Source organism: Cnephaeus nilssonii (genome assembly GCF_951640355.1).
Source record: "Cnephaeus nilssonii genome assembly, chromosome: 21".
Taxonomy (NCBI): Eukaryota; Metazoa; Chordata; class Mammalia; order Chiroptera; family Vespertilionidae; genus Cnephaeus; species Cnephaeus nilssonii.
The window spans coordinates 6997010-7068717 of NC_137092.1; the positions used below are offsets into that span (position 1 = coordinate 6997010).

Genomic DNA, 71708 nt, shown 5'->3' on the forward strand with positions numbered 1-71708 from the left:
CAACATGCCAGGCATATTCCCACCTGAGCTTATGCAGATGTTCTTTCAGCTTGGAAAGGCTACCCTCCCCTCCCCCTTATTTATTTGCTAGGCTTATTCCTGCCTATCCTATCCTTCGTGCATATGCTCAGAGGTCTCCCTGGCCTGGCAATACCAGGTCAGCGATAAAGTCACCCCCTTCCCCACTTTCTTTCTTTCACACCACTTTTCAATACCTGAAATTTTTGTTCCCTTGTTTGTTGTCTGTCTCCTCCCTCCTACCTCAGTAGAAGGCAAGCTTCACAAGGGCCCCTGCTTGCCCATGTATGGCTTTACCGCCTAGAACAGTGCCTGGCACCTACTAGGTGTTCAATTAGTACTAGTCGAACGATTGCATTTCCTCCAAGTTCCTACGCCTCCTGAATCTTTAAACCCTTCCTCAGTTCAGTTCCGGCCGTACGCAACCCCACATCCCATCCTCCGCTAAGCCACGACAGCCCACACCTCCCCCACCGTCCTATGCTCTCCCCACCCCTTCCTGCGCGGCCCCTTTAAGCGGAGTCCGGAAAGCGGCGAGGAGGGCGGGGCTAGAACATCGCCGACGCGGACTCGGAGGGGCGGGGCGTGAGCAGGGGGCGGGGCTGCGTGCTGCGTGCGTGCGCGTTCTTGGAGGCGCCGCCGCCGCCGCTCTCGAGGCCGCCGCCGCCGTCGCCGCGCAGAGCCAGAGCCGGAGCCACGGCAGAGAGGAGGGAGGAGGAGGAGGAGGAGGTGGAGGAGGCGCTGGACTGGGGGGGTGAGTGAGGGGCGGGGAGCCGGAGCCACCCCGGAGGGAGCGGGGGGCGCGGGTCGGCCGGGCCGGGGTTGAGGCGACTCCTGTCGCCGGTCAGTCCCCCGGCTCCCCCTTCCTCCTCCGCGCTCCCTCGGTGTCCGGGGCGGCGGCCCGGGGGCCTGGCCGGCGGGAGGGGCCAGGGCTCGCGGAGGCCCGGCCGCCGCCGCCGCCGGGGCCGGAGCCAACCACGCCCGCGGACGGAGCCGGTCGACTGTGGCTGGGCCTGCGGGAGACGGACGGGAGGGGCCGGGCCGGGTGTGGGAGAGAAAGAGGACATTGTGTCCCCCACCCTGCAACTCCCGGAGGTGTCATGGCACTAGCCCGTTTCCCTCGCCATCTCCCCGGACGGTGCCCTCGCCCCTCGCCGCCTGGGCGATGTAGGAGCTTGGACGTCGCCTCTCTTTTCCTTCCTCTTGCCCGTCCCCAGACTAGGGTCAGCTTTCCCTTTGCGGGGCACGCGGAGAGGGGTGGCGGGTTGAGTGAATTCTCTGTCCCCCCTCCTGCGCTAGGAGGTGCGGGGAGACGGGAGCGTGGCCCTGGGTCCCGGGTCCCCTGCTCCCTTTATCCCCCCCGGTGCACCGGGCTGACATCTCTACATCCCACTCCACCTCCCGGCCCCTTTCCCGCCCTCTTTCCCCGGTGTCTTCCGTAGCATGCCGCGTGTCCGCCTTTTCGGGCGTTGCTGTTCTGGGGTCTGTCTCTGCTTCCCTGAATTTTGTTAGGGACGAGGTCCGTCTGATGCTTGTCTTCCTTCCAACTGGGGCTGGTAGGGGTGTCGTTTGCCCCCTCAACTCAGGAAGTTAAGGGACAGTGTCTTAAGCTGAATTGTGTAATTGACTGCTATGGGGAAAAGAGCTGAGGGAAGACACTTGTGCCCTAAAAAAAAAAAAAAAGGGGGGGGGTCTTCTCATAGGGCTAAGAACCAGAGTTTAGGGGGCCTTTTGACTTCTTGGGGTCCAATACCTTGAGCAGTTAGGTATTTCTTTTGGGGAGGGAGGATCGTTTTGTCACTGCTTTGAAGGGAGGAGGGCATAAGAAGTGAAAGAGAAGAGTAAGAGGGCAGGAGGTTAATGGGCCACGTCCTTACAGGTGGCCACGGTTTTCTGCTTCCTGGGTGTGGGAGGAGGATTCGTTCTGTTTTTTAATCACAGTCAGAGTCGAGGATCAGCTCTCCAGGCTGCTGCGGGGCTCCTACCTTCCCCAGCGCGCTGAAGGGCAGCCTCAGAAGGGATGCTGCTGGAAACAGGATTTGGAAACTTTCTTTTGGTTTCCTGTCAGCGTGTGGGGGTGGGCCTGCGTCTGGGTAGTTTTTCTTTTCTTTTTGATGTAATTGATAATCTGCCATAGTTTGACATAAAAAAAAAAAGCACTAGATCAGGTCCCGAGCTCTTTCTGTGCCTTTATTATTGTCTTGAAATTATATTTGCGTTGGTTGAAATTCTTTTTTTTTTTTATTCTGGTGTTTCAGTGAATCTTGTTTCTTCTGTATTTTGAATTATGTACTGCAAACTATGATTAGATGGACGTTTCTGAGGATCATAGGGTGCGTGGGTATTTCTTGAATGAATTGAGTGATTGCAACCATGTGCTTAGGTACTATGTATCTTCTATTCTTTTGACAAGTAGCTTACATTTGAATATTGCATTTCACTTCCAAGATATGAAATAGTAATTCTTGACCTTTTCTAGGCCACTGCTACCTTTGAGTTTATAATGAAATATATAGACACTGTAGAAAAATAGCAATAGGCATTCATGCAGAAAATTTTGTATTCAGCTTCAGGGACCTTCTAAAGCCAACCAATGGAAACTTGTCTCAAAAGTTTATTATGGTGGAATTGAGTATTATTCAGCTCCATATTAAAGTTGCTCAAAAGCCTTTATTTTCTGTGTGTCCTTAGGAATGACAGTATTTACACTTACAGATTAAACTTTGTGTCTTTGAGAACAAGACTTAAGAGTGATTGTTACTGCAGTTTTATGGGGCAAAGTTCTCATTTTAATAACTGTTACCAGGTCAGTAACAGTTACTGATGACTTCCAAGGAAATAAGATTGCTGCAGTCGGAAGCTCAAAATCATAAACATGGTGGACTTATGATTTTTATTGTATAAACTTCTGAGCAATATGAACAGCACTTGAGAATGCTCACAAATCAAATGGTTCAGTTTTCCTGTTCTCTTCCGAGCTTGTTTATATGCATGGTATTTCATGTAGTTAATAATTATTGTATCAGCATTCAATGTTAAGTCAACGAGTGCTTTTTGAAGGTCTGTTGGAATAAAACAAAATCCTTACTGTCATAGAGTGTATATTCAATCAGGAGAAATGGGCCATAACCACATACATAAAGAGTATGTCCGGTTTTAAGAGCTGTGCAGGAGAGTAAAGAAGGGTGAGGGATAGAGAAACAGTGTCCGGAAAGGACAGGCAGGGAAGCCATGAGACTAGCGCCGAAACCTGAAGGAAGTGAGGATGTGGGCTTTTGGGGAAGAAGGTTACAAGCAGAGAGAACTGCAAGTGCAAAGACCCCTCAGTGTACTTTGCCTTTTTTAGAAAAACTAGGAGGCCAGTAAGCAAGAGGAAAAGTGAGAGTTGAACTTGAGGTTAGAGAAGTAGCTGGGGCCCCACCATAAGGCCTTATAGGCTGGTCAAGAATTTTCAAGTTTACTATGAATGAGATGGGAAACCATTGGGGGTTTGGAGTTGAAGAGAAACCTATTCTGACAAGTTTGTGAGAATCATTCTGGCTGTGGTGTGGAAACCAACTTGGCTGGATGGGGGAGAGGAGAAGCAGGAAGACAGATCAGGAGGTTAATCTTCATTTTAAATCTTTTTCAGTGGTTGCAAATTAGTCCATCTATCTGCTGTTGTGTATACAGGTAGTTTCCTTTCCCCCTATTAAAATAACAATAAAACGAACACTTGTGTCTGCAACTTTTTCTTTTGAAGTATTTCCTTGGGATTGATTTCCAGAAGGACTACAGAATCAAAGTATGTGAATATACTTGTGTTCTTGGTGGTGTATCTGTGAATTCCTTCAAAGAATAGGTTAAAGTGATAGCCACAGTTGTTGATCTTAAGTTTCATGGCAATGTCATCTGCATTGAGTATTATTATTTAATATTTTAAAGACAATTTTAGATTGTTAGGTTTAATTTTCCAATAGTTCACTTAGAGTTCATATATTATTAGCTAATGGTTGGGGATAGAGAGATGAATTAGACAGGGTCTCTGCCCTCAGGGGACTTTACATTCTGTCTTAATTTTTAATCTGATAGTTAAATAACTTCACATCTTGCCAGTGTTCACTCATACTCACGAACTTTGTTCTATCCCCTTTACACAGTTTTGGGTGACTGGTTAAGAGGGCAGTTGATGACCTTTTATATACAATTGGCATTCCAAGCAAGCATTTAATTTTTCAGTGATAATTTTTTTTTCTTACAAAGGGATTTTTTTTTAATGGTATCTGCAGTTTGTTTGATTTCTGTTCTGTGTGTCTTTAGAATTTTACAACTGTGACAGCCTGTTTTGTTCTTTGCAATAAATTATGCAACTAGTACTTAGTTGAGGACTCTCACAGTTGAATTTTTAAATTGTTGTAATTCTTTATAGTTATTCAAAACACAGAAACTATTGTTTCTATTAAATAAGGTCAGCATAACAGCTTTGAAATTTTATTTAGTTTTTAAAGGAGGGTGTTACCGGTCTGTTTTGATAGAAATCATACCACAGTGAGGGCATTGCTCAGCATTTCTAGTTCTAAAATCCAGATGGCTTGATTTGGCATGACCTGGGAACTCCAAGCACCTAGCACTGTGTCTGTACATGCTAGGAACCCAGCAAATGTCTATTTAGACTCAGATAACTCCCTAAGCTCCCAGTTATAAAATTTTCATTTTAGAAGTTCAATAAAAATACCTCATACAAAGCATTTATATATTAATGGGGTGGTGAGTTTAATATTAGGAACACAACCCGGCCGGTGTGGCTCAGTTGTTATGTCAGTCTATGAACTAGGACAACGATGGGCAACCTTTTGACCTTGGTGTGTCAAACTTCGCCAAAAAACTGAGCATAACTCGGGTAGTGTGTCACTTTGAGGAAAAAACTAACTCCACGACTCTAGTCGCAAATGTTTCATCCTCGGCATGCGGCCGCGTGTCATCAGAAATGGCTACGCGTGTCAGTGCTGACACTCGTGTCATAGGTTCGCCATCACTGATCGCCATCACTGAACTAGGAGGTCATCACTCAATTCCCGGTCGAAGCACATGCCCGGATTGCAGGCTCGATCCTCAGTGTTGGCCATGCAGGAGACAGCCAGTCAGTGATGTTTCTATCTCATCATTAATGTTTCTCTCTCTCTCACCCTCTCCTACTGAGATAGATGAAGCATCCATTTCCCCCTCTTTTTTATGCATGAAATTTGGGGTAGATTTTATGTGCTTTTTCACTCTGTTCACAGAGATAATACTGGCCCATTTACATTTTGAGTTTTTGTAATGGTGGTTATGGGTTTGCACAGAATGATTCACATGCTCTCTGTCCAATCCCCTTTACACAGTTTTGAGGTGACTGGTTAAGAGGGCAGTTTGTTTCCAAGTTAAATGATCCAGATGAATACTGAAGCTATAAGCTTAGCTTATCATGATACTCTGATCAACAAAGCAGTTCAGTAGAGAACTATGCCATGCTCTCATTTCTGCTTGAAAATAGGCCTTTTGAGGTAGAAGGTACATGCATGTACCAACAAAAAAAGGAAATTGTATGTGATGAGTAAGAAGAAGTTGAAGCAAGAAATAGTGTACTTTTATAAGTGCTCTAAGATAAACACTTTATATAATTTTTAGAAGCCCATGATATACATGCGGAGGATTGAATATGTTCTATGAAATTAACTTCAATCGTTAATGGCTTTTTTTTTCTTTCTTTTTTTTTACTAATGACTTATTTATTTAGGCTGTATAAATTTAGATTAGGTAAATCTGGGGAAAAAATTCTTTGCATATCTAGTTTTCCCTGATATAGTTTCCTATCTCTAGTCTACTTAGTAGTTCACATTGATAGAGAGCGGTTCAAAGTGTAGAATGGTAAAGTTAACCAAATTTGGAATTAAATATGTAATCCCATGTTAGGTTTCAGGATATATTTAAATTAAGCCATGTTTCAGAATAGGAATATACTAAACTACACATTATCCTATATAATAAAGAGGTGATATGCAAATTAACCCTCACGCCCTCACAAGATGGCTGCCTACAACCAGGCCGGCAGGGGGGTTAGTGAGGGACAACCAAATGACTGAACAGCAGGCTGTGTGGGGTGACCAGGCCGGAGAGGGGGCTGTGAGGGGGGGGGGCAGTTAGGGGTGACCAGGCCGGCGGGGGGAGGGGGAGCAGTTAGGGGTGACCAGGCCAGGGGGGGGGTAGTAAGAGGCGACCAGGCCGGCGGGGGTGGGGGGGAGTTGGAGGTGATTAGGCTGGTGGGGGGGCAGTTAGGGGCGACCAAGCAGGCAGGCAGGTGAGCGATTAGGAGCCAGCGGTCCAGGATTGTGAGAGGGATGTCCGACTGCTGGTTTAAGCCTGCACCCTCTCCAATCCAAGTCCTGGATTGGAGAGGGTGCAGGCTGGGCTGAGGGGACCCCCCCCCCCATGCATGAATTTCGTGCACTGGGACTCTAGTAACTGATAAAGACACTGTTGGATTAATTAAAACTTGAAGTACCTTATGTTGAACTCTTAAGTATATATACCTGTAATGTTCATGTTTGTTGCAATATAATGTTGTATTCACTTGTTCTGGTTGTAAGAGAGGCACAAATAACTGGCTACAACTGTTTCTTTGGACAAATCCCAAATGCAGTTTGTGAGATTCTAAGTTAGCAATAGTAGGAAATTCTCTTTTATTGCAGATTGAACATTTCAGATTTGTCAGATGTGTAATACAGAGAGTAAATTCATTCACTGTATTTTCAGTGATATTTTTAAATTCATTTACAAATAGAATCACTCTGTTCTAGACAAGTATTATAAAACATTAAGCAAGCAACCATAACTTAATTATTTTAGCAGTTGGAATTTTAACATTATCATGGATTTTATGTACTTTTCAGTATCTAGCCCAAATCACTGATGCCTTTTGAAATACCTTTTAAATTCCATCATATGCTGGTGAAAATGTTGCATAATCTCATTAGTAGATTTTAGATTTAGTCATTGAACGATGTTTGAGTGACCCACTATTAGGCTCTTTGATGGCAACTGAAATGTGAGGACTGTAGTTTCTATTTAAGGAATTCAGTCTAGTAATTTTGTTGTCAGAACCCGACATATGTTTTATAAATAAATTTTGTATTTTTATTTTAGAATTAAAATAGAATCATGTTCATTTTATTTTTTATTGTTTAAAGTATTACATATGCCTCCTTTTCCCCGATTGATCCCCCCCAATCCATTCCCACCCCCAAGGGCAAGCCCCTACCACCCCAGTGTCCGTGTCCATTGGTTATGCTAAGATGCATGCATACAAGTCCTTTGGTTGACCTCTAACCACCCCCCCCCCCCCGCCCCTTGTCTCTGGATAATATTATTCTTTGTCTTTTTATTTATTTATTTATCTATTTATCTATCTATCTATCTATCTATCTATTTATTTACTTATGGAATGGTTTACTGTTCCTAGAGAGAGAGGAAAGGAGAGGGAGGGAGGGAGAGAGAAACCTTGATGTTTGAGCACAACATTGATCGGCTGCCTCCTGCATGCCCCCTCCCAGGGATCGAGCCCACAACTAGGCATGTGCCCTGATCGGGAATTGAACTGGCATCCTCCTGGTGCAGGGGACGACATCCAACCAACTGAGCCATACCAGCCAGGGCCATTTTCTTTTTTTTAAAGTTCTCACCCAAGGACATTTTTATTGTTTTTTTAGAGAGAGGGAAAGCGGGGGAGAGGTATGTACCCTGACTGTGAATGGAACCCAAGACCTTTTGGTATATGGTATGACATTCCTACTAACTGAGCCACACTGGCCCGGGCATCTATTAATTTTCCAAGTAAACTATTTTAAATGATCTCTTAGCTACTCAACAGCTATTTCTGTGGTCTTATTTTTTTTAACAGCTTTTTAGTATTAGAGCAAACCAGTTTCCAATTTGTTTAAAACATAGTGAAATAAAAATTATTTGCTTTCTACTGCCTATTTTACTTTCCTCCAAGACTTTTATTTTTCAAATTGCTTTTCTGCATATATGTCACATTGTGGGAAGTTTTTCCCCCCATTTTCAGCTAGCAAATTTAATTTTGTTTAATGTGAATGTATTTTTGTGTGGGTTTTTTTGCAGTCCAGCTTAATATTTTTTCTACACTGATTAAAATTATCTTATGACTGAAGTTAACTATCCACTAGAACAGAAATGTGCATATAGACAAATGCATCACTGTGCATTTTGTGAATGTTGGTAGCTTGCCAGTTTTATTTTCAAGTTCCTCCCACCTTCAGACCTAACTGTGATGTACTTATAAGGCAACAACAGTATGTTTAGTTAATTTATAAAATGAGAATAGTTTTTCTGATTTTTCTATTTTGCATGTTTAGAGTTAGGATTAACTGGATGTTTATTATCCTATATAATAAAAGCTTAATATGCTAAGTGTCCGGTTGGCCGTTCAACCAATCAAAGCTAATGATATGCTAAGGCTGTTCAACTGCTCGCTATGATATGCACTGACCACCAGGGGGCAGATGCTTTGACCAGTAGGTTAGCTTGCTGCTGGGGTCCGGCCTCTCAGGACTGAGCGAGATGGGCTGGACATGCCCTGTAGCCCTCCCACAGTTCCTCCCCGGCTGGCCAACCTCCCACATCCCTCCACGGCCCCGATCGTGCACCAGTGGGTTCCCTCAGCCAGGCCTGCACCCTCTCCCAATCCAGGACCTTTCAGGGGATGTTGGAGAACCTGTTTTAGCCTGATCCCGCAGGCCAGGCCGAGGGACCCCACTGGTGCACGAATTTGTGCACTCGGCCTCTAGTTCTCAATAGGCATACAGTAAAACAGTTCACTTAACTGTGATGCTTTCTGTTGGAGTATTGGCTGACTTTTAGTGAGCCTGTGTAATTCCACGAATGCTACTGAGTCATGGATAACATTCTTTACACAATCTAAAGGAAAACGTGAATGTAATAGAAGCTGGAAACAAAACAAGTTTGCTGATTTCTTTACATTAGGAAATGTAGTTTCTGTTCCAAGTAATATGCTCTTGTTAGTTTCAGGATCATTTTCAGTGGCTATAACTGCTTAAATATTGTTTTCCAGTTTAAAGTAATTTCTGTTCCATTGTGGTAAATTTTGAAAAGAACACAAATGAAAGAAGTAATTGAAAATCACCTATAAACCTATCATCTAGAGATAATTACTACTAACATTTTAATAGTAACATTTTAATACATTTAGTACATTTTTCTAGTTTTTTTCTTGCATGTACAGACATTTTTCTTCTTAAAAATTGGAATTATGCTTTTATATAGACTGTTTTGCTACTACTTTTTTCTCTGAACAGGATATTGGTGTTCAACCTAGTGTGGGATTTTTAGGTTGATTCTTTATAGTATTACTGTCTATATATATAAAAGCCTAAGCGACTGTTTGACTGTCCGACCGGTAGCTATTACGTGCACTGACCACCAGGGGGCAGACGCTCAACACAGGAGCTGCCGAGCGACAGCAACTTTGCAGAGTGCCCTCTTGCACTCTGGGGCTCCTTGGGGGATGTCGGACTGCGGGTTTTGGCCCGATCCCCGCAGGCCAGGCCGAAGGACCCCACCTGCCGGAGGGATTCCATTCACTCCGCAGATACCCTTCGAGCCCCAGTGCCTCCCCAGGTGCGGCCGGCCGGGGAGGGACCACAGGAGGTTGGCTTCAGGGCATGCCCAGCCTGTCTCGCCTCGTCTCGCCCCACTGGCCACCTTCTAATTAATTTCCTTTCAATGTGCGTGAATCCGTGCACCGGGCCTAGAGTTTTAAATAATACTGGGGCAGACATTTTTGTACATTTATCTTTGATTGCATCTTTGTGTATTTCTTTTTTTCTTTAGGATAGATTCTCAGAAGTGGGATAACTGGATCAGAGGGTGGTTACCCTGTGTATAAGAGTGTGTCTCACTTCATCTTCAGTGGCATTGAGTAGGTTAGTTTTTACAATCTTTGCCAATTTGATAGATATCTTTTATAATTCTTGGGTGGGAACCACAAAATCCTCAGATTATTAATAGTTTATAAAACCATTATAGTGTGTGATTGGTAATTTGTAGTCATCTTTGAAAAAGTTGTTTGGAATAAATTTCTTTGAAAATATTTTAGATAAAAATCCTTTATAATAAAAGCTTAATATGCTAAGTGTCCGGTCATCTGGTCGTCCGTTCAACTAATCAAAGCGTAATATGCTAATGATATGCTAAGGCCGCTCAACCACTCGCTGTGACGTACACTAACCCCCAGGAGGCAGATGCTCTAACCGGTAGGTTAGCTTGCTGCTGGGGTCCTGCCGCTCTGGACTGAGCGAGATGGGCTGGACATGCCCTGGAGCCCTCCCGCGGTCCCTCCCCAGCTGGCCAACCTCCCACGTCCCTCCCTGGCCTGGCCTGCGCCCTCTCGCAATCCGGGACCTTTCGGGGGATGTTGGACAGCCGGTTTCAGCCCAATCCCTCAGGCCAGGCCGAGGGACTCCACTGCACCAGGCCTCTAGTGTCCCATAAAAAGATACTCATTGAAGTTACAATTTGAGCATTGTTTTTTATTGGGAAGAAATGGCATTTTACTAAAATGACAAACATGAGAAAGCTCATAGCATGTAGTAAAACTAAATTATTTCAGATACATGGGTGGGTTAGTCACATGGTTCAGAACAAAAAATAAATACTTAGTGTTTAGAGCAATGGCTCTGGAGTTAGGCAACCTAGGTTCAAATCCTTGCTTTGCCACTTACTAAGTCCGTGATTTGAGGCAACTTACTGTGTATGTAAATTAAGGTAACTTGCTAAATATATATGATTTGATATTTATGAAGTTTGGCTTTTTCATTTTTAAAAGGGGAATAATAACTACTTCATAGGATTGTTGAGAGGATTAGAAATATTGTGTAAGACTGCTTGGCATGTAGTAGGCATTAATAAAAACTAGCTATTGTTAAATTTATTTTTGTGTGTTTCGTTTTGCCAATTTTGGTGGGTGGGGCAAGAGATGTCATTTGTGTGGCCTTGCCTACATGACAATGCAAAATGGCCTTGAGGGATGCAAAATGGCCTTGAGCAATGGCAGCTAGAGGGGAGTGGTAGTAGACATTCTTTTTATTTGTAGTTTTTACTTATTGATTTTTATTTATTTATTTATTTATTTATTTTGATGGGGAGAGAGAGAAACATCGATTTGTTGTTCCACTCATTTATGCATTCATTGGTTGATTCTTGTATGTGCCCTGACGGGATGGAACCCACAACCTTGACACACTGGGACCATGCACTGACCAACTGAGCTACCCAGCCAGGGTGGTAGTAGACATTCTTTCTGGTAGGAATGGCATGAGCCAAGATAGAAAGTTCAGGACAAGTTGGAGAACAGGAGATTGATTTGACAGAAGCCTGAGCCTATATAATTAGTAAATGTGGCGTTAAGGCCATAAAGATTGATTGGGGCTAGGCTTTAGAACTCATTGAATGCTAGATTGAGAAGTATAGACTTTATTCAAGAGTGCAAGAAGTTTTGATAGGAGGAAAATGACATCTTTTGGAAGTTGAATCTAGCTACAGAGTTCAGAATGAATTGAGGAAGAAAGAGACTGGACACAAGGAGGCTGGTAATAATACAGGTAAGGCAGGATCTGAGAGTTTAAAGGAAACTAGGGAGGTTTTGAGGGGAGTTGCTGGGAGTCACTGTTGTGAAAATCTGGCTCTTCAAGTGTACCCAGTTTGAAATTGAAATTCAAAAGAGAATTTGAGTCTAAGATACAGGCTCCATGGAGGTAGGCAACCTCTGAGAGAAGACAGGACTCAGTACACTTTGGTTGTTGCTACTTATTTTTAAAAATTGAAAGGTAAAAATTCCTGTTATTTCATTAGTGAAAAGCATGTTTAAGCTATTCTTTTGACAAATTTGTAACTTTAGAAGTTTTATTTATTTAGCATTTTGAGTTCTTAGTTAACAGGGAACCCTCAGATTTAGACATTGGTACTTCTGGAGGTATCTTAAAATATGTCAATGTACAGTGCAGTTCTTCAGTGTGTGGTCGTTCCAGCATTTGTGAATGTGACTGGACTTTAGAAATATCAGTTGTGTGAGCAGAAGTGATGAAAAGTAAAGTACAGACTTCTAGTTTGGTAAGCAACTTAGAATGGTGGGCAGTGAAATATGGAGCAATGAAAAATAGGATATTGAGTATATGGTCTTTAGAAAAAAGACTACTTTTAGTACTTCTCTCCCTTCCCCTTAATTTATTAATTACAAACAAATTAGTTTGCTCATGTCATTCTTAGTCATTCTGGTACCTGGCTCTAGCTCTGTTAATTGTACTTTCCACTTGGCTGAATAATACATAAGCAAATTAGCCTAAAGATTGATATTAATATTTCTTTTTGACTCATAAGTAAACTCACTGCTGCTGTGAATTATCTGCTCACTGTCTTTCTTTAATATTACGAGAAGAGAAGCAACCCCCAATTTGTCAACATTACATATTGGTTTGTGATACTTTCACGATGTTTGCATATTTTCAAGCACTGAGTTGTTATACCTTTCAAAATGTTTCTTTTAGTTTTCAAATATTTTCTAAACTCAGAAATAAAGTCCTTATTAATTTTTATTCAAATCTCTTTCCTTTAAAAGTGTATTTGAAAAGATTTTTAAATTACGGTCATGCACCATTTCTGTAGAGATGGACCACATCTACAATGATGGTGCCATCAAATTGTAATGGAACTGAAAAATTCCTCGGCCCAGTGACAGTCGTATCTCAATGCATTCATTACTCATGTGTTTGTGGTGATGCTGGCGTAAACAAGCCTGCTGCACATACAGTTATGTACAGTACAGAATACTTGATCATGATGAACTGTTGCTGGTTTATGTATTTACTATACTATTAATTGTTATTTTAGAGTGTACTCTTCCTACTTATAAAAAAGTTTGCTGTAAAACAGCATGCCAGGTTACGCTGGCAGTAGCCTCTCATATCACTTGTTCACTGTTTCTTGATTGCATCATTCTGCCTCACATTTGATTTAATCTCATGTTATTTTAAAATTTTGTGTAGCAAACATGCACTTTATAAAAAAAAAAAAGTCTACAGTTACGTGCAGTAATGTCCTCAGCCTTCAAAGTCACTCACCACTCACTGACAGACTCACCCAGAGCAACTTCGAGTCTTGCACGTTCTATTCATGATAAGTGCCCTATATAAGTGCACCATTTTTCATCTTTTATATCGTATATTTACTCTATCCTTTCTATGTTTAGATATACAAATATTTACCATTGTGTTACAGTTAACTACTGTACAGGTGTGTAGCCTTAGAGCCTATGTGGGTAGGAGGCTATGCCATCTAGGTTTTATAAGTGCACCCTGTGTGCACTCTATGATGTTTGCACAATGACAAAATCTCCTAATGACCCATTTCTTAGCACCTGTCCCCATCATAAAGCAGCACTTGACTGTAATAAGCAAATATAGCACATAATATTGGGGATAGTGTGTGTTACTTTTTATAAATACTGTGTTTTCCTAATGAAACTTCAAAAGCCCAGATTTGGTCAACTGAGTGATACTTCATTTACTAAAGGGACCCCAGAGAGTCAAAACAGTAATTTAATGTCTCAAACTATAACATCCTAGTTGATTCTATTTTGAATTGGTTCGAAGATACTTCTGTTTGTCAACAGAAATCAGAACTACAGTCATTCCCTTAGGGCTGATTATTCTTACCCTTCCCTTGTCCCCCCAACCATAGCTGAGAGTAGGAGCTTCCCTGGTTTGGGCCATTTTGGCACTGTCACTATACTGGCATTTGTGGCCTTCCCGGTATGTATATCTTAAATTCTTAGAAGTCTGCTTGCATTTTGGCAGGAAAAATAAGTTATGAATAAGATTGAGTGCTCATGATATACTATTATAAGAAAATTCACAATTTTATATGTTAATTATACTTCAGTAAAGCTGAAATTTAAAAAAATTATTTTTTATGTGAGGTGACATATGAAGTGTGTGAAACATGAATAGACTTTCTATTCTAGTACCAAAAAATTGAAATAAAAGAGCATAACGCCCACTAGGGCCTTTTCTTGAAGTTAAAGCCCTTACATCTCATTTAATCTACACAGCAAATCTTTGAAATAGATATTGTCCATTTTTTACAGATGATGAAACTCAAAGTAATTTTATAATCTATGAAAATTAACAAACTCTAATTATAGAGAACTCGAGGCCCGGTACATGAAAATTCATGCACTGAAGGCAGGGGGTCCCTCAGCCCAGCCTGCCCCCTCTCACAGTCCAGGAGTCCTCAGGGCCAGGAGGCAACCCAGCCATCAGGGGAAGGCAACGCCCCATCACACCTCTGCTGCTGCCACTGCGGGCAGTGCAAGCCTCGGCCGGCCCTGGGCAGCTGGGGGACTGAGGGGACTGGGGAACTCCGGAGGCAGGGGCGTGGAGCCTGCCGCCTTGCTGGGGCTGAGGGGACTGGGTGCCGCCATCTTGTGGCTGTGGGTGCCTTCATCTTTGAGGGCGTGACAGTCGATTAGCATATTCCCTCCTTATTGGCTGTGGGGGCCACCAGCTTTGAGGGTGGGGCAATCAATTAGCATATTCCTTCATTGGCTGTGGGTGCCACCATCTTTGAGGGTGGGGCAGTCTATTAGCATATTCCCTCCTTATTGGCAGTGAGCGCTGCCATCTTTGCAACAATGTGAGGGTTAATTAGCATATTCCCTCTTTATTAGATAGGATATTGCTGATAGCAAACTACCCGTAGCAGGGACTGCCATACAAAAGCATAAAATAGATGATCAATAAATGTTTGTATTTTGCTTGCATTACAAACATGAATGAATGAATACGAATTAATGTTCATTTCAAATATGAATGAATGAATATGAATTTTAGTGAATAAATGGGTCAGTAGGTGAATGATAGAAGACAGCCTTTAACTCAATAATGTTTTCTTCAGTGCAGCACAACATTTTTCTTTCAGATGAGTCTAGAAAATTTTTCACAAACAATTGAGTTCACCTTTCTTTTTCTCTGTACAAAACTCCCTCTTCTTTCAGGTGGTTTAAATTACTTAAATTACACAGTAAAATCCTTAAAGGGAAATAAAGACCAGAGACATGGAAAGCATCACTTCCACTTAGATTTTAACTAAGTAGTATGTAATGTTATCAGTCTGTAATGTTATATCTGCGTTAGACCCTTCTATTCACATTCAGGATGTTACCTTTGGTTCTGTTTGTATCTCTTACATTTTTAAAACTTAAAAATTTACTGTAGTTGTCTGAAATGAGATGATATAATAGTAGTCGAAATAATTATGTAGCCAACATTAGTTGACCATCCAATCTCTATTTCAGTTGTCTGGGGGGGCATGTGTTTCTGTTTTCTATTAGTACAACAAAGTGTGGTTTGTTCAGAAATATGAACTGATAATTGAATAGGGTTAAAAAAATACATAATGTGATAAGTATTATTTTCAACTGATGTTAATACCTAGACAGACTAGTAATGTGAATCTCTAAACTGCATATTTATACAGTTTCTAATTCTTCAATGATTCAATATCTTAATAAATTTAAGATTAGAATTCTTTTAAATGAATACCGAACAGTAATGGATACCATGGATGAAAGTAGATGCAGATAATCGAGAGATTGAAAGAAACTATTTTAGTGGAAGGTTGCAAAAGGAAGGGTTTACGGGATTTGCAGTTGGAAGTTGCTATGCTAGACTGTGGGAAATAAATTTATTTTTACAAAAAGAAATGAAATTGGTGAAGTGTGAGAGCTATGAGGAGATAAATTAATGTTGAATGGGTAGAAAGAACTCTGTAGGTTAATATGGTGGCTTATAGGGACCTTCAGAGACGATTTGATGACTCTCACAAATCATGACACTCATGAAGTAGGGATCTGTCATGTTGGTTTGAGTAGAAAGTACAATAAACTTAGAATGAAGAGGGCTGTTTTTGTAAAGACATATTTTAGGATTTGTTTATAGATGTCTGAGACTAAGGCTATAATATGACACATTTATAAAACATAACTTTATATGATATTTTGGTTCTTGATATCCTCACACTGCTCTTTTTGTTTGTGTATGTGTTTTGTTAGATTTCTATATGATAGCATTTAGACTGCTCTTTTGTCGTACCCCTCTGCTCTCCATTCTAATCATACAGGGTGGGGCAAAAGTAGGTTTACAGTTGTTCATATGGAAAATAATAAGAATAAACTCTGTTTCACATACAGCTATAAACCTATTTTTGCCCCTCCCTGTATAATCAGTTTAGTAATGACATATATAACCCCCTGGTATGAGATTTTCATGCTTCAGAAGGTTCTGCATATAAACTACCAGTATCAATGTGGTGAAACTTTTATAAATGTAATTATTTAAGAATATCAGATTAGCCTGGCCGGTGTGGCTTGGTGGTTGAATGTTGACTTAGGAACCAGGAGATCCCAGTTCAATTCCCGGTCAGGGCACATGCCCAAGTTCCGGGATTGATCCCCATTAGGGGTGTGCAGGAGGCTCTCCCTCTCCCTCTCCCTTCCTCTCTGAAATTAAAAAAAAAAAAAAATCAGATTAACTTACAAACCACAGGCAAGTGAGTTTGGAAGTTGAATCTTATGTCTCAAACCCATATTTAGTTGTTTGTTTACATTTTCCAATATTAAGTTATTTTGATGGTGTTTCTTTACATCCATATTATAAGTCTGGAACTTAAGTAACTCAAAATTGGTCAAATAGTATACTGTTTGAAAAAGGTTCCTATGCCTTTTGAATATTGAATAGCACACTTTGGACAAACTCCATTGTAAAACATCCCTTTGAATTTTAAATAAATGTTTAGTAACTTCTTACTTATATTCAAATGTCATAATTTTTTACATTGGAATATGACAACATTATAATTCAAGGATCAACCAAAATCTGCAGTTGAAACCTTGAGCTGGAAGGTTTCAGATGATGTAGTTATTCTATTATTCCCATTATGCTTTAGACTTGGGCTTCTGTCATACAGAACAAGTCTGAGATTGTGACACACTCAGGGCCATCTGCTTGCTGTGTATGTAAGCAATAGGCCTTTGACACTGGAAATAAAGAATCATCACTTGTGGTGTTCTTAGCCGATTCTGCTTAGGCTCAAGTGTGCTGGGCTCAGCTTGTGTCTTCAGTGAATTGTCACCGTTTTGATCTTTTGCAACCGTAACACTTCCATAGCCATGTGTTTAATGTCTTCTGTGTGTTGACGTGCTGAAGATGGACTTGTGAAATTTTTTAGTAGTGCAAAGAAAATGCCTACTTAATTAGCAAAATTTTTAAATGATTTTTTTAAAACATTCAAATACTTGTAAAAGAGTGAATTCTTTAGATGAAGGGCCCACCATCACGTTTCCATCTTGTGGTTAATTTTCACAGTATAACAAACTATTTTTTGGTCCAAAGTGCTTTGTAGAAAATCAGTCATGTAATTGCATTTGTCTGCACTATCTTTAAAAAACTTCTCTATAGTTATGGGAGAAAAAGCTGATTATCAGTGTTTTCGTAGTATGATTGCAGTTCTTATTTTTACAAAATGTTTATTCATATGTAGAATATAGGCTGAAAGGAAATACCAAAGGATCAAAGTTATCTTGAATTGGGATTACAGGTGATTTATTTTTCTCCTTAAACTTCTTTTCTGAACTTTATACATTATTCATATATCTTATAATTAGAAAATGAAAGGTCTAAAATGAATTTATTATAGAATATGAAATTAAATTTAGTAAAGCTTTTAAGATGAAGATTCTTAAGAGATAAAGGCTTTACAAATGAATTAAGAAACAGTGTATTCCTGAGATGAATTATGTAATGATAAAATCTGTACTTAAAAACAAGCAAAATTAGGTTGCCATTTTCTGGGTGTAGGGAATGAGATTGGGAAAAGTATTTTACTATTGATAGGAAGACAGACTTTTGTTTGATTCTTCTAACTCAGGTTTGCCTCAGTTACATTAATTTATATACTGTTTTATGGATAATTATTTAATTATAGGACATAAACTTATTAACATGAATAATATGCTAAGTCTCACTTTGAATATTTGGTCATAAGAATGTATTTGTGGTCAGTAGGCAAAACACTCCATGGAAGTTTGCATATAGTACCTATCAGTTGTTACCTCACCTCTATTTCTCCCTGTTTTTTTTTTCATCTGTAAAATGGAAAAAGAACAGTACCCATTTTTTATACATGTTTGAGGACTAAATAAGTATGCCTGGCACACAAGAAGCACTCAAATATTATTATTGTTATTACAACCAACAAGTTGGCATTGATGTCTGTAAGAAATTGGGAGTACAAGATTGCTAGGGACTGGAGCAATAGTTTATGCTTTACATCCATTCACTGTTTTGACTAACCCTGTGTATTCTCCTTTTGTTAAGTGGGACTGTTAGCTATGCACTTAGTTGGTTTCATTACTTATGTATACAATACATCTTGGCATTTGTGGTTTAATGTTTTAGACTCAGTATTTAACATGGGAGATTTGTAATTTGGTGTAGGGACAGTTTTGCATAATTCAAGACTGACATGCCAAATAAGTATGTGAACCAGAGCATTGAGCATCCCAGCTATTACCCAATAGTGACTTTGGTTCCCTAACTTGTTTAATTTTCATCATGGGATTAAAACCTGCGTTTCTGTGTGAATAATGGTGTCTTGAGAAAGCCAGTTTTTAATGCTGGTTTTTGCAGATTAAAGTGAGCTTAGTGGCATAATTTATGAATATTTCTTATTTCTTGTATATTCTTCACATTGCCTTATGCCCATTACAGATAATGAATAATAGGGTGTGTTTGATTGGTTTGTGAAGAAATTTGAATCTTCAAGTTCCTTAAAGGAAAGAGAGTTTAGCAACGATTCCTAGATTTCTGGGCACTTGGGTTATTTTATATTTTTCATGTTAACATATAATTTAAAAAATTTCTTAAACCAAATTAAAACCTATGTGTCTGGATTTCATGAAATTTTTACATGGAGTGATAGAAATGTGCTTTCTTTGATAAAAGCCACTAGCCCCATCCATAGAAATACTGATTTTATTAGGTCTGCAGTAGGGTCAGGAATCTGTAGTTTACTTCTCCATGTGACACCCCCCCCCCCCCCCCGCAATGATTCTGATGCAGTGTTTTTCAACTTATTTGTTATCATCACTTGCTCCCCGCCCGCAGCCTTTTTAAGTACTTTTTTCTTAATTGTCCCCCTTATGAAATTTTCATACCACAGTTGTACTGTATCTTCCTTTATTGTATATTAAACTGTTTTATACACTAAAAGAGTTAAGGGATTTTTGTTTTGTTTTGTTTTTTTCCCCCAAGAGCTAGTTTTCACCCACTTCGGGGCAATATTTACCCTGTTGAGAATGTACACAAATAAGTGAAAAGAAAAATCACTCCCAGCTTGTTAACATTTTCGTATACATCTTTCCCAGAGATTTGTCAATGCATATATTTTTTATTTAAAAAAAAAGAGATCAGATGTGTAATATCTTATGCTCTCTTGTAGAAATATATTGTGAATTTTTCATGAAAATATATATTAGAATAGTGTCGTATCTAATGGATAAATAATATCAATGCATAGTATTCCGTTAAGTGAATTTGCCATCATTTCTTTAAATGATTCCCTATAGTTTTTAATTTTTTATTATAAAAGCTGTGCTGTGAATGTGAATAACATTATATTTGAATTTTAATATTTTGGGTATGTATAACTTAGAAAATGAAAGTCCCTTTCCCCAAGGACTTCACTGTTAATATGAATATTTGTTAAAGAATAATAAATTGACCTTTAACTATGGCAGATTGCTTTTTTGCCTAAAGTATTTTGGTCATCTTTTCATATCACTATATATAATTCTACTTTATTTTTAGCAATATTCTGCTTTAAGATATACAGTAATTTATTCATTCTTCTAGTGAAAGACCTTTTGTTTCCTAGGTTTTTTGTTTTTGGCATACATTTTTGTTTGCTTGTGTTTTTCTGTACCATAAATTTCCATTTGTGGCAGAATTACTGCGTTATTTAAGAATTGGAAGCACTTTATATGCTTGAGGCTTTTTCTTCTTTTTCATTTTTTTATTTGACTATTATATCTGGATATAGGAAATGTTACATTAAGAAAGCAGATGTGCCTGTATTTTTTTTTTTTTTTTCAGATTAAAAGTTACAGTTTTAAGTTTGGCTAGTTTTGTGTGTGTGTTTTTTTCTTTTTTCTTTTTCTTTTTCTTTTTTTTAAAGACAAGTACATGTATTTTAGCTAGATTGGAATAATACAGATTTTTGAGGATTTTCATATTTGGGCTTGAGACCTTTTATTGCCTGGCAGTGATTCAGAACTCTAAAAGCACCTGACTTGCAAAGTGAACATAAGCTCTTGAGCTGGGAGCTTTCTGGGAATATCTGGAACCATACATCTTTCTGGGAATATCTGGAACCAACATTAAAAGGTTGGGTTTATTGATTGAAGATCTTAGGCATATACTCTCTCTGCTATCTAACTTTTATTCCTTTTGGAAGGAGATATATTATCTCTTTTTGCATTTCTAGTAATGTCCTTATATGTTCCTGCTAATTTTTACAGAGTTCCTTTATATATTGTTTTCAGAATTATTCAGGCATTTCTCTGAGGCTTACAGTCTCTTAAAGCTCCAAAAATATCAGAATAGATACTATATTAAGTAGCACTTCTGTGAATCAGCACCTGATTTTTACAGACTCTCAATCTGATTAGTGTTTGCAGGATTCAAGCAGATTTCTTTATGGAAAACCATTAAACATTGAAAAAATTATGCTTTATCAAAGTAGAAAGGTTTTTCATTTAGGAAAAAAACACTAATTTTTTGAGGCAGCTGATTCTCTCATGAGCTAACCTTGTTATTTTAGACACATGCTTGAGTGAGACTTTCAAATGGTCTTAATGTTCTTGAAGAGTCAGTTTATCGCTAATTATAATAAATCCTGGAGGCCTGGTGTACGAATCCGTGCACGGGTGGGGTCCCTTGGCCTGACCAGCGATCGAGGCCGATCGAGAGGTGGGGGACAGCCTGCCGGGGGGAGGGACTACAGGCGGTTGGCCGGCTGGCCAGGGAGGGAGTGCAGGAGGTTGGCCCCAGCAGCAAGCTAACTGGTGGCCGATTCCACAAGGAATCAGGCTTTTTTCTCCCTCCTGTCTGGGTCCAGGGTGCGGGTGAACCAGATTCGGGGCTGTCAGGGCCCTAGCACCAAGGTCTGGGTCAGTGTGCGTCATAGCTACCGGCCAGTCATTCGGTCGTTCTGGTCATTCCAGTTGTTTTGGTCGTTCCAGTCGTTTGGTCATAACGGTCGCTTAGGCTTTTATATATATAGATAACAAATGCTATTCAGGGCAATTGAGACAGGACTGTTTCCTGAGAGGAGCCTCTTAGAGTTGAGTTGTCATCACAGCTAGCTTATTACGCTCCTTACAGAGGTTTCCCTTGCTTTGGGACATGGTTCTTCATCTAGCAAAGTGGACAAACAGCTGTTTTCCCACATGATAGTGGTACTTTTTTTTGCATGGTATGTTTTAAAAAATGGGCATCTCACTTGTGATTTTGTCTATTGAGGCTGCCATTTAACCAGGTTGGAGTTTTTATTCTTCGGTGCAGAATTTAACTTGACCATCTTGTGAATATACATGAAACTGGTTCCTTTACTCAGGATGACAGCAGCAAGCATGACAACCCACGCTTGAGCACTAGCTCCTTATGACTTTAACCTCTTGCACTCGGATGTCGAGTGTGACTCGACACGGTTAGCATCGGTAGCAGCTCAAGAAAAAAGCAAGCGAGTGCAAAGGGTTAAACCTTTGGCCAAGCATGTGTGATTGCTTAGATATTGCTTTACCAACCTCATTGCCTAATTCTTGGTTTTCTGAAGCCCAAAGTCATATCAGAAACTTCAAATTCATTTAAATGAATAGTCCACAGAAGGAGGATATTTGATTTTAACTAAATGTTATGTGAGTTTATTATCCTATCTAATAAAAGGGTAATATGCAAATTAACCATCACTCCATCACAAAGATGGCGGCGCCCATAGCCACAAGATGGCAGCGCCCAGTCCCCTCAGCCCCGCTGGAGTCCCCCAGTCCTTGGGGGGCGGCCACTGAGAGCGGGCAGCATGAGTGGCCTGGCGGAATGCTTGCTTTGTCACTGCGGAGGGCCTCTGGGGAGCAGGGGTCGGCCCTTGGCTGAGTGCAGGCCTGGAGAGGAGACGGCAGGCCCGCCTCCCGTGAAAGCAGCGCGGCACCCTCCTGCCTCCCACGGAAGCGGCTTGGCTCCCTCCCGGCTCCCTCCCGGAAGCCGCGCTGCAGTTCCTGCCATCTCCCGCGGAAGTGGTGGGCGGCCTACTGCGCGCGATATCACGCGATGGGCTACTAGTTGATTATAAAAATTAGAATGTGTGATAGGCATTGGTGTTTGTAAATGTTTCCATTTTACTATTTCTCATTTTTTAAAATACTTCCTCCTCACACAAAGTATTGTGATAAATTAGTACCCAGTAAGACTTTCAGTACAGGCATCTGGTGGAAAAGATTCTTTAGTAGGTTTGTTTATAGTACACATTTCCACTGCACATAGAAGTGGCGGATTTTATGTTTTGTGTCCCAACAAAAAGCAAACTGCTTTTCAGGAAAGCATCAAGTAATTTTTACTAGCTCTTTATTTAGTAATTTTCCTATTCAAAGTATAATTAAAGTAATCCTTAAACCTCATTTTAGGTTCACTTTAAAAAATAAATTCATTATTTTTATTTTTATTTTTTTAAATATATTTTATTGACTTTTTACAGAGAGGAAGAGAGAGGGATAGAGAGTTAGAAACATCGATCAGCTGCCTCCCGCACACCCCCCACTGGGGATGTGCCCGCAACAAAGGCACATGCCCTTGACCGGAATCGAACCTGGGACCCTTGAGTCCGCAGGCTGACACTCTATCCACTGAGCCAAACCGGTTTCGGCAATTCATTATTTTTAAACAAGTAATACATTATAAAGAAATACAGATCAAGTAAAAAATACAAATAAGAAAATATAACAGTAATCAGTTTGTTCTGTATCCTTATAGGAATGTCCTATCTAAGAATACATGCATATACAGAAATATTTAATTTTGTTTTCATACCTGCTTTTTTTTCCTTGAAGTTTTCAGATATAGAGGTGATACACGAAGACTAGAAGTGTTCTTTACTAGCATGCTGGGGCACTGAATAAAAGCTCCATTTTCACAGACAAGTTTTGTCAAGTTCCTCCATCTCTACCCTTGCTCTTCTCATCACCTGTGTTTTTTTAACCATCATTCTTCTCCTTGAATGGAGAAAAACGGTGGGTCTCAATCTGGGCTGAGCTCTACAAAAGAATTAATGGAGAAGATTTGAGAAATATCCATATCCTGGCTCCACAGTTCAGAGATTTTATTTAATTGATGATGATGATGAGGCAAGACACGTGGGAAGAGAACATGCTTTATCTTAGCCTGCATCTAGAAGCTTGCCTGAGCTTCTGAGTTCCAGTATGGTTTGAGGAAAGGCAATGATTGAATCCAAGGAGGTTGGATTCCTCAGCTTCCTGCCTTCAAGAAAGAAGATAGGCACAGGTCTTTGTAATCCTTCCAGTTCTCTAAGGAGTGCATGCCACAGACGTCATTTATTCCAGTGTTGGTTCATCTATAGAGTGTCATCCTTCATTCTAAGGGGAATCAACGTCATTAATGCAAGACAGATTCAATAGACAAGATGAGTGATAAAGCAGTGTGGTGTTGTGGTTAACCACACAGATGCTAGGGCCAAACTGCCTGGGTTGTAGTCCTGGTTCTGTAATTTATGTTGAGCTTGGGCAAGTTTGTGTTAGCCTCTCTGCTTCATTCTATAAAATGGGGGTGATAGTCTCCACCTAATAGGTATGTTGCGAAGATTGAAAATATTAATATATGTACAATGCTCAAAGCAGTATTTTGTACATGGTAAGTACTTAATAAATAATACAAATTTTCTACCCTCTTTTCTAACATATCCCACCCTTTTAATGCTTTCTCCAATGAACTAAAGCAGGGGTCAGCAAACACTTTTCTGGAAGGGCCAGATAATAAATACTGTAGGTTTTTAGGGTCATACAGTCTCTGTTGCACTACTCAGTTCTGCTGTTAAAGGGCAAAAGCAGCCATAGACGACATATGTAAACAAATGAGCATAGCTGTGTCCACTTAAATTTGAATTTCACATAATTTTTATGTGTCATGAAATACTGTTTTTCTTTTGATTTTTTTTAAAAAAGCATGTAAGAATGTAAAAACCATTCTTAGTTTACAGGCCACGCAAAAATAGGCAGTGGCTCAGATTTGGTCTGCTGGTCATAGTTTACTGATCCCTGAAGTAGAGTAAAGGAACCTGCACAACAATTGTAGGCACCCTTTCTTAAGCACGCCTTCATTTTCAAATCCCCCCATACTTTGAAGGAGTCTAAAACAGCGGTCGCCAACCTTTCGGACCTCACGGACCACCAGTTGGCGACCGCTGATCTAGAAAATTCAGGTTTAGAACTTTAAAAATTCTACTCCCAATTTTGATCTTAAACTATTAGCATATTGTGTGAGACAGTGAACTCTTTAGGGACTCTGTCCTCTTCAAACAGCGACATCCTCTCTAATAAAATGGTAATATGCAAATTAACCATCACTCTGCTACATAGGCCACACCCACCAGCCAAGTCACGCCCACCAGCCAATCAGGGCGAGTATGCAAATTAACCCCAATCCAAGATGGCTACAGCCACAGAGAGTAAGGTTTCCTAGGTAACAGAGGAAGCCAAGCTTTCCATAGCCGTTGCAGGCCTAAGCCTCCACTCAAGCTACAAAGTTTCAATTATAGAAGGTAAACAAATTCAAACAAATGGCGGCAGAATGGAGCTTGAGAGAGCAGGCCAGGGTTGCCGGCGGCAACAGGGGAAGCAAAGCATTCCACACACCCTGGCCGGGCTCACCCGCTTAAGGCTACAAAGTTTCAATTGTAGAAGGTGAATTAACTGCCACAGAAATGGCTGCCGCCCCAGGCTACAAAGTTTCAATTGTAGAAGGAAAATAAATTCCAGATACCAGGGCCTCCCCTTGGGTTGCCAGGAGGCGTGGCCAGCCTGCAAACCACCACAGGCCCCTCGCTCAGGCCGCCCCACACCCCAAGGGAACCCCCACTCTTATCTGTGACACCCTTCAGGGCAAACCAGCTGGCCCCCACCCCTGTACCAGGCCTCTATCCTATCCAATAAAAGAGTAATATACAGATTGATCATCACTGCAACACACAATATAGCTGCCCCCATGTGGTCAAAGATCCTGCCCCCATGTGGACACAAGATGGCCACTATAAGATGGCCAGCAGGAGAGGGCAGTTGGGAGGCACCCGGCCTGCAAGGGAGAGCAGTTGAGAGGGACCAGGCTTGCAAGGTAGGGCAGTTGGAGGTGATCAACCCTGCAGGAGAGGGCAGTTAGGGGTGACCAGGCTGGCAGAAGAGGGAAGTTGGGGGCAAACAGGCTGGCAGCAGAGTGGTTAGGGGGTGATCAGGCTGGCAGGCAGAAGCGGTTAGGGACAATCAGGAAGGCAGGCAGACAAGCAGTTGGGAGCCAGCAGTCCTGGATTGTGAGAGGGATGTCCGACTGCCCGTTTAGGCCCGATCCTGGTGGGATCAGGCCTAAACGGGCAGTCGGACATCCCTCCAGGAGTCCCAGATTGGAGAGAGTACAGGCTGGGCTGAGGGACAACCCCCCGCCGTGCACGAATTTCGTGCACTGGGCTTCTAGTACAGTATATAATTGTACTTAAGATTTTTTGGGGTACAAGCAACAGAAACAGATTGTGTCTTGTTCTCAGCACCACTGTAGTAGGTGTTTGTGTTAGGGTTCTCCAGAGAAACAGGCCAGGAGGATACATGCGTGTGCACACAATACATACACATTTTGTGTGTGCGTGAGAGAGAGAGAGAGACTTAGTTTAAGGAACTGGAATATGTGATTATAGGGGCTACCAAGTCCAAAATCAGTAGGGCAGACCAGCTGGGAACTCTGGCAGCCTTGGGGACAAAATCTTCAGTGAATCCTCATTGTTTCCCTTAAGGTCTTGCAGCTGATTGGATGAGGCCTTCTCAACATTATTGATATCTCCTTAATGTCACCTGTTTGCAGATGTTACCACATAGGTGTTATTTACATAATACTTTCACAGCAACACCCAGATTAGTGTGTGTTTGAATATCTGGGTACTATAGCCTAGCCAAGTTGACATATACAGCTAACCATCATATAGTTTAATAAATATTTTTCTAATAAATGGATGAACAAATGATTAAAATGGTTGAGCAGAAATGAACTTGCAAGCTTCAGGAAGTCTGGGAGAACCAGGGGAGTTTGTAGGGGTTGGCACCTAGGTAGCGGGAACAAACAGTGTCCCACGGTCAGAATGAATCAGCTTTAACGATTTCTATCTTCACATCGTTCTGCTCAAGATTCAGTTTAGGAAATTCCACCTGATTGGCCTGGCTGGAGATTGGGTGAGATGTCTTCCATACCCATTGGAGAATGGGACACCTTGATTGACATTTCCACCAAAACTTCAGTGAGGGAGACAAGGGTTATTTTCCAACAGAGAGTCGGGATGCTATTCTAAAAGGAGAAGGAAGAGATACTAGACATGCAAAAATAACAGATGTCCGCTTCACACCAACTCTTGATATCTGCCCACAGAGGGACAGCTGGTGAGGCGGACATGGATCAGGGCCAGATCATGGAAAATTTCACAGGCCTGGTAATTTGTTTGGGTCTTATCCTCGAGAATAGTGAACCTTTAGGGGGGGGGTCATAGATCCCATTGAGTATTTGAAAATTTTGGACCACATATTTGGCTCTCCCCCTCCATAAAATTGTACTTTTGCTTAAGAAAAATAGTTTTGTTTTGTTTTTGCATAGCATTTCAAGAAATTCTTGTGCTTTCTAGAGTACATCGCTGATTGGTGGGAAGAGGGGCTAGTCCATTAACCTAAAAAGTTAAGAACTCATAGGGAGAGGTTGGTATATCCTATTTAAAGATTTTAGGCAGCGGAACCACAATAGAGCTGTGTGTTAAATAGATCATTGGAGGATGGATTCGAGGGATACAGGAGTGGAGGCTGAAAAGCAATCACAATATTACATCTCCCTCAGCTTCTGATATTTGCATTTTCTTGATTCTCCTTAATCTCTTTGCTATGGAAGGATTTGTCTAAGAGATGATGCAGGCCTTAATTAACACAGTGGTAATAAGGATGAAAAAGGCAAACAATTTAAAGAAACATTTGGGAGATAAAATTCACAGAACTAGCCTGGCTGTTAATTGTATATGGGAATAGAGTGGAGTATGTCTTGTATGTTTCTAGCTTGCATGACAGAGAATTATAGAGGCCAGGTAGGAGAGTTGACGATAAATGTGAGGAGGGACAACTTTTATCTTCTGAGTAGGACTTAAGGAAAAGTGACTGGACTTGATAAAAGGAGCTATGGTTGGTAAAAAGATTATTGTTTAATACTGAGGGCCCAGATAAGATTTCAGGAATTTGTACTAGTGGCATCAATTACATAATGTATTTTCTCTAGCAATGAAGAGAGGTTTTTAAGATTCATTCATGGTTGATGGTTATACATGGTGATTTGGGGGGAACACAGGATACATGGAATAGAGGCAAAGAATAACTCAGATAAAGAGGGTAATAATGATAAAGATAGAGTTCTTATTCCATGCTAGGCACATTTGTAAGGGTGTTTTTAAGGTACTAACTCATTTACTCAAAATAACCCTGTGAATCCCTGGCCAGAGTAGCTCAGTTTGGGTGTTAACCCATGCTCAAAAGGTCGCTGGTTTGATTCTCTGTCAGGGCACACACCGTGGTTCGATCCCTAGTGGGTGGCGTGCAGGAGGCAGCTAATTGATGTTTCCTTCTCACATTGATGTCTCTCTCTCTCCTCCTCTCTGTGTAAAAATCAATTAAAAAATAAAGTAATTCCACCACTGTGAGCAAAGAAGCCTACTGAAACAAGGCTTCATTTTGAACTTGAAAGAATTAAGAAACTGATATTAGAATATAGGTTACTAGAGGCCTGACGCACGAAATTCGTGCACTTGTGGGAGGTGGGTCCCTCAGCCCACCTGTGCCCTCTTGCAGTCTGGGAGCCCTCGGGGGATGTTCGGCTGACGGCTTAGGCCCACTCGCCCCCAGGAGAGGCTCCCGCCACTGCCACAGCACTCACCAGCCATGAGCCCAGCTTGTGGCTGAGCGGCGCTCCCCCTGTGGGAGTGCACTGACCATCAGGGGGCAGCTTTTGCATTGAGCGTCTGCCCCTGGTGGTCAGTGCACATCATAGCAACCAGTTGTTCCACAGTTTGCTCAATTTGCATATTAGCCTTTTATTATATAGGATGTTATCTCATGTAGGATATGTTATCAATCCTTCATCACCCTAGTTTGTTGTGTGGTCTTCTGGTTATTAACTATTTTTATGTAGTTTTATAGTAGTTAGATATGGCAAGAAAATGAGATGAAACACATCTGAAAATTTTTTTCTTGGATTTTGTTTTGGGTTTTTTTTTTTCTTTTACATAAAAAATGAAATATGAGAAAAGTAGTGCTACGAAATATTTCGTAGAAAACAGCAGTTTAGGTTAACAACGTAGTCATAGAGTCATGTTGCCTGAATTCTGATCCCACCTATGCAAATTACTGTATGTTATCTTTGGTAAGATACTTTTCTTAGCCTCACTTTCTTTAGCTATAACAGGAATGATAATAGTACTCCTACCATATATTCATGAAAATTCAATGGTATGGCCTGTATAAAGTACTTACCACGGGCCCTAGCCGGTTTGGCTCAGTGGACAGAGCGTCGGCCTGTAGACTGAAGTGCCCCAGTGATTTCGGTCAAAGGCACATGCCTGAGTTGCGGGCTCAATACCCAGTAGGGGGTGTACAGGAGGCAGCCAATCAATGATTCTCTCATCATTGATGTTTCTATCTCTTCCCTCTCTCTTCCTCTCTGAAATCAACAAAAAATATATTTAAAATAAAGTACTTACCATGGAATATTAGATGTTACCGTTGCTTGATTATCTCTTCTGTTAAATCAAAACTTTACTATTTACTCTGATTTGATTTTTGAGGTTACTGTTCAGTTCCAATTGGATGTTTAGCAGGCAGTGTAGTATTTAAAGGAATATTTTGTACATTGTGGTTTTTTTTCCCATCTAAAATAAGCTAAAGATGCAAAAGAATGAATGTTGTCTTAGATTCCTAAGACCTGGGAAACCGGTCTGCATGCTTTTATGCATTTGGTTAACCTTTATGCCATTCAGAATGTGAGTCCAGTTTGTGCTGACTTCCGTTCCTCTGCTAGAACGCCTTCAAAAAGAATCACCATGGTGTTCCTTGATGTCATTAGGGCCATTAGGAAAAGTACTTGTTACAACTATGAAGACTCAGAGAACTCATTTTTATTTATTTATTTGTTTGTTTGTTTGTTTATTTATGAAAAACTTGGTTTTGGTTTAGAATTCTTCTAACAATATGAGTAATATTTGTAGAGTGCTTTTTATAACTTTGTCTCATTTGATCTTCACAATTCTGTGAACAAGGTAGGATAGATGGAATAATTCCTACTTTTAAAGATGAGAAAATCTGGGCTTCAAAGACTTTCAGTGACTTGCCCAGAGATAAAGAGATAGTTATGTCTGCTGTCTCTTACATTAGTTTTCATTCTGTATCAGAGAACTTGTATATGAACAGCCTGTAATTTCCAGAATGTAAAACTCAGTTGTTGAAATTATTGGATTTTCATATTTGCTGGAAGTAGGCACCTTTCGATTTTTGGTGGGCTGTATATAAAGTTACAAGTTCTGCCATGGTATATTACTATCATTTTAATTTTATTTGTAGCTTTAGGGTTTAGAGATATTTGATTCAGAAGTATGTCCTTACAATACATTTGGTGTTAGAAAGTTATTTTAATAAGTTAACTGACTTAATATAATTTTGATTCAAAGGGCATTATGAAACTTTTTTCTTACAATATTCTTAGTTAAGCTGCCCACTTTCAAAAGAAAAATGACTTTTTACTTTTAGTAATCATTTTAAAAACTAGAAGCTTTATATTGTATAAATACTTGTGGAGAGATACATAATATTCTTTTAAATTAGGGACATTCATTGTGCAATAAGTTCAGTTCAAGTATTTTTAGAGCCTCTACTCTTCTATTCATGGGCTCTGTGCAGATCACTATGAAGGAATACAAAATAGTTCTTACTTTGCTTTCAACAAAATTGACATTGATAGAGAAGGCAAGGCTAATAATTGTGAAACAATCAGAGTAGAGTTTGCCAAGCTATAGTTTAAGGCCTGTTTTTGTATGGTCCTCAAGCTAGGAATGGCTTTTGTTTTTGCTGTTTAAAAACCAAACAAACAAAAAAACAACAACAGAGGAGAATATGTAATATAGACTAAATGTGGCCCACAAAGCATACAATATTTACTAACTGGCCCTTCACAGAAAAAGTTTGCTGACAGTGAATTAGAGGAATATAATCCCATAAAATAAAATGTAACCAGAGACATTAGGGAATGCAAATCAAAACCACAGTGAGATGCTATTTTATACCCACTAGGGAAGGTGTAATAAAAAAATGGACCATAGCAAGTGTTGGCAAGTTTAGAACATAACACTGCTGGTGGAATGGCAAATGGTAAGGCTGTTGTAAAAACAGTTTGGCACTTCCTTAAAAGGTTAAACATAAAGTTACTGTATGACGTAGCAATTTCACTCTAGGTAAATACTCCAGAGAACTAGAAACATGTTCATATAAAAACTGGTACACTGTGCTCATAGTATTGTTAGTCCTAATAGTCAAAATGTCCATCAACTGATGAATGGGCAAACAAAATGTGGTATAGTCATGAGTATTATTCAGCTGTAAAAAGAAATGAAGTACTGTTACATACTACAACATGGATGAACCTTGAAAAACATTATGATAAGTGAAACAATGCAGACACCAAAGGTCACATACTCTATTCCATTTATAGAAATGCCTAGAATTGTCAAATCCATAGAGACAGAAAGTAGATTAGTGGTTGCCAGAGGCTGGAGGGACAGGGAAATGGGGTGACTGCTAATGATATAGGGTTTCTTGTTAGGATGATGGAAATGTTCTGGAATTAGATAGTGATGATGATTGTATAATCTTGTGAATATACTTTAAACCACTGAATTGTACACTTAAGTTGTGAGTTTAATTTATATCTAAAAAAAAATGTGATCAGAGGCTAAGTAGTTTTTATAAAAAAAGTAATGAGAGAGATAAAGAGAAGATTAGCCCTGGCTGGTTTGGCTCAGTGGATAGAGCGTCAGCCTTCGGACTGCAGGGTCCCGGGTTTGATTCCGGTCAAGGGCACATGCCCAGGTTGTGGGTTCGGTCCCCAGTAGGAGGCGTGGAGGAGGCAGCCGATCAATGATTCTCTATCATTGATGTTTCTGTCCATCTCTCTCCCCTTTCCCTTCCTCTCTGAAATCAATAAAGATTTTTTTTTTTTTTAAAAAAAGAGAAGATTAAAAGCATGAGCTAATGAATATAACTTTGAAGTTGGGGATTGAAACGCACTCCAGAGGCATAGAGGATTTGGAGAGAAAAAGGAAGTAGATACGGCATTACAGATCTAAGGGAGGGGTATAAACCAAGATACTGGTGTTTGACAGAAGAGGAAGACACGGCAAGATGTAAGAGGAAGAAAGCAGCTGAGTCTCTTGTTTTCATGGGGCTTTTAAACTGGAATATTTAACTGATTTGACCTGTGAGAGATCCTGCTTTGTGCTATCATTTTCATGGACTAAATTGTATATTTTTCTAGCCTAAGGCGGGATTTTTTTATTCCAACCAGAGAGCAAGACCAAAGGGCTGTCTGCCATGGTACTGTAAGGATTTTAATTCTCAGTAGAGATATGCTTTGAGGAATTTGCTACCATCTTTTTTTTTTTAACCAATTTTAACTCATAAACTTTATAAAGTTATTTCGTGTGTATTGCCTCAATTAATGCTCTTACCACACCTATGTGATAGATGGTATCATTCCAATGCCAGGATGGGGGCACTGGAGTTAGAAAGCCTAGGTTCAATTCCAGGTTCGACTATTTTCTAATGGTATGTGAGTTTTGATGAGTTATTTTACCTCTCTAGGTTATATGCTTTCTCTTACATAAAGTGGTGATTATAACATACTAGAGTTGTATTTAAATAAATTGACAAAACTAAAATTTTTAGCCGAAACCGGTTTGGCTCAGTGGATAGAGCATCGGCCTGCGGACTGAAGGGTCCCGGGTTCGATTCCGGTCAAGGGCATGTGCCTTGGTTGCGGGCACATCCCCGGTAGGGGGTGTGCAGGAGGCAGCTGGTCGATGTTTCTCATCGATGTTTCTAGCTCTCTATCCCTCTTCCTTCCTCTCTGTAAAAAATCAATGAAATATATATTTAACAAAACTAAAATTTTAAGAATCATCCTCAATAAGTGTTACGTTGTTATTGATAGGTCATGAGAATTGAATGAGGTTAAGGAGTCCAAAGTCTTCTAGCCGGTAAGTGATAGAGCCAGCACTTAATGATAGGTGTTCTCAATTCAAGTCCTGATGTTCTCATTGCTTTTACCAGATTTTATATACTAATACCTATCCTTTAGACATATACTTATAAATTTTCTTAACTTTCCTTTAAAAGGAAACCAGAATATATCAGGTATAAATAGCATAAGAGACTTTCATACAACAGAACTTTCATTTCTAAACCCAATCTTTTGCTTTAATCCACTGACACCTGGTCCTTAGCAATTATAACTAAACTAGAGGCCCAGTGCACAAATTTGTGCATGGGTGGGGGTCAGCCAGCCTGCCCTGATGGGGGCCATTAGGCAGGGCTGGTGGGGGGGAGGGGATGCGGGAGGTTAGCCAGCTGGCCCTGTCCCCAATCAGGGTGGGGGTGGGCGATCGGGGGACAGGCCAGCCAGGGGGAGGGGCTGTGGGAGGTTGGGGGAGGGTGCCGATCAGGCCCTGATCGGGCCGGTTGGCCTCCGCAGTGCACGTCATAGCGACCGGTCATTCCGGTTGTTCCGTCGTTCCGGTTGCTTGGTTTATATATATATATAGATTATGAACTATGAAAGACTGTTAAAGAATTTTTTTAAAAATTTTGATGACATTGGAGGAAGATGGTGAGGTAATGTTTGGAGAGAAAAGAAGTAAGGTTCAGAATTATAGCACTGTAACCTCTAGTGTCAAGCAATAAACCTGGTCGTTAGAATAGTAGTTCATTCTGGACATTTATAGAGTAGCTCTTAAATGTCTGATGAACCTACTTCTACCTGTTGTAAAAATAAATGAAAGAAAAACCCACTTGAACCCCAATCTCCTTTTCCTTATAGTAGTGACCACCCCATTACTCGCTTCTTTAAGCAAACTCCTAAAAAAATTGTAATATGATTTCCATTTCTTACCGCCCAGTCTTGGCTGAACCTAGACAGGCTTTTGCCCCTAGGTTATTTCATTGAAATGAGCTCATCGAGTCTCCAGTGACATCCAGTGGTCAGTTGTCAGTCATCTTGACTCGTCAGCAGCATGTAACAGTTGATCACTTCCTCTTTGAAATAGTTTCTTCTCTTTGTTCCTAGAAACCACACATGTGGTGTTCCCCTGCCTCCCTGGCTGCTGCGGCTTGTCCTCCTTCATTGACTCCTCTACCTATGAGTTTGAACCGTGGCTCCTCTCACTAGATGTGTGGCTTGGGCAAATTGCCTACCTCATAAGCTTTTTGTGAGAATTTCTTACAACAGTGCTGGAGCATGGTAAGCTCTCAGTAAATGTATGCTCTTGTTATTGTTTATAGCAAAGCATAATAGATTGAAAAGAGAATGACATTTAGAATCAGGAGACATTACAGCCTCCTAGATACTTTTCTCCCAAGTCATTTAATCCAAGTTAAACTTTGTATGCTTTTCTCATCTTTTTAATGGGGATAATGCTCTACAGCTTTGATTTTGACGAACTGAAAAATATAAAGGGAAAAAGAGCTTTGTAAGTGAAAACAATGCTATATAAAATTTAGTTGCTATTGGTCACATCATTTTACTTTCCCTTCGAGAAGGTTCACAGCATTTCAGCTGGTTTGGAGTAATGAGGTAGTTTTTAAAGAATAATGATTTCAGAAATTTAGTGACAGGCCATTTTACTTTAGAAATTATTCTAAATTCATGCTTTAGTTATGGCTTGTTTTGTGTTAGTCTTAAATTTTAAAATTATGATTTATATCAGCAGTTGTCAACCTTTCGGACCTCACGGACCACCAATTGGTGGCTGCTGGATTATATAATTTATGAGGTAATCCCGTAAGAGAATAATGTTGAAATAAATACCTCTATGGAAATGTATCAAGAGTCTAGAGTTAATATACTTAGCTATATCTAGCATAAATTAGTAAACCTAATCTAGTAAACCTTATCTTTGATAGCACATGACCTATCCAAAGGCACATAGTATGGAATATTTTTGGATACTGTGATAATCTCCCTTCTAATATTAATTAGATGCATTCAAAATGTTCAATATTTAGGAGGAAAAGTTGTAGTCAGGTTAGTAAGTGGTAGAGCAGGATTCTAGCCAGATAGGGTGTAGCCTAAGTTCAGGCTTCTTTTTTTAAAATAGATTTTTATTGATTTCAGAGAGGAAGGGAGAGGGAGGAACATCAATGATAGAGAATCATGGATCAGCTGCCTCCTACACACCCTCTACTAGGGATTGAGCCTGCAACCCTGGCACATGCCCTTGACCGGAATCAAACCCTGGATCCTTTAGTCCACAGGCCGATGCTCTATCCACTGAGCCAAACTGGCTAGGGCAGGAAATGTAATCTTAATATACTACTTTGCTGTGTGTGTTATTTAAGAGAGCTAAAATTCTCATCTATCCTAAGAGCAGTATCTAAAACTAAAAACCAAGAGAGAGTGGTATAAATGTCTTATTTAGAAATATGGGGCTGGCTGGAGGGGGTCAATGGGGGAAAAGGGAGACAGGTAATACTTTCAACAATAAAGAATTATTTAAAAAGAAATATGGAGGGAAGCATTCAAAGAAATAGCCAGAAGTTTGAGGTAGTTGTAGGTTAAAGGGATATGGTGAATGCTACTTTTTTGTTACAAGGTTTTTGGTAGTGCTTACTAATAGTGCTAATTAGCTTATATAACCTTTATTTTATGAGAGTGAGAACTGAAGCTTTTGCAGAAGAGATCCGACTTATCACAACATTTGAAACTTTGTAATTTGGGAAAGAAAATAGATCTGCTCATTGAAAAAGAGGATGTAGGGCGAAGAAGGATAACTGTCAAATATTTGAAGGAGTATGGAGGAATTCTCTTTATTCTGTTTGGCATCCAAGGACAGAGATCCAATAAATGGCCACTACAAAGAAACAGAGCAGTGTAAAGAGCATTCTAACTATTAGGGTACCCAGAAACGGAATGGACTGTTTTGTGAGGGTAGGTTTGAAAGGGCTAGATTGTCTGCCATATCCATATCTAGAGATGTTTTTAGAGTAAATTGCAACAAAAGAAACACTATTGTTCAGGCATATTCAATGTTTAAAACAAGAAAAGACAAACAAGCTATTCATACAACATAAGATTTGCTACATTGTAAGTTAAGCTTTTATCATGTGTGGTTTACAAAATTAGGATTTAGAAGGATTTCTTTTTATTATGTTGGGACTACTGATCTGTTTTGTCTTACTCATTACTTTTGTTTACCTTTCTTTACTATTTTTTTAAAAATATATTTTATTAATTTTTTACAGAGAGGAAGAGAGAGGGATAGAGAGTTAGAAACATCGATGAGAGAGAAACATCGATCAGCTGCCTCTTGCACACCACCCACTGGGGATGTGCCCACAACCAAGGTACATGCCCTTGACCGGAATCGAACCTGGGACCTTTCAGTCCGCAGGCTGACGCTCTATCCACTGAGCCAAACCGGTTTCGGCTCTTTACTATTGTTTATTTTTCATTTTCTAATTCTGGTTGAATTGGTCAAGTTTCTTTGTCCATTTTTCCTGTAGTGATTTTTAGGTTATATATTATCCAGTTTTTGACATTACCTTTTTCACATTTAGATTTATATTTTTTCAACATGCGTGTATAGAGATTCAATATACTTATCCTTTCCCCAAGCAAGAGGAAAACTTTAACTTACCTTTACTTTCTAACTCCTTCCAAATTATGAGTTTTATTTCCAGATTTTTTAATATATTTTACAGGGATAATTAGATTTCTGGCTATAATTTTTGCTGATTTATGTGCTTGCCATATTTCTTATTCTTGTGCCTTTCTATTTCTTGAGTCATTTCCATTTTTTGTTGGGTTACCAACTCCAGTAATTTTATATATATAATCATTTAGTTCTTTTTGTTTGTATTATTTATAATTGTGTTGTTTAATTTACAAACATTTTGAGATTATGTCGTGATTTCTAGTTTAATTGCATGATGGTTAAAATATATACTCTGTATGATTTCAGTCCTATGAAATTTGTTGAGACCCGATTTGTGGCCCAGCATGGTCTTGTTCTAGTAAATGACCCATGTGCACTTGAAAAAAATGTGTAATTTGCAGTTGTTGGGTGTGGTGTTCTATATATATCTGTTGGGTTAAATGTTAAAATCTAATTATGATTGTGTATTTGCCTAGTTTTTCCTTTAGTTTTGCTTTATATATTTGCCTTGTATTTTATTTTAATTTTTTCCTATTGAATACTTATTAATGTGATTACTGATATATTTGGATAGCGTGACATCTTTCTATTTATTTTATAATTGTCCATCTGTTCCTTTATTTTTCCTTTCTTCTGTTTCTAGTTATTAAACCATTCCAAAATGTAGTGGTTTAAAACAACTGTGGAATTAGGGAGTGGCTCAGCTGGGTGGGTCTGGCCTAAGGTCTCCAGGGTGTTGTAGTCAGATGGTGGCTGTCTGGGGTCATCTTGAAGGCTTCTTTATTCACTGTTCTGGGAGGACTCAGACAGCTAGGGCTCCTCAGGCCACTCTGTCTCTGTGGTCTCTCCAAGTGGCAGCTTCAGGGCAGCTTGACAGCTCTGGTACTCGTTCTAGCTTCAGAAGTCAGACATCACTCACACGGTTTTGTTTACTAAACCCATCCATATTCAAGAGAAGGAATTTTTTTTTCTCTCTAGAAACTTTTTAGGATTTTGTCGTCACTTTTAGTGGTTTGAAATTTCACTACAATATTTTCAGTTGTGAATCTCTGATGATGATAATGGTGGTAGTGATGACGAAGATGATGATGATGATGATTGCATTCACTGGCCACTTTATATCTGAAGAGTCCTAATTTTCCTATTTACCTCTAGAAATGTCCTTCTATAATTTCTTTGGTTTTTCTGTTCGATTTCTGAACTTCCTGTCAGAGAGCTGGCAGAACTTGGGATGTATCCTTCTTACCTCTTTTCATACATTCTCTCTCTCTCTGTCCTTTGTTCTGCATTCCTTTCATGGATTCAGTAGATTGGTTCACTTACTTGCTTTTTAGCTATATCCATTTTTCTTTTTGGCCCATCTACTGAACTTTTTTTTTATAGTCATAATTTATTTCCTAAGTTTCCCAATGTGTGTTTTACAAATTCCTTTAAGGATATTACATTTACTTTACAGTCTTCTATAGACCCTCTTAACTCTGTTTTCTTTGAATTTTGTTCTGTCTATTATATTTATTGCCCCTGTCAAGTTGTTTTCCTCAAGTCTTTGATTGTGTGCTCTTGTTGGGAATCCATGTTGGCCTCTAAGAGTGTGAAGACTAATTTATAAGCTTCTTTTATAAGTATATATGTCTCATCACTTTATCTCTGTATGCATCCTCCTCCCAAAGTACTTGTCTTGAGAAGAATAAGAAGAAAATATCAAGAAGATTCTCTCAATGAGAAAATACTGTGATTTCATGTTACAAAAAAAGTTGAACTTCCGTTATGATGTACTATGAAGAACACTGTTCTTTATTTCAGAAAGTTAAATCTTAACCATGATTTCTATATTTACTCATCACTAGCCACCCCTCACCGTACCCTCAGCATGTTGTGGTCAGTTTTAAGTTTTAAAATATACATGGCTTCTATAAATATTTAACCAGCAAAATAACCTCTTGCTAAGAAACTACCTTCAGTGTTTTTTTAATGTAAATTTTTTTTCTCTAAATTTTGTTTTGTAGGTTTAGTTGTGGAGAAACTATTTTGTCTTGTACTTAGTTTACATATTTAAAAACAGAAACAAAGTTGGGATTGATTTGTGTCAAAACGACAATGAAGTTATATATTATTTTGTGACGTTTAGAAGTGCTTTTGCTGAAGAAAGAATAAAAAGTTGCTATATTATAACTCTGGACCATGTTAGAGACTCAAGATTGACTTAAAATTTAAACATAGTGTAATGTTTATTCTTGTCCTCCTATTTGTCAGGGAATCTTAACCAGAGTGAGAAATTTTCTGGTGCTGTGTTGAGAGTGCAGGGCACAAGAGATTTCCATAAAAAGGCAAGGGATTTGCTTGGAAGAACATAGTGGTTTTCTAACTTGGCAGTAATGAGTTAGAACTAACTCCTTTAAAAGAAAATATTAATTCACATTATTCCTTATTGGGTATTTGTGTGTGTGTGTGTGTGTGTCTTTTTATCTGAGCTATACATTCTTGTATTTGCATGTGTGCATATAGACTTACACTTGTAAGCCATGTATTTATGTATAAAGAAAATATGACTTTGGAACTTAACTATCTTGCCACTTGAGTTGAGAATCGGCCAAATATTTTATTATTGCAGAATACCCAAAATAATTTGGCCATGTCTGAGTGCTTTTCCCAAATTCCCTTGCCCTAGGGGGTAATTTGGAGAGTATAAGTGAACCTTACTATATTAGGATTCCCTCTTGAAAGATACACATTTTTGGATTGAATGAAATCACCTCTTTTTGAAATGACAGCAATCCTAAGACTAAGAATCACTTGGGGCCTAGAAAGGTAGTTATGGATATGGAGATCTGTCTGGATGAAATACATGCTCTTGTGTTTAATTGTCAGTATTTTTTTTTCCCCCTAGAAATGGGAGAATCACTTGATACAAACAGAGGTATAGGGTGACTAGTGTCCAGAATATACCTCTCCCACTTCATTTTTCCCTCAGGTTTTCTATCCATCTATATGTGGCTGTTTCTCAGAGCTCAGTTCTTAGCTTTCTTCTGTATTCACTGAGTAAATGCCCCTTGGTTGATCATCTTTGGTTTCAACTACCTTCTTTCATAACAACAACTCCTACATCTCTACCTCAAGCCCACTGGTTTCTCTCAAGCTTCCAGACTCTGCCTGCTTTCCCATAGGCGTCTCAAAACAAATTTTTGGCTGGAAGTATTAACTTCCTTTTTAAACCTCTTTTTGTAGTTCCTGTCTTAATGCAAGGTATGCTACCAGCCACCTAATTTCTCCAAGCTAGATATCTGGGAGTTACCATCCACTTCTTCCTTCACCTTAATAACCTCTAGTTGGCTGCGGAGTCTCCTCGGCACAGAAGCACTGTCCCCCCTTCAGCCTAGTGCTGCTGTGCAGGCCTCTGTTGTTGCATCTGAGCTGTTCTAGTAGCCCCCGTAACTCTTCTTCCTGCCTCTATTGTCTCTTTCTTCCGCCCACTTTATATGCTGCTATCAGTTACCTTTCCGGAATATATATCTAACTATATTACTTTAAAAAAAATCAGTCCTCCCCCCACCCCCCATTGCTTGCTTACTAGATAAAATGTAAACTCTTAAATATGGCAAATGCCTTTGCAAGCATTGCCCAGTCTCCATACCCAGCCTCATTTTTTCAGACCTTTTATACCCTGTGTTCCGGCCGCACTGAACGATATGGTCTTCCCTGGATCTTCTCTATTTCATGGTGTGGAGTGTTCGCTCAAGGTGTGTCTTCTGCTTGGAATGCCCATCCCTACAGACCTGGAGCATTTCTATTTAGTTATCACGTAGCTGTTACGTAACTTGCATGAAAAACTGCACTCTCCTCTGATCCTCCACCCCTTTAATTTTTTTGTCTCTGATAACTTTGTTCACATCATATGGTAGTTATTTTTTCTTCCTCTGTGAGCTACTTGAGGATGGGAAACATATGCTTTTGATTTTTGTGTCCCTGGCACCTCGTATTGAACTGATACCTAGGAGATGCTTTGAAAATGTTTGATTCAGAACAACAGTCATATTCGCCATTATGTCTGTTGCATAGACTACTAATTTATCCTTGCTGTGTTACTTAATCAGCTTTGGCTGCTATAACAAATTATCACAGATGGGATGGCTTAAACAACAGTTTGTTTTTCACACTTCTGGAGGCTGGGAAGTCCAAGATCAAGGCACTGGCAGATTAGGTGTCTGGTTCGGACCTGCGCCCTGGCTGTCTTGTATCCTCACAAGGCAGACAGAGAATTGAGTTCTTGGATCTCTTATAAACACACTAATCCCATTCATCAGGGTTCTGCCCTCATGACCTCATCTAACCCTAATTACCTTCCTAAGTCCCCACTTCTTAATACCATCGGATTAGGGGAAGGTTTTCAACGTAAGAATTTGCAGGAGCCCTAGTTGGTTTGGCTCAGTGAATAGAGTGTTGGCCTGCAGACCAAATGTCCCGGGTTCAATTCGGTCAAGGGCACGTACCTTGGTTGCAGGCTCCTCCCTGGGCCCTGGTGGAGTGCTCGCAGGAGGCAGCCAATTGATGTGTTTCTCTCATTGATATTTCTCTCTGTCTTTCCTCTCTCTAAAAATCAATGGAAAAAAATATCCTTGGATGAGGATTAAAAAGAAAAAAAAAAGAATTTTTAGGAAACATTCAGTTCATAACACTGTGCATATAATTGGCTCTCTCAGACATTTCCCCTTTTTTCCCCATTGAATTTTCTTAAATTCTATTGAGCTATAATTTGCATGTAATAAATGCACCTATTTTAAATGTACAGTTCAGTAAGTTTTGATAGATGCATGCACCCATGTCACCACTACTACAGTCAAGGTACAAATCATTTTCATCACCCCCAAAAGTCCCCTTATACTCCTTGATTGTCATCACCCCTACCCTACCACCACTGGTCCCAAGCAGCTTTCTGGCACTGTAAGTTCATCTTTTGTAGAATTTTATATAGTGGAATCATACATATTACTCTTTTGTGTCTGGCTTACTTTGCTGAGTGTGTTTTTGAGTTCATTCATGTTGTTGCATCGATCAACACAGTTCATTCCTTTATGTAGATCTAAGTTTCTGTCTCGGCATTTTCTCCCCACCTGAAGAACTTCCTTTGCATGTTATAAACGTGTTCTGGTGAACCCCCAGCTTTTTTTTTTTTTTTAATCTGAAAAAATTCTTTTACTTTCATTTTTGAAGAATATATTCATTGTATTTAGCATTCGTCTAAACTTTTTTCTCTAGCCTCTTATAACACTTTTGCTTTTTTGACAACTTTTCAGGAATTTAATTATTGTGCCTTGTACTTTTCTTTGTATTTATACCGAGGAGCGGGTTCACTGAGTTTCTCTTTGCACTCGCTTGCTTTTTTCTCGATTCCTTTATTCTACTCGGGATTTAATTTTTTAAATACCCCAGATTTTACAAAGCGCCGCAGTAGAATAAAAAACTGGAGTTTCTTTTCATACAAACTTATTTATTTGGATTTTTTTATATTTCAAATTATTGATACATTCAGAGAGTATAAAAAGAGCTGCTACCGATGCTAACCGTGTCGAGTCACACTCGACATCCGAGTGCAAAAGGTTAAATCTGTTGATCTATATTTCTTACCATTTTGGAAAATACATTTGGTAGTTTGATATTGTCTTGTGGTTCTCTTCTTTCTTTTACCTTTTTTCTCTCCTTCCTCCCTCTCCCTTTCCCCCTTCTACTTCCCTCTTTACCCTCTTCATCATCACCATTTTGCTTTCTGCATCTTAGGTCTCTGAAATTTTCACCTGCAGTATTTAATATGCTACTAATCCTATTCAGTGATATTTCCATTGCAGATATTATTTTTAAACACTAGAAATTTACTTTGGTTCTTTTTTATTTCTATCATTTCCTCATATTTTCCTTTAAATCCTTGAGAATACTTATATGCTTTAATAATAGTTTTAGTGACCTCATACATAATCTCATTTCTGTGGCTGTTACAGTGGACTTACTTCACCCTCCCTTTCAGGTCACATTTTTTTTCTTCTTCACATGTCTACTAATGTTTTATTGGATGCTATGGACATTGTAAATTTTACATTGTACAATGGAATTTTTTTCATCTTTTAAAGAATTTGGGATTTTACTATGACAAGCAGTTGAGTTACCTATGGATTGGCTCTGTACTTCTGAGGCTTGTTTTTGAGCTTTGTTAGGAAGCATCTAGAATTCTTCTACTCTAGTGATTCTGCTTTTCAAGGTTGAATTAATTCCCTGTATTTCAACAAGGAGGACTTTTCTGGTCAGAACTCCCCTATTTCCCAGCACTCTGGGAATCATTCAGCTTGTGGATCCCTGTTTATTCTTTGCCTTGCCTCATGGAGTTTCACCCTGTATGCCCTGCTTAGTGTTTGGCCATAGACTCAAGTGGACCCCTGTGCAGATTTCTGGAATTTTCTGTGCATAATCTCTTCCCTGGTATGCTTCTGGTCTCTGCTTGAGTTCTTCCTCCCTGCACCACAGTCTGAAAAGTGCCTTCAAGCAGAAAGCCAGGGCCATTGTAGATCTCACTTCATTTCCTCCCACCTCTCGAAGATCACAGTCCTATACTGCTTATCGACCATTGTCTAAAGCAGTTGTTTTTATATATTTTGCCTGGTATTTTGCTGTCATTTTAGGATGGCAAGTTCATTCCTACATATTCCATCATGACCATTGGAAATACTTTCCTGCCTTTTTTTACTTTTCAAGATAATGAGGGTATATTTCCTTTTTTTTCCTCTTCAGCAATTTGGGCCTTATGGAGTATATTACTAATATCCACCTATATAAAATTTTAACGATATTGGGGGGTGTGGGGAGGGCAATGGTAAGATATGTACACATATAATACCTTAATAAAAAAAAAATTTTAACGATATTATCCCTAATCTCTCATTTGTATCCTAATAATTTTTGAGTTAACATTTTACATAGTTCAGCTATATGTAATAATGTGGAAAAAAAAGTATAGAATTACTATATATTTTAAGCAAATTACATAGCATGTATGTACATTATATTACAGCTCATGAGTAAACTTCAAAAAAGTACATAAGCTGTTTTAAATGAGAGCTTCATAAATAATTGAGTTTATGACTGTACTTATAACTGCTAGTTTTAATCTTATTTCCTGATCAAACACTCTTAGAAGTAACAGGCTAATGATTGATGCTAGTCAAAAATTATCTTTAATGAAGTAAAATGCTTGGCAGTAGTCCTATAAATTAATGTTAAAGTGTGTATGGTTTTACTGTGCAACCTCTGTCTTCACTTTGATAGTCTTAAGGGGAAAGCAAACAAAAATCTCATTATTTCGTGTAACTGTTGTACATTCTTAGGCTAATCTTATCATATGTAGTTATCTTCGATTTTTTTTTTTTTTTTCAGATTGTCAGTATTTAAACAGACCACACCATGCGTGAGTACAAGCTAGTGGTCCTTGGTTCAGGAGGCGTGGGGAAGTCTGCTCTGGTAAGTTAGCCACCTAACTATAACCAACTAATATACAAGAAGAACATTGCTGTGTTTTTGCTTTGAAAACTCAAGTCACTAAAGAGAAAAAGTGCCAGTGATTTTTATATGCTTATATCTGACCCAGAGGGGACAAGGATTCTTTCAATAACCATGGATGTGTAGTTTTATAATCGTGGCTCGTTCATTCTTTCATTTACCAAGTATTTATTGGTTACCTATTATAGTGTTCATTATTCAAAGAGGAATGAGATTGTTTTCATTTTTAAGGAATTTACATTTCAGTGGGAGAGACTACACTGATATTATAGATACCAGTGGAGTAAGCCCTACCCTACCCCAGACTTAAGTGGAACGAAGGCCATTTTTTGTATGCATGCTGTATTTGGTAACTGTTTATTAAGCTTCTGCAATGTCAGGCACTGGGGTTGTGACAGTGAACATAAATCATCCCAGTCCCACACAGCTTCCATCATCCTGGAAGAGATGTGATAAATACACAGTTAAACAAAGAACCACTTGATTATAATTGCAAGAGAGATGACTTTGAACAAAAAGTACAAATTGGTGACAAGTGAACCTAAATTATCATTTAAACAACTAAGAGAAAAGTCGACATTGCTGGGGCAGGAGTGAACAAGGGGGGAAGTAGAGAGAAATTAGGTGAGAAGCAGGCTAGGGCCAGATTAGGACTTTTTTTTATCCTCACGTGAGGATATGCTCATTGATTATGGAGGAGAGAAGGGGGGAGGTGGCGGGGGAGAGAGAGAGAGACGTTGATGTGAGAGAAACATCGATTGGGTTGCCTCCTGTGCGCACCCCGACTGGGGATCAGACTCGCAACCTTTTTGGTGTACAGGATGGTGCTTCAACCAGCCAAGCCACCCGGCAGGGGCAGGGGCAGGAAAACAGTTTTTTTTTTCTAAACCTCTGCCCTGAACCATATTTCGAGGACCTCTGCTCTAGTATAAAGCATATTAGGAAGTTTAAAGTTTTTGGTGTGATTATATCCTGAGTTTCCTTTAAAGAAGAGGAGATTAGTAAGAGAAAGATTCTTGAAGTTTACTGTATTCAAGTTAATCTACTTAGCTCAAGCTAAAACCATGTTCAAAATACTCCTGGGTAACTCAGCCCACATCTTTACCCTTTTCTCTAGGATTAATGGACCAGATCCTGTTTAAAGCTGTCCAGGAAATATTTCACAGTCATCTTCTGTACTTCTTTTCATTTGTCAAATGATAAAATACCTAGTTTCTAGTCTGTGCTTTACAGAAATCCTAGAGATAAAAGTAGGTAATCTGAAAAAGATTTGTAGGCAGCATTTTCCAATGAAAGGCATAAGGCTTCAGAATCAGGATGGTGTACATTTGAATTTCAGCTGGTGTGAATGTGAAATTTGAATGTGATTATAAATTTCATAAATTCAATACATTTTATCTTTTCCCCAAAATTAGAAAGGCTGTTTCAAGACTTTAAAATTTAGAACCTTATGTCTGTCTCCTTTCAGAGCATGAGATAAAAGTTATATATAGATATACAGAGGAGTAATGGGAGTTTACTGATAATTTTCATTTTTTAATAAATTAGAATGTGTCGTTATTTGTATCTTTGTTGCATTTTAAAACATAGTATACGTAATAGTAGTGGGGTGTCAGCAGCAACATTGCTGACAGTTTTGAACATGGCCATCTCCTTTCATAGTAAGTTACTCTTATGTGTCAGCATGTCCTTATATTGAAAGATAATTACCCAGACTTTTCACATACTTTCATTTAATCTTTACCACATTGTGAGGTTAATAACTTTTAGAGGAGTTGATTTTTTAAAATTCTTTAATTTTTCTCTGCCTTTTTCTTTTTTAGACAGTTCAGTTTGTTCAGGGAATTTTTGTTGAAAAATATGACCCAACGATAGAAGATTCCTACAGAAAGGTAAAATATGAAAATTAAGTAACCTTTATGCTTGAAGTTTTCCAGTGACTGAAAGTTTATGTTTAGTTATATAACTTTAAAGAAATTAAACTATAAAAAATTAGTTGTTGGATTCTGAATGATACCATAATGGTAGATACATGTCATTATACATTTGTCCCAACTCGTAGAATGTACAACACCAAGAGTGAACTCTAATGTAAACTGCGGGTTTTGCATGGTAATGATGTGTTGATATAGTAGGTTCATTAGTTCTAACAAAATCAACTCAAGTGTGGCATGCTGATAGTGGGGGAGGCCAAGCTGGGAGCAGGGGAAGGGTAAATTGGAACTCTGTATTTTTGCCAAGTTTTCTTGTGAATCTAAAAAATAAAGCTTTTTAAAAGGGAAAAGTTTATCTTGGCAAAATATACTATTTTACTTAATTACAAGATTAGCTAGAATTGTGGATAATTTTTATGATTGTATTTCCCAAACCTTATGGGGTGGGGGTGGGGGGTGGGTGGTGGACAGAAGACAGTGTTATAAAAAAGACTACAGCTAACAATATACCAAAAAAAAAAAAAAAGATTAAACCTACCATTCAACAATAGGAAATTAAGTTCATCGAACTGTACTGAGCAATTTCATTATCTGCACATTGGATACAAAATTGTGCTCTAGATACTTTGAGAAGCTCCAGGCCTAATTCATTATTCATTGAATGTGCCCGTTCACAGATTGGGCAGGCTACCACATTCATCCCACAAGTGGTGAGACCATGGATTTGTGGCCACCAGTGGTGCTCCTCAGTCCCTGATCTGACAAAGAAGCAGAGTTTAAAGTAGGCCTCAGTTAATTTTAGAGACAGTGTTGCACTACTGGGATTTCCCCCAAATAAGTTGCTGGTTAAAGCTTTAACTCCACATGGAGACCTGTACCTGGAATGCAGGAGATTGACCACTTTTCTTAGTCCCTTCTTTATTAAGACGTGTCCACACAGCTGAGAGCTGATACTTTCTGTAGGCCAGCCTTCTCTTCTTTTATAAAACACTGGGCTTTCCCTGCCGGTAGCGCTGTCGCAAACATGGTGAACGTTCCTAAAACCCATGGGAATTCTGTAAGAAGTGTGGCAAGCATCAACCCCACAAAGTACCAAGTACAAGGAGAGCAAGGATTCTCTGTATGCACAGGGACAGTGGCGTTGTGACAGGAAGCTATGATGGGCAGACTAAGCCGATTTAAAAAAAAAAAAAAAAGCTAAAACTACAAAGAAGATTGTGCTGAGGCTTGAATGTGTTGAGCCCAACTGCCGATATAAGAGAATGCTGGCTATTAAGAGATGCAAGCATTTTGAACTGGAAGGAGATAAGAAGAGAAAGGGTCAAGTGATCCAGTTCTAAGCTTCATATTTTATTTTATTATATGACAATAAAATCTTGATATGTTCACTTCAAAAAAATAAAACACTGGGAAAGTAGAGTTCAGTTATAAAATTTCACCTTATGCACACAGCTTTTCCAAAGAAGTATCTTTTTCCTCAAGTCCTGAGGACTATGAGGTCAATGATACTCACTAGCAGCTCTGTGTTCCTTGTATCTCTTAAACTAAAATTTTCCTGTGTATTAAATTTGGGATATAATATATTTCAGTAAAACTTTTAACATAGTAAGTTGTCAAAATTTCTTTGCCCCCAAACCTTGTTTGCATTTGGAGTAAATTTAATACTTGGTGTTTTGTTTTCTTTAACGATAATATGAATAATCATTTTATGCATTTTTTTCTGTTAGAACTGTACCTATTTTCCTACAGTTTTTCTTAAGTCATAGAATTTGACCACTAGCTTTCTAGTAGTAACAAGTCATTACTCAGAGTTTACAGTGATCAGAAAATATCTAAGCCCAACATTGATAGTCCTGGCTTCTGTAATATTAATAGAAAATGCCTGAGACCTCCTGTTCCTAATTGCAATACCAAGTTAAGTCTCACCGATCCAGCACACTCTGGGGAAGGGCTTTGCCCTTGTTCATATGCACTGGAGTATAGAGTGGGGAGGAAAACAGACTGAGGTTTTGATGTTACATTTTCACTTTTTCTTCCCCGCCCCCAACAGCAAGTTGAAGTAGATTGCCAACAGTGTATGCTCGAAATCCTGGACACAGCGGGAACAGTAAGCATGCTTTCTCCTTTTATGATAGATTTCAGTTTGTGAACAAGTTTTATCATCTGAATAATTCCTCTGAGTAAAAGTAATTATTATGATTAAGAACAAATTCTCTAAGTGTAGGGCTTCTTAAGTGTTTTTATGTGCATGAAACCATCGATGGTGGACTTAAAGCTCATATCTCACTATTAAATTGTATGTTGAGTTCACCTATGGAATCTCTGTGTTGGGTTTCTTCTCCCTGTGTTCAGGTAAGGATGATGCTGTTACTGCTCAAAAAAAAAAAAAGGTATTTCAAATCCAGAATCACTGGGTTTAAATAAGACTTCGTCTCTTGGCACCATAGTCATTCATGTTTATAAAGATTATTTTGCTTTTGTTAGTATTTTAACATCTCAAGGGGCTGGTGACAGATACTTGTTTTTTGACAAAACTCTTTAGGATTATTTGGAGCCTCATTCTTCTTATCTTTAAATGAGTACAATAACGTTAGTATATCTTGTTTCAGATCACTTCTTATTCCTTTAAGATTTTTGCTCACTCTAATACTGCTTCAGTTAGAACTCGGTGATTTTAGTATCCAGATAGAATCTCGATAGATGTTATAGATCAGTGATGGGCAACCTTTTGAGCTTGGTGTGTCAAACTTCGCCAAAAAACTGAGCATAACTCGGGTAGTGTGTCACTTTGAGGAAAAAACTAACTCCAAGACTCTAGTCGCAAATGTTTCATCCTCAGGAGCAGCAAATGTTTCATCCTCGGCATGCGGCCGCGTGTCATCAGAAATGGCTACGTGTGTCAGTGCTGACATGCGTGTCATAGGTTCGCCATCACTGTTATAGATAATCCAGTAGCCTGGCCTGTCAGTTCCTTGACCTCCATCCTGCTTCAGCCGTTCACGCCCATGGTCTTACCTTAGATTATGTGATTGCCCATAACTGTAATACCACCCAGTCTCCTTTTCACGCACAACACTCTCCACTTACCACTTCTGTTTTTCCATCTCACTTTCATACCCTTTAACTTCATTGGAACCTGGTTCCATTTATCCTAACATCTTTGATTATTCCTCATACCCTCAACCCCCTCTTCACATAGCTTCAGGCCCATGTTCTCTCATTCCTAAACAATCTCCTGCACACATCCTCAACTGCCCTGACTTTTCAGCAGCCTTATATCAGTGGTTCACTATATATTCATTTGGCTTCCAGGAAACAACCCTGGCTTGGTGTGGTTTCTTTTTGCCTGTGTCCTTGGTTACTTCCTAAGTTTTCCTTTCAGATTTGTCTTATCTCTACACGCTCTTGATGATAGAGAGCCTCCAGGTTCAGTACTTGGGCTTCTGTTTTCTAGCAACACTGCCTCGAGGTCATCTTTGTTAGCACCAAAATCATTTAATTAGGATCTATTAGTAAAAAAGGAATGAATGATATGTAGTTTTTTCTAAATCACACAAAAGTAAATTAAGGTCGTTAAGATTTTCTCTCTAATTCTAGTTTATTGTCATTATTTCCAGTCAGGTAAGTAGAGAGCAGGAACATTCACCTCAGGAGTTTATAGAAACCATGCATCATGTCTTACGTTTTCTGTCATGATAGCATGTAAATAAAAAATGCAGTAGCTCACTTGTGATTATTCTGATTTAAGTTGTCCTAATGTATGTTCAAGAAATCATGTTTATAATTGCGTATTTTTATTACAGGAGCAATTTACAGCGATGAGGGATTTGTATATGAAGAATGGCCAAGGGTTTGCACTAGTATATTCTATTACAGCTCAGTCCACATTTAATGACTTACAGGACCTGAGGGAACAGATTTTACGGGTTAAGGACACAGAAGATGTAAGTATTCTTCTCTCTGTAAGACACACTGCCATCTCTGTGGCCGAATAAGTTGACCTTTATAAATTTACCTACAAATTATATGCCTATTGAGATAGTTCAAAAGGGAGGACAGCAATGATGACATGCCCTGCTCTGTGGGTAGGACGTGCAGAAGCAGGGGAGTGGAAGAAGGCTGGTAGAAGTGAGGCTCAGTTAGCTTTGAGAGGTGGACGCTATGTCAGAAACAGTGTTCAAAGAACATTACTAAGAACCATAATGATTTGTTCCTATTTCTAAAGTTCTGTTGGTATAGTTTTTACTTACAGGTGTTTTTATTATGTTAAAAGATTTTCTTTAACCAGGTTTTAACTTTTTTATTATTTTTAAAATATATTTTTATCAATTTGAGAGAGGAAGGGAGGGAGAGATAGAAATATCAATGATGAGAGATAATCTTTGATCAGCTGCCTCCTGCACGCCCCCTACTGGGAATCGAGCCCACAACTTGGGCATGTGCCCTTGGCTGGAATTTAACCTGGGACCCTTCAGTCCGCAGGCTAATGCTCTCTATCCACTGAGCCAAACCAGCTAGGGCAGGTTTTTATATTTTTAATTTAATTTTTGTTTTAGAATTTTTGTCTTATTTGGCATTCGTTGTTTTTGTGCCTTTTTGCAAAGGTGAAATGTATATTTTACATGTCCGCTTTAGTTTTGAACTATGGAGGCTTCCCTTTCAGTTGTATCAATCAGGATATTAAATTTCATTTGTACCTTTTTCTCTTTTGTGTGTTCTCTCTCATTATTAATGGGAACATATGCACCTGCTCGGGACCTTCACTTAGGTAATATTGTAGGCGGGATGGATTTATACCATATGATTCATGACCAACCATAACCTAATGAATAGTCCTCTTCCTTCACAGGACTAATTTATCTAAGAGAGTTCTGTTTTCTTAGGCAGTTAACCTGCAAATCACTGAACTCTGGTAATGTTAATAATTTTATCCATATAACAAACTAAAAACAATGGAGTTGTAGGTGCTTAGTGTTTCATTTAACTCGTGATAATCGCCTATTTTAGGTATAAGATCCACCATGTCCCTTAAATTCTTTCTTTTGTATTGTGCCCATCACCTCACAAATGGCTTTGCTCTGTGGGTATCTTTGAACTAAGAGTGTGGTACAGTTTGTTAGCGATCTGTTTTATCGGAAGTAGGGGCTGTGGATGGACATAGCCAAGCATTTCTGGTATGGAGAAAAAGGGAAGACGTCGCTGCTCTGGCTGTATTTTCTCCTTAACGACCCACCTGAACTGATCTCAGATTTGGATGTCAGGTGTAGGAGCAGAACTTGTTACTGCTCCTGTGTTGGTCTGGCCACTGCTTCTGACATTTGTTGGGACTGTGAGATGAAGCACTTGAACCACAGTTAGGCCCCCGAGTACATTTTTCTCCATATTCAGATTTTTCCACTTGGAATTCAGCTATCACTTGTAGCCCACACGGGAATTTTTGGGATTATATCTTTAAAATAATTAGCAGATCAATGTAGTAAGATCTCTTCCATAATTTTTCTGTCTCTTCCCCTGCCATCCACCTTCTCTCTCTAGCACTCATGCACATTCCTTTTTTTAAGCACTTGGTGAAGCATATGGTCCTCATTTACACATTGCAATTGGTGACAGATAGTTGCTTACTCATAAGGATAAGTAACAAGTATGTTAGTTTTCTGTCATTTCTTCCCACAGGTTCCAATGATTTTGGTTGGCAATAAATGTGACCTGGAAGATGAGCGAGTAGTTGGCAAAGAACAGGGTCAGAATTTAGCAAGACAGTGGTGTAACTGTGCCTTTTTAGAATCTTCTGCAAAGTCAAAGATCAACGTTAATGAGGTAACCTCTAGCTGCTGGGCAGCACAGACAAGTGTCTTTTTAGCCTCCTTTAAGTTAACAGCCAAAAACTATTTAAGAAAAAAAAATTATTCTTTTAAACAGTCTTGATTCTACCAATTTATAGAAATCACTAAGTAATTCTTTGTTTGCAGAAAGTCACTTTGATGACTGTAATGAAGACATTCATATTTATATGCAAAGAGGACGTTTAAGTTAAAGGAATATGTTTAAAGCCCTGCTAAGCCTCATCAGTGGTGGGGAACCTTCTTTCTGCCAAGGGTCATTTGGATACTTATAACATCATTCGCGGGCGATACACAATTATCAACTTAAAAATTAGCCTGCTATATTTGGTCAAACATTTAATTAGCTCACCCCTAATGCCTTGGCAGGACCAGACCAAATGATTTCGAGGGCCTTATACGGCCTGCGGGCTGGATGTTCCCCATCCCTGCTCTAGACATGTGCCAGGAAGTAGTACATGAAAATTGTCACATCACCCGTGTATTGTACAATTGCTTATGCAGATATATATGAATAGGTTATAAAGTCAGTAGGAAACCACAAAAATTAAATAGTTAATATAGTGAATTTATAGAGAAACATACTACCTCATGGATATCACAGAATTTGGTGTTTTGAGTCCTGCCTCCCTTTAGTGCATGACTCAAAGGGAGGAATCTGAGTGTGACTGTAATTCACTCTCTTTTTGGCCTGATACAGCAGGTGCACAAGGCTTTTTTTGTCCATGACTTAAGCACTTCACTATCTTAAGAACGTAGCTGTGGATAGGAATGCTTAACAAGTAAGCTGCCTGACTGGGTGTAAAGGGCCAAAGTTGACCGGATCCCTAAAAGATTGGTGCAGTCCCCAGCTGCCACCACCAACCAAGCAAAAGCTTGAAGTTCCCTTTACTTTTGTGCTTTTCAACATCATTTTTTAAAGACTTTTTTTCCTTTCCTGGAAGCGCATAAGCTTCACTTGCTGGTATGCTCGCCATGTGTAGCATCTCAGGTAATCCCAGAATTCAGCTCGCTCACAGCATGGTGGGAGCGGGGAGCAGGCTAGGTTATCACAGCCTTGTGTGTTCTCTTGCTGTTCCTCTCTGGCCTTTGGTTCTATAAGTCTTTTTATCCGACTCATGTTTTATCAGAGTAATGTTTAACAGAACCAAGATTGTTTTGTGGAACGAGGTCTCAAATGTTGGTTGAATAAGTACATTTTTCTTGTTTTCATTTAGATATTTTATGACCTGGTCAGACAGATCAATAGAAAAACACCAGTGGAAAAGAAGAAGCCTAAAAAGAAATCCTGCCTGCTGCTTTAGGCCCACAGTGAGCAGCAGCTCTGAGCCAGGTGAGTGCCGAAGGCAGAGCACGTGCCTCTCTTGTCCTTGACTTTGTTTTGGGCTGTCTCCAACCTTCACCACTTCCCATGGCACCTGTTGAGCTATTTCCAGCTTCTGTAATTTGTAAATGTAGCTATGCTCATCTTGTGGGTAATTTGTCTCTCTTCCCACGATATTCTAAGCTGTGTTAGAGAAGGCCCGTGTCTGTTTCGCTCACCACGGTGTCCCCAGTGCCTGGTGTAGAAGGATCTTCAGAAAGTAGTGGTTGAGTGAATAGAATGACCACCAAGGTCACTCCCAAATTCATGCCAAATTGTAGTGGAACAGTGAAACAAAAGGGCTTGCAGAAAGGCTGAAGCGCACATTTGATGAATTTTTCCAAAATGAACATACTCATATCTGAATAAGAATCTCCTCCCCCAAATGGAACCCCTGCCCTGAATTCTCACAACATGGGTTAGTTTTGCCTCTCTGAAATTAATATAAACAAAAACGTCTGGCTTAATTTATGTCTGGCTTCTTTTACTCAAAAATGTGAGGGTCTTTTTGAAAATTATCCTGATTGCATATAGTAATAGTTCATTTTTATTACATGACTATCCTGGCAATATGTTTATATATTCTGCTGTTGATGGGCATCCGGGTTCTTTTGGGGACTAGCACTGGTAATTCTGTTGCAGATATTCTTGTACAAGTCTTTGTACACGTGTGCATGTATTTGTTTGGTGTATATCCAGGAATGGCATGGCCAGGTTGTACACTGGGTGTATGGGCAGCTTTAGTAGACACCGCTAAAAAAGTTTGTCAAAGTAGTTGCACCACTTGCACACCTGTCGGCAGTTATGAGTTCCACCTTCCCCAACTTTAGTGTTGTTGGTCGTTTTGACTGGGTGTGTGGTGCTACGTCAGTGTGGTTTTGGTAGTTGCTTTATCTCAGTTGCTTTAAACATTGACTTCTTTCCAATGTTTTGTCTGGAGGCTTCGAAGTAGTAATTGACTGTAAATTTGCGTAAGTTTTCGTTAAGTGAGCCAATCAGCGCTAGCCTTGAAGCTGCCTATCAAGTAAGAAACCAGGCCCTGTGGGGCCATTTGTTTGTTTGTTTGTTTTTTGTAATTCTGTATTTAACAATTTCTGCTTTTCTTCATCAACGGCATAAGCAATACCATAAAAGAATATGTTTACACAATGGAGTTATGGTGTAGTTTGTAAACTTGGTCTGTTTAGAGGAAAGTCAAGTTCCCACTTGAGAATTGGTTGTGCTGACTCCTCCTCTTGGGTCTGTTCAGTAGATCCCCTCTTGCAGAGCCCCACATTAGCTGGAACGTGCCTCCTTAGAGAGATGAGTGAATGTCTCTCTCTCTCAAGGGAAACAGCTGGGGAGCAGTTTCAAAGAAAGTAGAGGAAAGGGGGCAGAAGGGCAGGGGGCATGGCATCACCTCTGGGAGTTGGATTCAGGGAAGACAGCTTCCGGCCAAATGGTTGTTTGAGGCTTAGTGAAATCGATTCATTAGCTATAAATCATCAGCTCCCTGAAAGTGGTTATTGTTAAAATTGCTGGTGCTTGTGTGTATTTAGGTAAGGGTGCAAGGTAGGGGAAACGAGGGCTCTGTTCCTGATCTGGAGTATATTAACTCTCTTAGAGTTGACTGGCCTGTGTATGTCATTACCTTGGCTGGTCCAAGTTTAATTTCCAATTCTCAGAAATGTCCATTAAACTTATGCTTAAAGGAAGAGGTGCCATCTCCTGGCCTCTTGTGAAAATTCGCCCTCACACATCCTACAGTGTATTGTGAGATTTGCCTTAGAGGAAAGATCTTGGCCTAGATCTAGAAATGAGACTTTCATCCTGGTTGCATAAATTCTTAGGCTCTGCTATGTAATTCAACTCATAACATAGTTAATAAGTCACCTGAGCTCTCTGTGAGTGTTTGGGAATAGGCCACTTAGCAGTCGGAATACTTTGCATGCAGAGCATTTTGTCCTGATTACGACTTAAGGGCCGTGTTGATCCCATTTGAAAAGTACTGCGATACGGGGTAAACATTTTTCATCAGAGTATGTGAAGCTTGAGGGTAGCTTATCTAGCCTTAGCCTTTAGGCAAAATTGTACTGAAATATGTTAATCTCTTTCTAATGTGTAACACTTTTCAAGATCTAGGAGAGAAATTCATTTTTGGAAAATTCTTCCTTTAACCTAACTCTTTCCTGCTGAGCAATGAGACTGTCAGCCTTCTGCCTTTGTATACGGGGATCAGCTCTGTCAGTGTCTTTTCCTAACCTGTATTATAAGTGGTAACCCTAATAGGCACAGTCCTAAAATAGTTGAGGAAAGACTTTCCCATGGACTGGCCGGTGTGGCTCAGTTGGTTGTGTATCATCCCGAGCACCAAAGGTTGCAGGTTTGATTCCCATCAGGGCACATGCCCAGGTTGTGGGCTCAGACTCCAGTAGGAGGCATGCAGGAGGCAGCTGATCAATGTTTCACTCTCACATCGATGTTTCTCTCTCTGTCCCTCTCCCTTCCTCTCTCTCTAAAAACCAATAAAAATTAAAAAAAAAAATCCAATAGAAAGAATTTGCAGGTGGATGCAACTTTGGAAAGGAACTTTCAGAATAAAATTATAATAGGATAGAAATAAAACAAATAGTTTTCCTCGCCCTAGCCGGCTTGGCTCAGTGGATAAAGCGTTAGCCTGTGGTCTGAAGGGTCCCAGGTTTGATTCCGGCCAAGGGCACATGCCTGGGTTGTGGGCTTGATCCCCAGTAGGGGGCATGCAGGAGACAGCCAATCAGTGATTCTCTCTCATCATTGATGTTTCTATCTCTCTCTCCTTCTCCCTTCCTCTCTGAAATCAATAAAGAAATATATATTTTTTTAAAATATTTTTCCTCTTTATAGACAGGACTGTCAGGTATATTGTAAAAACACTAAGTATAATAAAACTACTTTTTAAACACTTTTAAAGGGAGTTTAAAATAGCCCTGTTACTGGAGCTGCTTAGTATAATTTCTCTAGAAATGATCAGCCAAAACCATTGTTTCTTTGTATATTATTAAATACCTGCTTGTTTACTGTTATGTTCTGACATCAAGAGATTAACCATATATATAACATATGTCTGTATCTATTCAACATTCTAGATTACAGGAATGAAGAACTGTTGCCTAATTGGAAAGTGCCAGCATTCCAGACTTCAAAAAATAAATCTGAAGCGGCTTCTCCTGTTTTATATATTATGTGAAGAATTTAGATCTTATATTGGTTTGCACAAGTTCCCTGGAGAGAAAAAAAATTGCTCTGTGTATATCTCTCAGAAAATAAGACAATAGTATTTCTCCTTTGCAATAGCAGTTATAACAGATGTGAAAATAAATATACTTGACTCTAATATGATTATACAAAAGAGCATGGATGCATTTCAGAAGTTAGATATTGCTACTATAATCAAATTATTTCATATTGACCTTTTTATCATGATTCCTCCCGTCAGGCACTAAACGTTGAACCATTATACTTTATATCTGTAATGATATAGATGATGAAATTCCCCCTCAAACTCATTACAGCAGATAACTTTTTTGAGTCATTGACTTCATTTTATATTTAAAAATTATGAAATATCATTCTGTCATTATATTCTAATTAAAATTGTTTGTGCATAATGCTTTGGAAAAATGGGTCTTTTATAGGAAAAAACTGGGATAACTGATTTCTATGGCTTTCAAAGCTAAAATATATAATATACTAAACCAACTCTAATATTGCTTCTTGTGTTTTACTGTCAGATTAAATTACAGCTTTTATGAATGATTAAATTTTAGTACATTTTCATTTGGTTTGTGTGTTTTTGTTATTGTTTATAGATTTAAGGCCTTTATTTTATAATGACCACATCGTTTTAAATGCAACAGGTAGCTCCTTTCTGCCTGGAACCTGCAGAGCACTTGGCTTGAAACCCCTAAGTAACTGGTAATTTCTCTGAGAACAGACCTCCCACTGTCTGTTCTGGATGTATTTATTCCTGCTATACAGTAACATGCAGCGGGCTACATAGAATAGTTTTGTATATTCTCTCTTGATCTTAAAGAATGTATCTTATTGAATAAAATGTCCCACTGTGTATTATTTTTATATGTAAAAAGTTAAGTTTAATACTGTATCAGGGTTTAACTTTTGCAAATCTTCCATGGCTTGTAACTTCATTAAGGGAATCTTTTTGCCGTTGTTAATTTGTGCGTATGAATCCACCAATGAAATGTCATGTAAAATGTTCACATTTGCTTTATGGTAGGTTAAGGAATCTGAGAGAAGTGAGTGTGAGTGAAGTCGCATAGGTGCTTTTGCTTTGACTCTCTGCAGAGTAGCATAACAGTGATAGTCTGGAAAGTACTGCTCAGTCAAAATTTTAGCTGGCTATAGGGTGATGCTTTTCTTTTCCTTCCCAGTTTTTTCTTTCTTTCTCTCTTTCTTTCCCTCCCTCCCTCCCTCCCTCCCTCCCTCCCTCCCTCCCTCCCTCCCTCCCTCCCTCCCTCCCTCCATCCCTCCCTCAAAAGATGGGGCTTAAGTAGGACATGGACAAAGGGTGATATGACCTATGTATTCTCCATAGAAGTCGAGCAAAACAGCTTGTTAGCCAGTTACATCTGGAGAAGGAAAGGACAAGCTTAGGGACCCCTGTGCCTTGTCCCTGACTGTTAGGAAGACCCCAGAACTAGGAAGCCCGCATCCTTGCTCAGGGATCTAGATGCTGGCTCATAGCCACGGGGGAGAGGCAGCACTACGTTCACACCTCGCTGAGACTTTCCAGGAGTGTGGTCAGCCAGTTATGAAATGGAAATTTTAAACTCAGATTTCAAGTGTAAGCTCTGACCAACTTGGAAAACTCTGACTAACTTGGAAAATGTCAAGTGCTGTATAAAAAAAAAAAAAGGAAATTGTATTCCTTTGAGTTTCTAATAAATGTAGTTACCTAATACTTTACCTCCTATTGATCCACTTATGTCTGGGATTGAGGGGCCAAAAATCTGGTAAATGCAATAAATTAAAAACAAAAAAATACGTGAAGCATTAGGGCCAGTCTGTCCAGGAGAGGGTGGCATATTGTAAGGTCCTTAAGTCATTTTTGCTTTAAGACTCACCTCTCAAAACATCCCCTTGGACTTAAAATCATAGATATCTCACAAACGAGTGAAAAATTATGAATATTACCTATTACATAGACTATGTAGTTACTTGCCAGATCAAGTAGAAATCATTAAATAAGAATAACTCCAAGTTACAGTCTGCTTGATTATGTAAACTTGGTGTCCTCTGTTTTAGAACAGGGTACAGAAGGATGACAGGTGCAGGGTTACTTTGTCACGATCTTGGGATAGAGGTAGGACTGTGAATAAAAAGGCCATGCAGTCCTCGGAGCGTGTGCCTGGCTGAATCAGACAGGCGTTGCTATCTCAGGAATCTGCCGGGCTGAGCAAGACAGAAAGGTGTCCTGTGCAAGGTGAGACAGGTGTGCTTTGGTGTTGTCCCTGTGTGAACTCGCAGCCTTGGTTCCAGAGGGAGGGTGCCTGAAAGTCCGATGGATTTTCATCGCTCAACAAGTCCTTTGTGTATGAATCTCGTGACAAATAGCCGAGAACTGGCACCATATTAGTGTTTGCAGCTACGTAAAGTGTGATGGCTTTGCTTGTATGAGGATGATGCAATACAAAGGAGACTTGATGTCACCACTGATGGTCAACCAGCGTTTTCCTGCTAACACCCAAACAACTTTAGTGGTGCAGTGGTAGTACCCCAGACAACCTCTTCTTAGAAATGAAGTCAATACGTAACGTAGCTATACTTTGATCCTCCACGAGGGGGAGCTTCAACATCAGTTCACATTTCTTTAAGCATTGAGTTAAAAGTGTGTATTGGAGCCATTTGTTCCGTAAACACCACGTGCCTCACTAAGAGGCATGAAGGCCTTCCCACCAGAGGTTGCCATCCGAGTGGGCAGGGAAGACACACAGGCAGTCGATCAGTTATGCATAGTGTTGTCAGTTATCGAGCCACGGCCACAGGGCTCGTTCTCGTAGGAATGTTTGGTGTGTTTCTCTCCCCTACAACTCTGAGCCCATCTCTGTGCGGCCCCTCCACCTGCCGTCATCACTGGCCACCATTTGCTCCTCAGTGAAACCGCCTGCTGCTTTGAAGCTAGAATGTACTTGGCAAAAGTTAATCCGTGGGAAGATACTGATCTTTATTTTATTACCAACTTGATTAAAACAGGTTACTTGATCTGAAGCTGTTGGTCTCCACTCGTGAGCATTCTTCATTTTCTGGACCTGCCAGTTTCCACTATTGGGCCTCATTATGTTGCGAGGTACATTGGTCCGTCCACGTACATGTCTGAGTTCTGTGTTTAGGTCTGAGGGGCAGAGAGAGAGAGAGGTTGCCTCAGCATTTCCTGGGTGAGCCCTCACAGAATCTCCGGAGACGTAAGATAGGCTGGTATAAACTGTGTGTGTGGTGAAACCAAACGGAAGAAATCCTCAGGTATTCGGAGGAGGAAAATCACTTGTAAAACCACCTTTTGTTTTATTTGGGGCTTGTACTTATTTAAGGTGCTACTTAAATGTATGTTGAAATAGCCCTTGTGGGCTCAGCTCCAAACGCTTAAGGGCAGAGTGGTTGGGTGCCGGTCCAGGACCTGGAAGGAACCCGCCTGGCGGGGAGGGCAGCCAATGGAAGCTTTGAGGCAGCCCAGCCACCCAGCTTCTAGCGTTTCTGTTCCCCAGAGATGTAAAAAATGCAGTTTGACGTTGCATTGAGCATGGATTTTTCTTACTGCAGTTTCCTCATGGGTTTGATGAATATGCCATCCACCTATTGAATGCCATGTCTTGCTTAAATATTCTTGTCGAGAACAGCTGGTGACTTCGAACCGGGTGCCTAGTTCTGTTTTCTGGGAAGGGTGGATCTGTTTTGAGATGTTAACAAGAGCTTTACAGGGGATCGGGACGGGTGCACGCTCTCTGGCTTGTTAAGCTGCAGCCTTCTGTGGTTCTGGGCGCGCAGTGTGACATACATTTCCTGCGGATTGCTTCTCTGAAGCAGCACGGGCGTGGCTGTGCCTCTTGAGGAAAAACCTTAATAAACCTTCCCATTTTAAGCAGTGATGTGACTTTTTTTTAAGCTGTTGCTTTCAGTGCATTTAATTTTTTTCTTTCTAAATATATTTTTTATTGTTGATAGTATTACAGATATCTCCTATTTCCCTCCCTTTACCCCCTCCTCCCAGCCCCTATCCACCCCACCAGGTTTTGATGCATTTATTTTTATGTTCAAGCATGTGAGTTCTTGTGCTTGCTTTTAACTGTGTCAGAGTTCTTGCAGAACATACAGAGCAGAGCCAGGCGTATTCATTATGGACTTGTCACCAAGTGTTTGTCGTGCTTCTGCTGTATGTCAGGTGCTGATCTGCCTGTTGGAGATATGGCGGTGAGTAGTACAAGTCCTTCCCTCATGGAGTTTTTGACAGGTTTGTGTGTGCACGTGTGCGCATGTGTGTAATGAGTGCTGTGGAGAACAGTTAGCAGTTTAAAGGGGCAGGAGTGCTGGACAGTGGAATGTGGTGGTGGATTGAAGGTTTAGGTTTCACTCAAGTTTTTGTTTGCAGAAATGCTTGAAATGTGCAGCCTGTACTGCTGGGGCAGGTGGGGCGGCTGGGGAGGCCTCCGTGCAGTGGGAGGGTGCCTGGCATGTAGGAGGACTGGCAAGGAGGCCAACATAGCTAGAGAGAGTGAGCAGCGGGGATTGGGTAGGGGCAGATTGCTTTCGGCATTTTCTGAGCGGGACCCATGGAAAGGGTTTCAGCAAAGGATATAACATGATCTGACGCCACCTACCTCCAGGAATACTCTGGCCGTTGGGTTGAGAAGAGCTCTAGAGGGGCCAGTTAGGAGACAGAGTGAGTGAGATTCCCAGGAGGGCGTACATTTGGAGGTGAATGGGATCTCAAGGGTTGAGTACAGATAGAGAAAAGGTACAGGAAGCCCATCATGGGGTTGGGAGAGGAAAATTAGCAAAGGAGAACGTGGAGGTCACTGGTGACCTGATGGGCTTCGGTGGAGTGGTTGGCAGTGTCTGTAGCAGGAGGAGGACGATGGAGACATGAAGCAAGGCCTCCTCTGTAAGATGGGAAGCAACGTGTGTGTGTGTGTGTGTGTGTGTGTGTGTGTGTGTGTCTAGTGAGAATAATCCACTGAGGAGGACTGGGTGGAGAAGTGGAATCTTGTCTCCATGAAGACCAGCTAGAGCACAGGCGGCAGAGCGGCAGGAGGGAAGGCAGTGCAGGGTAGAGGAGCCGCAGGCTGCAGAGCACTGATGGGAAATACCATAAAGAGGCTCAGGCAAAGTAGTGTGAGGTGGAAGCGACAGGTGCATGCTCTCGAGATCTGAAAGGCTTCGGAGACAAGGCGGAGGTAGTAGGCCTTGGAGGGTGAGAGTGGGGAAGAATCAGGCAGGTTTCAGGAAAAAGCAAGTGCAGGAAGCAGGAACAAGAAGTGATGAGTTTCCGTCGGTGTTACTGTGGACGGAATTGGCTGGAGGAGGTTGGGGCCGCATTATGCATGGGGCCTTGGGACAGGAAGTTGACCGTCTAGTAGGTTAAAGCCAGGTAACTAACGAGGGCAGAGCGGCCTCTAGGTTGGGACTTGGAGGGCAGGGGCGGGAACATTTCAGAACTGACCAGAATGAAAATTAAAGTATTGTCCACTCCCCTCGGGCTCTATCTTCCCAGTCTTCATTTCTCACTCCATTTTCCCCCTTTAATGATCTCCAAGGCATGTGGTTGTGACCATTCCTGAACGCAAGCCCCGTTTAGAAGGGAACCAGCATTAGTACTTTGGTGCTCAGAGATGTTAGGGTTGAAGAGACACGTCTTCCTTTGCTCCGTATTCCTCTGCCTCACCTTGGCATGATGCTGCTGCCCTCCGAAATGTTGGCACCTACTGGGCATGCAGTACATATTTCCACCCTCACACCCTCCCATGTTTTCCTCTCTCGACGGACTGTTACTTCACAGCAGGAGACGGCAGCCCCTCGGGCCCTTCCCAGGGGATCTACCCACTGAGTGGGAAGGCCAGGAAGGGGGTCTTTCCTAAATCCACCCCTACCAGGTAGATGCCAGTGCTCCCGCCAAGCTCCCACCGTTCAGGCCTTCCCTTCAGGGCAAGAGGGAAGCTACATGGTCGCCCCGTCCACCTCCCCCTTCCTGTCACCGCTGTCTCTGGTTGGGTGGGTTGGGAGTGTGAAGAGTCACCAGGCTGGGGGGATGCTAAGCATGCAGTCTTCCCAGTTTGGAAAGGAGGGCTTGGAACTGGGACTGGGCATTGGGCCCGCCTGCCTGTCCTGGGAGCGGATACATTTAATGGAGAAGATGAAAGAAGACATCTGATCCCTACCCTCCCAGCAGGGTCCTGAAGCCAAGGCCACGCTTTGGAATTCCTTGGGCCCTGGAACCACTGATGCAGAGCCTCACCCACTATTTTCTGGGATATAAATGGACTTCTGTGAACAGATGCTCGGAACTCAGGTCAGGATCCTAACACCTGCTTGAGTCAGTCTGGCCAGCGCTCACAATACCGAGCGCTCCCAGGCTGCCTGGTGGAGGGAGGCTTGGAGGAGGCTCGGAGGAAGTTACCAGCCCTGGTACCTCTGGCTGGGAAGCTGAGTCTGTGGAGCAATTTCAGTTGCTACACTTACCCTATTTGGAAGAACCTCTGGTTTTGGTTTGGGGTGTTTTGTGGTTTTTTTGTTTTGTTTTGTTTTCCTGACACCCTCCCCTTTCCCACCCAAGTGATGTCTGCCTGGTGCCTCGCTGGCCCCCCAGCCCCTGGAGACAATGCCTGGCTTGTGGCCAGGAGTGCAGCTGGGGGTAGAGAAGGCGCTGAACACCCAACTCTCAGCTTCCTTCCCCATTGCCCCGCCCTGGCCCTCCACAATGGGGGAGGGAGAAGCGGCAGACTCAGTGTCCCCAGGACGGGTGGGGAGCCTGGCAGCGCCCTGGCAGTGCAGAGGAGGAAAAACTAGTGTAGCGCAAGTCTAGGCCAGACGTTGCCAAAAAGAACTAGGAGCTGAGCCAGGTCAGGAGGACCGGTATAGCGGGGGGCGGGGGTGCAGAAAGGGAGAGGACTCGGGGGCTGGGGCACGGTGATGCCCTCCGGGATGGGAACTGAGGTCCACTTGGCTGCTGGTCTCACCTGGGGGTGGGGCAGGCTCAGCTTGGGGCTGAGGAGTGGAGGTCCGGTGACAGCCTAGGGCTTGGGCTGCTGATACACCAGTAAGGAGTGAGGAGTCGCTGCCCTGGGGGCCCTCCTAGTCTAGGAAGATACACACGCACACGAATGACAGGCTGAGTCCTGTGGTTGGGGCCAGGCACATGCAAGGCCTCCCGGAGGGCTTCCCAGGGGAGTGAACGGTGAGAAAAAGCCAGCCGGTCTGAGGGGGGCGGCGGGGGGTGGGGGGAGTCCCAGAGGCACAGAAACCCCAGGCTGGGGGCCCGCCACCGAGTAGCTCCTCTCCTGGAGGGCAAGTGGGAGTGAGAAGTGCCCAGAAATAAGGCTGCGCTCCCTTGGGTCTGGGTGGGCAGGGCCGGGCCTCCAGGCTCCCCGGGAAGCAGGCAGTGAGGAGGGTGAGTTCACAGGCTCTCGGTTTCCTTCGCCTCCTCTGTCCCCGCAGACCTCAGGCGGCATTTCCTTGCAGCTGTGGGCTCCAGCCTCCGGTGGGGAGAGCAGATGAGGAAGGGGCTGAGGGAGGCACGGGAGGAGGGGGAGTAACATGTGCAGAGCGGGAAACAAGAAAACAAAACCTGATTCTTCTCTGGGATGGACTCACCTTCCCCCACCATAGCAACAGCCCCAGAGGCGGGCAGCCGCAAGCTGGGGTGGGCATCTGCTGTGCCCGTCGGAGGAAACGAGGGGCCTCTGTGAGTGGGGAGGGCAAAAGAGCCACCCAGACAGTGGACCACCCAGGGCTGGGTCGTGGCTGGGAGTGGGCGAAGGCACAGAGCATTAGGCGATGGTTTTTGGCAGGGAGTCCTGTGTCCCTGGACCAGGGCAGACGTGCTCAGAGGGGCATATGGAGAGGGAATGGCTTCTGTGATGTAGAATCCAGGGCCGGTGGCATCTGGCCTGAGAGCTGGAGTCGGGGACCCCGCTGCCTTCTCCACCCAGGGCCCAGGGTTTCGGGACCTTGGCAAGGCTGAGTTCATTGTGTTGCCTGGGCGTGCATGCGTGTGTTTGTGCCAGAATTGGGGTGTGTTTCTGGAGGTGGTGGGTGGAGGGGTGTGTCGGGACTGATGGAGGGCACTGTGACAGGCAGGAACAGAGGGAATCTGGATGAGAGATTTCATCATCCTGGTGCCTTAAGGCTTGGCTAGAGGAGGCAAAAGAGAGGCAGGGGGCATCTAATAGTGCCGAGGGGGTGACTGCAGTCAGGTCTGGCCCCGGCCCCGGCCCCGGCCCTGTAGGGTTAGGCTCAGGGTTAGCCCAGGGTCTTCTAGGCCCTCCTAGTCCATTGCCCTTCCTCTGGCAACACAGCCAGGGCCCTGAGCCCTCCGAAAGGGGCAGGTTTCACAGACGCCTCACCTCCCTCCACCACACGTTGCGTCCTGTCCATGGGCGTGGATTCGAGGAGGGCAGCCACTAGCTCCTTCAGCCGTTAGTCCCCGGTGGCTGGCGTTGGGGAGGGAGAGACTCCAGCCACCAAGGCTTTAGAGCAGGGGCCTGACTCTTCTCAAAACCATCAGGACTTGGCTCATTCAACTCTAGTCCTTGCCAAGAACATGAGGGCCCCGAGGGCTGACCATGCAGGAGAGGTGGGAGCGGGAGGGGTGGGGTGCTCCCCAGAGCACATCCTCAGGCAGTGGGCTCCTCAAGCCCCTCTTCTGGGCGCAGCCCATGCTGCTGCCCTCCATCCCCACCCCCAACACACACACCATCCTTCCATGGAAAACGGTAAACTGGCAACAGCAGGCCTCCTGGTAATATTTTTGCACTATACAAAAACATGTCCACACCTATTGTCTTCTGATCCTGGCTACATCCTGTGAGGTCATAGGGCCAGTATACATTTTTAACAAGGCTCAGAGAAAGCTTTTTTTTTTTTTTTTTTTAGCATTTTTGCATTGCGCCCCATGGTTAGCGCCGGAACTGAAGGTCAGGGAGTCCCATATATTCTGCTCAATATATAGACGGTGTGCTTGACCCTTAGGTACACTTTGTCCTTTAAGTCTCACGCAGCCCCGCATGGTCCCTGTTCCTCCAGTGAAGAGAATGAGGCTCCCAGAGGCCCAGCAACATACTCAGGCTCTGCAGTGACAGAAGGCGCCTCACGTCCTGTGTGTCCGCCTCCAGACCCAGCGCTCGTGCCCTGGCACCAGCAGAAGGGCCTTAGGTGACCCGGTGGGAAGTCACCTGGGGACACAGGCCCCTGCTCCCCAGAGGGACAGGCTGTGCTCTGGCTTTTATGGGGCCCTGTAGGCAGTGTCACTTGGGGAGACAGGAGCCCCTCCTGGACAGGGCTCTGGGAAGCAGGGGGCTGAGGTGGAGACAGCTGAACCAGGTAGGTCTCTTCCTCAGTTGGGGTTCAGATCTCAACCTGAGGGGTGGGTGCAGGGGAAGTGCTTGAGGGCAGAGGGGCCCCAGGTGTGAAGGGTTGGAAAGAGAAGGGCAGGAGCGGGCAGGCCCTTCCTCTTCTAGCTCTTGCTTATGGTAGGCACAGACGGCCACAGGGCCACAAAGCAGCAAGTGGGGACCCTGAGCAATGCCTGAGCCAATCGGGGGGGGGGCTCAGTACCTGCCAGGGAAGCAGGCCAGGTGTGAGGCAGGGCCCCAGGCCAGGGAGAATATGGAATGAGCTTCCAGCCTATTTGCATGTCCTAATTAACCATAAAATGAGCCCCAGGGGCAGAATTAAGCTGTCAGTTTCTCGCGGTGTGCTTCCACTACTTCCCCCCACTACCCACAGCTCTCCACGCCACGCAGCCCACACCTCCTCCTCTCAGGCTCCAGGCATTCCCAGTGCCTTCCTCCCTCAGCCTCCTTAACATAGTCTCCATCCTGGTCGCAGTCCCTGCAGGAGCCCACAAGGGGAGGGAGAAGGAAAAGTGGGGGGTGAATGAATGGGCCATAAGCTTTCATTAGCAAAGCCTAACAGCAAGGAGGCGTCACACCAGCCCCTTGAAGACCCGGGCAGATTTCCCCACCCCAAATCAGCGTTCTGTTGACTTCCAGGCCTGGATCCTGAGAGGACAGGGTTTGGCTTGGCTTTGGGGCAGAGGTGGCAGCTTGTGGGGAGTGTGAGGAGCACAGGGCTGGACTGTTTCTGGCTGGACCTGTTCCAGTTCCCATCTCCGAGCCGCTCCCTGTGAAACGAGTCACAGCAGCCGCTTCCAGGGTACGGTGGGGAGGAAATAACCTGAAGATGCTGGTGCGACGCCTGTTAGTGATGTCGCAGCGGACGGCACTCCTGGTCAGTTTGTTCCCCCCCAAGTTAAAAGGGGTGTTGGTTCCCCTGAATCCCGGCTCCCCGGTGGGTTCATGTTGCTTCTCTCTCCCCGCTGGGCCCGGATCAGGACCTGGGTCCTTTCCATTGCTCTGTTCTTCATTTCTGTCGCCGTGCCTGGCCCTGGGAGGTGCTCACACGGTTTGATTGGTCTGAATCGCGGTGATTGGTCCACAGAACAGAGGAGTCACAGGTGAATGGCCGAGGGGTGACTCGGGTTCCTGTAGTTGCTCCTGACTCGGATCTGGTGCCTTCTTGAGTAATTTGCTGGGTGGCTTCTCTCCTCAGGATTCAGGGGACCAGTAGGTGGAATCTTTGCACTCACACACCCCACCGCAGGCAGTCCGGTCTGTGGGCCTTCCCCCAGGGCTGACACACCCGAGTCCTGGGGAGACCCGGGAGCAGGGGGCTGGGGTGGGGACAGCTGACCCAGGTGGGTCTCTTCCTCAGGCCGCAGGGCAGCTCCTCCAGGCAGGGCGAGCTGCGGTGGCCAACGCCGGGGAGAGCGGAAGAGTTGGTGTCAGAGCCAGAGGGCCCTCTGCTTCCATTTGCTCAGAGCAGTGGTCGGCAAACTCATTAGCCAGCAGAGCCAAATACCAACAGGACAACGATTGACATTGCTTTTGAGAGCCACGTTTTTTAAACTTAAACTTCTTCTAATGCCACTTCTTCAAAATAGACTCGCCCAGGCCGTGGCATTTTGTGGAAGAGCCACACTCAAGGGGCCCAAGAGCCGCATGTGGCTGGCGAGCCACAGTTTGCCAACCACGGGCTCAGAGGATGACAGTGCCTTCTAGGGGCATTCCCAGGTCTGAAAGACGTGCGTGCTGCCTGGCAAATAGGGGGCTCTCAAAAACCACCAAGCTGGGCCTTTCCTGTTGTAGCTTCCGCCATCCAGAACTACACACCCACCATCTGATTGTGTGGGAATCTGGGAGTGACCCTATGGAGCTGCTCACTGTAAGCCCCACCCCCCATCTCCTCCCTGGGGGCCTGGGTTACATGAAGAGCCTTTCTTGTTTTTCTTCTCCAATTTGCTATTAATGCTCTGAGGGCAGGAAGGCGTCTTGCCTCTAATTGCAGCTGTCACCTCCCATCAGGCAGAGGGCAGATCAGACGGGAGGGGCGAAGGGGAGGGAGTGTGTGCCCTCCCAGGCTGGCTGGGCCCTAACAGGGACCTGCATTGTCCATTCCCAGCTAGCAGGCTTTCCGGGCCAGAGTAGGCGGGCTGGTGGCTTCCAGGGGGTGGCTGGGGTGGCATTGCTCTTGGGCCACGTGCCACCACCACGGCTGCAGAAGCTGAGCTGCTGCCCAGGGCCCTCCCTCTCCCCAGGGTGGTTCTGGGTCAGGTGGGAAGAGGCCAGAGATGGAGCTAAGGATTTGAGTGTTTGTACCATCTGGGCTCACTCTCACTGGAGAGTGTATACGCCCTGTGTCCTGGTGGGGGTGCAGGGCTTGAGACAGGGTGTTGCGGGGAGCGGTGTGACTCCAGGGCCCAGCTGCTCTCAGTCAGCCCTGGTCTGGGGCCAGCTGGTGTGTCCTAGGACAGGTGGCGCCTCCTGTGGGCGTGGGGGTGATACCTGCCTACTTGCTCGCTTGCACAGGAGATAATGGGTGGGAAAAGCTTCCCAGTGCTCTCGGGGCTGCAGGTATCTCTTCCCTGTGATTTGGGAAGACAAGGGCTTCCCCCAGGATTCCTTACGCCCGCACTGCTGAGCCAGCCCTTTCGGATCCGGTGCCGCTGACAGCTCAAGGCAGCAGGCGCAGGAGGGGTGGGGGTTTCTCTCTGCTGCCCCCACTCCCAGGAGGCTTAGGGTTAATACCTGTGCCAGGAGCAGTGGTTTGCCGGAGAAGCAAACAGTTATGGGGACACAGAGATGAGGTCTTTATTGGGAGCTTCTCTGAGGAACCTGAGGCCCTGATGCCCTAGTCCAGTGGTTGGCAAACCTCATGAGCCGCGGTTTGCCGCTCCGTTGACTAATGAGTTTGCCGACCACTGCCCTAGTCCATATAGAATGTTCATCTGGGGTCTTTGGGGACAGTGAGGAAGGTCAGAAGGATTTTCTGGTCTCCTCCCCTTATACCCACTCCGGCCCAGAATGAGCAACACACACACACACACACCGCCTCCCCTACCAGCCAGCCGTCACTGTCTCTCCCCACCACAGGCCGCCTGGCCTCCTCTCCTTTCTGGGGAAAAGGAACCTGGAACTGGGCTTCGGAACCTGGAGTTGGGCTTTTGAAAGCCACGCCAGCCGCATCCTCCTCCCCAGGGCCCCGCAGGGTTCAGGGTTCAGTCCACTTTCTGTACGGGATTCAGACCCAAACAGCGGTGTTAATATCAAAGCCGGAGGGCGCGGCTTCCAGGGCCTTGGGGCAGCCCGTGGACGTGCCCGCCCCTCGCCTGGGCTCCCCCGCGCCCGGGAAGGGAAGATGCCCCGAACCCTTGGGATGGCCCCGCTTCTTGACCTTCTGCGAGCGTCCGGCTCGGGGCTCTGCGGCCGAGGGGGTCACCCAGCCTGGCTTCTCCTTCAGCAGCCGGTCGCGGTCAGGCCGTACGCTCCGCAGGAATTTCCGGAAGATGTTGGCGGTCAGGGCGAACTTGCGGCCCAGCTCCCGGGGCTGGCCCCGCTCTCCCTGGGGCTCCCCCGCCTCCCTAGGCTCCCCCTTCTCCCCGCCCTTCTCCAGTTCTGGCAGGTCCAGCCAGTTGCCCACCAGGTCCGCAAACACGTTGTCCCCCATCACCAGAGGCTGGCGATTCCGGCCCCGGGACATCAACGTGGAGGTCCAGTCATCCGGCTCCACCAGCTCGGGCCTCTGCTCGGCACAGCCTTGGAGCTCTGGCGGCTGGGTCCTGGGTCCGAGAGCTGGCTCCGTACCCCACACACTCCTGTCGGATGGGCACCTGGCGCTGCTCCCATGAGAAGCTTGGCTGGAGGGGGAGGCACCTCTGCCACCCTCCCACTGAGGGGGCTCCGGCTGTGTCCGGGGGCTGGCAGGGCGGCCTGGGGCAGGAGCCCCCCCAGAGATGTCCAGCTGTTCCAGGGCTGTCTGCACCTGGAGGAGCTTCAGCTCCTGCAGCGCCCCCATCATGCAGTTCATCTGATCCTGCAGGCCGTCGCCCACCTCCTTCATGGACATCTGCGGAGACAGAAGAGAGCCAACCTGTGAGCCGTGGCGGGGTGGGGAGAGCTGCCCCTCATTGGCCCTGAACCTGGACCCCCTTCCCCAACACACACCTCCAGTGTCATTCCAGCCGCCAGTGACCCCGCCTGTACAACCTAGGCCAGAGCTGGGAAGGAGGACCTTTCACCCGGGGTGGCTGCAGAAAGCATAGCCTTCCGGCAGCTCCTTGCCGTGGCGGGCGCTGCTCTCCACCCCGCGGGTGTATGCGTAGATGCCTGCGTACAAATGAGCCTATGTTTGAGCTCCCCGACTACTCTGTGAGGGAGTGACTGGTGGTGTTCCCATTCTACAGATGAGGAAACTGAGGCACACAAGTAACTTGCTCAAGATGACATAGTAAGAGGTGAGCTGAGCTTATGGATCATGGTGAGGGGCGCACAGCTGTGGTGTGGACATAACGCCTTTGTCCTTCCTGTGTCTGTGCCCCTGCCTCTGAGCCTCCAGACGACGACGACGACGACAAGGACAATGACACTTTGTGATATGAACTATGCAACCGGAATAGTGCCGAGGACACTCCAAGCATCGTCGCCCTTCCTCTTTATATGTCACTGTTCTCAGTTGAACAAATGAGTTACCACAGTGGGTGAAGTAACCCGCCTGAGCCACGGCGCCCGGGGCTGGACTCACACAGCACGTCTCTGTCCAGACGCCATAGTCCTCACCACCCGGCACTTCCAAGACGGTGGCGGTGGCGGTGGCGCTGGGCTTGAAGGCTGCCCGTGCCCCGTGCTCCCTGCGGGGAGAGGAAGAGCTCGCTCCCTGTGAGAAGCGGTCGGCTGGGGTTTCCATTCACGGCCGGGCACGTCTGGCTGCCAGGGCGGAGGTCAGGAGGCCAGGCAGCTCCTGTGTGCGGAAACCCTCGCCCGGCTCTTCCCAGTCCTCCTGAACACCTGTCCTCCCCCAGCTGCTCTGGTGCCCTTCCTGCCTTCTTGGCCCACTGGGCCAAGAGTGGGGACACGGGGGGCCAGTTCCCCAGCCCCTTTGTGGGTGTCTAAGGCCCAAGTCCCAGGTGCCAGCTGGAAGGGGCTGAGAGATGGACTTGGGTGAGGGCCGAGTTTGGAGGCCGGGCAAGGGATGCTTGGTCTGATAACATTCATGAGGTTCCTACCCCGGGCCCAAGCTGCCTGGGTCCCGCCAGCTCTGCTCAGGTTACCAGCAGCAACCCTCCTGTGCGGGGGCCATCTGTTTCTTAAGCCCCCCAGAGACCCGTGGGGATCATCTTACCTCCCAGCCTGGTCCTAATGCACACAGCTCAGCCCACGGGGTGGAGGGTGGGGGTGGGGGGCTCGGGAGGACAGGCACAGAGGCTCTGCAGGGCTGCACGAGCAGCTGACCCTCTCAGGCTTCAGGGTCCTCCCTCCCCTGCCAACCGGGCTCTCCACTAACAGCCGTGCAGGGCTGACTGTTCTGGGGGCAAAGAAAGGCCTTTGCTGAGCCGGGAATCGCCACACTCAGAACCTCCCCCACGTGTCCGGGCCCCGACAGCCAACTGCCTGGGCCAGCCCGTGCCATCGATCGGCCTCCGCAGCACCAAGACGGCCTCGGGGACGGCTGGCTTCCTGTGGCCCCTCGCTCTGACCTCTTGGCTACCACCTCCCCGGCCCCTTCCTCAGCTGGGGAGACCCAGAGCAAAGTCGGGAGAGACGCGGAGCCCTCATCCTAAGCCTCCACGGTCCCTTCCCGGCAAACTGCTCCTCTGACTCCCAATTCCTGCCTCCTTCCCTCCTCGCCCCGACCTAGAGCCCCGGGGTCCTTTTTGCCTTTTCCACCGAACGCCCCGCCCCGTTCCTGTCTCCAGATTCCATCTGAAATGCAGAAGCCTCCTCCAAGGCCTTCCGCCGCCAGAGCTCCTGTCCTCTGAGACACTTCAAATGCCCTTCCCTGTGGTCC

The 71708-nt window shown here is 42.7% G+C and overlaps 2 protein-coding genes and 1 pseudogene across 4 annotated transcripts in view; 2 read left to right on the forward strand and 1 right to left on the reverse strand.

Annotated features, from left to right (window-relative positions):
* The first annotated feature begins 657 nt into the window (after positions 1–657).
* On the forward strand, positions 658–60320 carry RAP1A (RAP1A, member of RAS oncogene family). 2 transcript variants are annotated; one of them, XM_079761252.1, is made up of 9 exons: positions 686–772; positions 33858–34031; positions 43861–43944; positions 45807–45875; positions 47968–48024; positions 49721–49861; positions 51591–51734; positions 52975–53090; positions 56225–60320. In XM_079761252.1, exons 3-8 carry the CDS (start codon positions 43888–43890, stop codon positions 53059–53061), a joined length of 555 nt encoding a protein of 184 aa, XP_079617378.1. In that variant the 5' UTR covers positions 686–772; positions 33858–34031; positions 43861–43887; the 3' UTR covers positions 53062–53090; positions 56225–60320. The 2 variants fall into 2 exon arrangements, with proteins under 2 accessions (XP_079617377.1, XP_079617378.1); XM_079761251.1 differs by lacking the exon at positions 33858–34031 and having other exon boundaries at positions 658–772.
* On the forward strand, positions 46397–47953 carry LOC307093279 (large ribosomal subunit protein eL42-like; annotated as a pseudogene). Its single transcript has one exon. The product of its transcript is annotated as a large ribosomal subunit protein eL42-like (transcript).
* A 2956-nt stretch (positions 60321–63276) lies between the features above and the next one.
* The window catches only part of INKA2 (inka box actin regulator 2), a 16095-nt gene continuing 7663 nt past the window's right edge, over positions 63277–71708 (reverse strand). Inside the window, exon 2 of the mRNA XM_079761247.1 lies at positions 63277–69770. Within this exon, the coding sequence (XP_079617373.1) occupies positions 68946–69770 (825 nt within the window). The 3' untranslated portion in view covers positions 63277–68945. The remainder of the gene's footprint in view (positions 69771–71708) is intronic.

What these genes read in the sequence shown, in the direction of transcription:
- RAP1A (XM_079761251.1), top strand. Translation starts at nt 43,888, where the DNA reads ATGCGTGAGTACAAGCTAGTGGTCCTTGGTTCAGGAGGCGTGGGGAAG. An exon ending in GGGTTAAGGACACAGAAGAT is followed by an intron (nt 49,862 to 51,590) that starts GTAAGTATTCTT and finishes TTCTTCCCACAG; the next exon opens with GTTCCAATGATTTTGGTTGG. An exon ending in CAAAGATCAACGTTAATGAG is followed by an intron (nt 51,735 to 52,974) that starts GTAACCTCTAGC and finishes GTTTTCATTTAG; the next exon opens with ATATTTTATGACCTGGTCAG.